Here is a 72,089-nt window from a genome sequence, read left to right as displayed (position 1 = left end):
TCAAACAAAAAGTTACCTTTTCTTGCCAAGGCTACGTCTATCATTTTGCTCGGAATCTGAATTTCATTACTTTATGTACTTGTAACAGTGGCAGTGACATGCCTTGCCTTTTAAAAGAGTCTCACTGTACATAAGTTGAATATTGTGTCAGTAAAACTGTAGTTAAGTAGAGAACACAGTTGTCACAGCTCCATCTTCAAGGTCACTGGACTCTTGCTGTTTTACTCAACAGATTATCACTGCTGTAAACTGGATTCTGACACCTCTTATGTCAGTTTTCTTATTTAATTATTCTGTATGAATATTATTCATATTCATGTGTTATATTATTGCAAGATTTGACTGAGTTTACATTTGTTTTATTTAGCCTCTTTTGCTTTTTTTCTAATGTATTTTATAAATTATCATTTTCTTAGATGAAAAAAGCTCCATCAGTAAATAAGAAAACAGAATTTGATGGGGGAAGCTGTGCCCTGCAAGTAAGGAGAGAATAAATAATCTTCCTAATCCAAGACTTTGTTAAAAGAATTTTGGTTTGAAAAACAGCTGGTGTTGTGGGGAGTTTTGAAGATGCAAACATAAAAATGCAAAAGGAAACAACTGAAAAAATAGTAAGGAGGAGCTATCAAAATAGTTAATAAAACTATGCAGAAAAATGAAGAGAAGGTGGGTTTTGGAAGTTTTTTTGGAGGGACAAAAAAAAAAAAGCAGCCAGATAGTGGAAGAAACAATAATAAAAAAATAGGTGAAGGTAAGAGGCATCTTAGAACACATAGGCAGAACAGATAGACAGAATTATTTAGAGATGAATTGTAGGAAACAAATTTTTTTTTTTTTTTTTTTAGAAAGAATATTTCGTGAGTAACCTCTCTGATGTATGAAAATATTCTTTGCTTGAATAGTATTTTGCCTGAGTTAATTATTGTGTAGATTCCCAACTCATAAGGTAACTTAAACCTCCTGTATTTTATTTTTAACATGTTCTCTAAGTTGAAATTCTCTGTGCAGAAAAATCTGAATAAACAATTCTTCTCTTATCAGGAGTAGCCTTTAGGAGTGTGTAGGGAACACTAAACATCAATGATTATTGAGTGTTGTAGAGTGTGAGTCTGCATGTGTAGAACATCACCCTCGGTGAAGTTTATTTCTTAGAATAACTAAAATTAAATCTAGATTTGATTATGAGAGGGAAGACAGCTGATTACTGGTAATTAAGTTTGTCTAAGATAATTATTTTCATGCATATTGAGTATAGTAATGTAGTTGAAGAGTTCTATCTGGTTGTGACACTACAGTGTTAAATTTTGTAGCAAATATTTGACTTGAAAAAAAGCTATGGTAAGTAGGGAAAAGTTCCTTTTCTTAATTAAGAGTCAGGAGTTATTTTTGCTCTCTTATCTTTCACAACTCCCTGTCCAATTAAAGTAGAATAGGGGGATTGGGCTTTTTTTTTTCCTTTTTTTTTATTTATTTCTCTTTGCATGTGGATCATTTCAGTTAGATTAACACTTCCAAGGTGTATGTGCATTCCAGTCTAAGCAGGCCCAGGTGTATGCTTTAGCAGAGATGACTTCTCCCAGCTTGTGTGCTGATGAACCTGTGGATTATTCTCCTCTTTTGCTAGTGGCAAAAGCCAACAGGAAGAAGAGGAAAAGGAAGTATCACTTGGAAAAAAAAAAAAAAAAAAAAAAAAAAAGCAGCTCCGTAGGAGCTGAAGGCTGCTGTGCAGCAGAAGCAGGAGACCACACGACTGAACTGCTGTAGAACTAGAACTGGCTGGAAGTGGAGCTCTGACAACCTTGACTTGCCACGCAGCTTGCTATGAGCACCTGTCAGGCGATTAGATACGGCGGGATAGGCTCATAGCAACGTCCTTTAGTGAAGGAGAGATTACTAGATATGCATACATGTACTGATAGGTAATCTTAAGGATTCTGGAGAAACCAGAACCGTGAAAATGGTTCCTGGAGGCCACAGTGGATATCTCCTACTTGTTTGTTCCTTTTTTACTGTTGTCATTATTTGTTTTGTTTGACACAAGGCACAGGAATAGCATCAAGGAAATTCTCAGCCTACCTACCTACCTTCCTTCTGCTGAATGTTTTCCTTTTCTATTGCTTTAGAGCTCCGCAAGAGAGGAGAAGCAATGTATTGTTGACAGTTCTCAAGAGCTTTATCCAGTTCCTAAATTTGTAGCAAAAATGATTCAAATATATGATTTTATATTACCACTGTCACCTTTTTTCTAGGACAGTACTATACCTGCTGGCAAATAAGCTGCTCAGGATGAATCAGATATGAATGTATTATGTCACTGGTTATATGGACTAGAGTATCTCTCTGGAGTCCCCATAGTAATAGTAGTGAGTCTGAGTCAGTGCAGGAGTGGCTAAGATTTACTCAGAGTTTCGGGGAGCCAAGAGATGATTCATCCTTACAAATAAAGAGAAGCTGCTAATAAACATTAATGGACATTTTTGTTTTATTTGTAGCGTACCAGCACTTGCTATAGATATTGGGGAAGCAACAAGAGGAGCTGAGAAAGTGTTAGGCCAACAGCGGGTTTGTAAGCAGTGAGTTCAGTTGATGCTGAGTTGTTCCTACTGTGGATGTCAGCACTCTTCAGTTCAGTAACAAATGTTACTGTTTTTTCTCCTGCAACAACTGTTTTATTTTCCACTCTTTAGTTATGTTGTTTTAAGTTTTTTTTTCTTTACATGTGATATTTGCTGGGAATTTCCTTTAGTTACTCTATATTAAATGAATTTTCTTAATAACAGAGAAGTTTTTGTTGTAGTATTCAAAGTGGCGGATGACTCAGACACCAGGAAAGCCATTCTAAGGTAGATTCACTGGAATGCAGATCAAATTTTCCTGCCATGTATTTGCTGCTCCAGCTTGCAGCAGTTTTTGTGTAGCTGCCAGGTGATTTGACTGGGACCTCATGCTCTTTTGCCTGCTGTGACAGTCACTATGCACTCTATCTTCATGATTTAATGCTGAGCTGTACATAGTTATTGCCCCAAGTGCTTCATGCTCATGGAAAATTCACTTGCTTCTGATGAACAGCAGTGTGGCACTTGTCTTGCTGAGCTGTTTGCCAGTGCCTTGGACTTCCATGTTGGCTTGCCCTTTGGGAAAGATCTTTTGTGCTTTCTACTTGCTGCAGCAGACTGATGCATACAGTTTTTAGCTGATCAAATGAAAGGAGGAGGTCAGAGCCAGGCTCAAGAGTATCACAATAAAGGAAAGAGCTTGAGTTAAACTGCAAGAATGAAACAGTATTAAAAGCTGTGGGAGAGCTCCTAGGAGAGCTCAGAAGGTTGTCCATAGGAGGTGTACTGTGTATTGTAAGAGAACCAGCACTGTGTTCTGAGGACACCATGATACCCTCCCACTAGTATTCAGTGTGATAAAGAGCTTTTGTGCCTTCAGGGATTTTCATCCTCCCTACATGTTGCTCAAAGTGGAAGTTAGCCTGATGATGTGTCACAAGCTTTGCTTCTTTTCCTGGTATATTCATGCACACGCAGCTATTGCTTTTTGTTCTCTGTGCAGCACCTCCAACCATGATGTCCACTGCTCTCCTTTGGTCTAACCAAAATAGCTTCATCATGTAAGTTAGTAAGTTATGTTTATTTTAGAAGCAGACACATGAAAGAGAGTGAGCAAAGACCTACTTCACAAACATTTCCAGCAGAAAAGCTGTATTAGGCATTGTAACTCTTGCTTTTCTTACTGTTGTACTGTTATCTTACCTGGGTCATTGCAAAACTTATTTTTTCAATAAGTGCTCTTAATCTGTGTGTGTGTGTTAGCAGTTAAAAAAAAAAACAAAAAAAAAAACAAAAAAACAAAAAACCCAAAAAACTCTCTTGCTGTAATTTGCATAGCAATCCTTTCCAGACATTATTGGTTTCTTACTGACCCTATGCCTGCTTTGAGGCCATTTTGGCAAACAGCAGGCCGTCATATTTTTCTCTGTTTTCCAGTTTGTCATTTTGAATAGAATTCTCCTGTACTGCGAGGAAAACATCTTTGTATCTGCTTTGTGTGTGTGTGTATATATATATGTGTATACACATATATATATACACACATATGTATGTTCTGCATTCCCAGTAAACACTCTTTTAAAGTAAGACTGTAAAACACACATCGACCTTTAGCATTTGACTGTATTTTACTTTCTTTAAGGGGAAAATACTGTGTAGATATTGACTTCTGATGAGCTAACTCCACACCTTCTTTTAAAATTTTTCCCCCTATTTTCCTGTCTTTTAAAATATTTTAAATCCTTCTCGTTTTATTTCAATTTGTGAAAGAAAATTGAAGACGAACAGTGAAGAAAACCTGACTTATAAGTTGGGCTGAGCTGATGTTGACAGAATATTTGACCCATTTCTTGTTAAAATATTTTATTTTGATTACTTCCCTTTAGTGTGAGTTTTCTTGCTCCACGCTGCTGTTACATTTACAAGTGTTAAGACAGCAGATATTTGCTATGTGAGGACCTACATAGATGCTGCATGATATTCACAGTGTTAATTGTGAGAAAAATGAATTCAAAGTAAAAGTGTTTGCTGAAAATGTAAATTTCTTAAGAGTTCTATGTCTTCTGTGTAATTATGCTTTAGTGAAAAAACTGTGCTGCAGAGTAGTGACTAAGATACGAAAGCTAAGTAGTGGCATAGGTTTCTACTACTAGTCAACCGCAAACTTATTCAAATTGGTGCTCTGTGTTAAGGTATTCTTCTCTGGTGTTCCAGTAGTAGATCTTACCCAGCCTTTCCTAATGAACCTGAGAGTACTGTGTTGCATGCAAAGGCTTTATTGAGCTGTCCTTTTTACCCATTCAAGAGTGGATGATCCGTGGCTTCAAATGAGTAATCTGCTCATATGGAAAACATTCGGATGACTCCTAATGGGTAGCTATCTTAGCAAAGACTTAAGATAGCATGGAGGAAATGCCTAAAACACACAGAATTAGCAGCATAAAAACATTATTTTGTTCAAAGTAAACTTAAAGTATTATTCTTGTGATCAATTAAAGGATGACAGGACATGTTATTATCTTTTTAATATCTGTGTGTTGCAGAATTTGTCTCATCAATAAGGTACCTGACTAGTTATGCCCTATCTAATGGCTCTGCTGAAAAGAGACTGACAGTTAGTAGTGACAGCAGAGAGATCAAACCAATGATGTCTGTAATCTTGGTGAATTTTTATCTGCCATAGGCACCGAGAGTCTTTCTATCTTGTAAGCTAAAGTACATTGTACAAATGCTTTGTTTTTCCTTCTCATAATATGCATTTATTACGTGCTGCTTCCACAGTGTTGAAGGACATTAACTTGCCTTTCCTTTGGGATTTGAGTGTAGTAATCTCCCACTTAATATTTGTTCCTTTCCCAGGTGGAAGAAGTAAACATTGTACAAATCAGCTACTTCATAAAACCTAATATTACTCAAGAAAATTATACAAGTTTTCCCAAGCTGAAACATCTTTCTCCAGAACCTCTTACAAAAGTTGTGTCAACTCTGTTTAATTAGTATTGACGTGATACCAACTGAGTATTGTACAGGCTGTTCAGAGAAACTTTGTGTTGCAATGCAGTGTTCCTTCTCACTGCGGGATGACTGGATCACTCTGCAGCACGGGACTGCGTCGTACTACGTTACAGTTTAACCCATCCTTGTTCTGGAATAATTGGTGTTGCCAGACGCTTATTCTGTGCACTGGTAGAAGCCTTCCTTTCTCGGAACCTTGAATAATTTAATGGAATAAATTGTGACCATTTCATATTTCCTGGGTAAACATGTTTTAGGCAATAGTTAGCAACTTGTATACCTGTCACAAACTTCATATAGTTGCATGTGGAGTGTGAAGAGAAGGGAAAGGAGAACAGAAGAGATGTGAGAATCCAGTTGCCTTTATGCTGAAAGCTTTTCAGGTTCTTAGAAAGGGGGAGAAATAATCTGAAAATTACAAGATAATTTACTATTGAGCCAAGTATCCTAAAATGTACTGGGCTCTCAAACAGATGGATGTTATTGTGTTTTTCTCCTTTCTAAACAGTTGATGAATTCCTTCCAATTAAATGTACGTTTCAGAGTGGGAACATTCCTGTGGCCTAGCGAAAGCCAGCCAAACTGGGGGTGATTCATAGTAAGACTCTCCTTTGTGGGGATCCTCAATTAATCAAAATATTTATGGAGAAAATAATGGAGGTATTAAGCATCTCAATAGATGGAGCAGTTTTCTCCAAATTCTTTTTATATGATCTACTATTTTCATCGATCTAACTCTGCCTGTAGAATGTACATAAAATGATACTGTTACTGATAAAAAGATACTGCTACATGAAAAGAATGTAAACATAATTTTCTTTGCCTCTTTCTGTTGTGTAATAAGCCTTCACATTGTTTTTAGTTTGGAAAATTGAAGCAGATTAGTCAGTTACTACTTATTTATTAAACAGAATAGTTGGCAACCTAAATTATTTTGGAAGGTTGCATCTCTGTGCTGGCTCCCAGTTATATCTCATACTAACTGCAAGCTATTTCCCTTCGCTTCGAGAACTCTTTGTGGCCTCTTCGCTGTCCCTCTGCTTTCTTACCCAGCCTGCATCTCTGTTGCATGACAGAGATTGATTAGTTCAGAAAGGTGGTGGGGGGAAAAAAATGAAAAAGCAAAAAATAAATTGTCATAGTTGTTAACTGTGTATGTGTGTACAGATACAAAGAATGAAAGGAATCATTTCCTCAGTGAGCCACTGAGGATGAAGGCAATGCAACAGGATGAAATCTGTAAAATAAAATTAAGATTTAAATATGTGAAAAAGTTTCTTAAAAGGCTTTCATTTGTAAAAATGAAATTTATCAAGAGGTGGACAGATGTAATGGTAATTCCACTATGGTGGATTTTTATAAAACACACCAGACCAACCCTATCCATAAGGACCAGCCTCTGTTGAGATATGCTGGATGACCTCATCCAGCAAGCTTGTCTTGACTTTTTAAATGATGCAGTGTGACCGAATGCCACAGATAAAATTTTAACTTTGAAAGCCTATACTAATATTCTAATGCTAATTATCTCAGATGGTGATACTCTGCAACAAGAAGAATATGATCTGGTATTAAGGTAAATAAAACAAAGAAACCAGTTTAAAAAAAACAGTCCAAAGTTTGTTCTAAATTTTTGTACTAGTTTGCTTACCTTCTCACTTACTACTAGACTACATTTTAATTATAATCTTTTTATCTTCTATGACCTTTTGCACAAGAAATTAGATTTTTGGTGACCTCAAATATCAAGGAATAGCATTTCTGGAAGTTTCTGATGGAAAAAGTTAAATAAATTTACAAAGGGTGGTATTATTAAAAACCTTATAGTATAGCATAAAGTTTAAACTTTATGCTTTTGCATTTTTCTCAGTGGGAATATTCAACACACCCATTGAAAGAACACCTTTTTCAATTTTCTCTTCCAGATAGACCTTGCAGAGAGCTGTAGAATAGAAACAAACTGTACAAAGTTTGTAGTATTTTCCTATTTCATTTTGCTGCTATCAGCAATCATGAGCTGGAGGTGCGTGTGTGCTTAGCCAGGGAAGAGAACAGTCTTCTGTCATTGGGCGATAGAATTGGACAAGAGAAGGAACCTTGTCTTGTGATGGAAAAATAAGTAGTATATTTGGTAATACCCCCAGAGGTCAAGAATTTTTATCCAACACCAAAGCAAAATGACTGAAGAACAGCCCTCCTCTTTTTAGGGATAGCGAGGTTATTCGTATCTCTTACAGAAGATAGAAATCTTCTAGGCATGAACGATTTTCAGATGGGAAGCCTTCCATGGTGACAGGGTGTCTTGTTACCCTCTCCTGAGTTCCTCTGATAAATGTGCTAGCGACCAGTATCAGAGACAGGATATGGCAGCATGACAGTTCCTGTGTACTCTGTTATGTTCGCTGTGTTTACGTAAAGCAGAGGGAAATGCTTCCACTCTGCATTGCTTTTAGTCTAATGGAGAAAACGGATCCAAAAAGGCTAAGTGAAAAGTCTCGGTGTGCCAAAAGAATACTTCATAAAACGTCAGTGTGCGTTTCAGATACAGCGCTCTCCTTTTTTTAACTCTCCCTTGGTAGGCAGCCAGAGTAGAAGATGGTTCTGTCCCACAACTTGAGCTCACCTAACACTTGGGTTCCCTGTTTATCCACTTAAAAAAACCAAAACCAACCAGCCAAACAAAACAGCAAACCCCCCACACACATCAAACACACTCCTGAACATCTCCACTGTTGTAATCTGCCTGACCATAGCCAGTTCTGGGCTTTAGCCTCTGCTAAATTTGACATTTGCAGTGTCTGATATCAATAGCTTTCTTAGTTTATTGAATTTGATTCTAGCAGTGTAAATTAAATCTCCTGTGTCTCAACCCATTTTGTCTGTGGAAGTGTTTTAGGAAAAACAAGGTAATTTATTATTATTTAATTTTTTTAATTTATTTGTTGTTGTTGTTATACAGGAGTAATTATTGTACCAAGTGTCCCCAAAAAGCTTAGCAAACGAAAGGAAGCCAAGATCAAGACAGATAAGGAATGTCATTATGAACGTAGTTCAGGGCTATTGTGATTTGTGGCCACAAATGCAGGAAGTAATTTTCCTCTTGGGCTCTTTCTTAATAAAAGAACAAAATAAGCCTGCTGGTTGCAGGTATGGTGTGTGCTACATATAGGAGATAATGAAAGAACATAGCAGTGTCTGGGCAATGAGGTGGAGGTGTCCCCACATTTAGGCCTAGGAAGAGCTGTTGAGAGGATGAATGATTTTTATTTATGTGTATATGAATTCATGACTACTAATTGGTAATGATTTTTTCATTATTATTAAGGACATTACCACTAATACACCAGCATCTGCAGCAGAATTATGTAACTTCTGAACAAAACTTCCGCTCTTAACTGTCGGCTCCTGTGGTTGAGTGTGTCCATTCTTGCTTTTAACAGTATGTTTATTCACAGAATTGCTCCAAAATGTTCTTTGCTTCTGTATCCATTTATATCAATAAAGTCTTCTAGATGGTAGCTGGAGGTGAGGGGGCATTTGCGGTAAGTGTGATATCTTGCAGGTTATTTCATTTCTTACTGTTTTGCAAAGAAAAGTGATCGTTATGTGCTTTTTTCCACTGATTAAAGGTTTACTAGATGCAAAGCACAGCACTGGAGAAGTCAAATGATTAAATTGCTCCCTAGAGGTCTGTTTCTATACCCCCAAGCCACCAAGCAACCATATGAATTTTGCCGTACAAAATACTACCTCCATGGAAGTAAATGGCAAAGCTCTACCAGCTTCTTTGAAGCTAGGATTTAATCTTTAATATCTCCCTGGTCCAGGTCCCCACCAGTGGCTTATAGTCATGCTTTATGTACAGTCAAGCATGCAAAATATGCTTCATTACCATGAGACTGCGAAGTGTATAAGGTAGCAGACTGGGATTTCTAGAGTTTTTTACTTAAACTTCTGTCTGGATCCCCAGCAGGGTTGCAGATTCTGTAAATAAAAGTAATGAAGTAATCAGCATTCTGGAAATGATATCATGGACTCGGGGGGAAAACGTACAAGCAAACTGGGTAGGTAATGCACATTTCATTTCATCAGGGGTTAGAAGTTATGTTAATCAGATCATAAATAAAAGCTGTCTCAAGAGAAACAAAACATTTAAGTTGAAGCTTTTCACTTATAAAAGTGAAGTTAGAAGATATGTTGAGAGGAAGTTTTAAGACTTACATATGTAACGTTTTCACTGTTCATAAACGTTATTCCAAACAAAAAGCTGACAAAAATGCAAGCACGTTTTCCAAATGTTGTAGTGACAACGTACTGGCATTTTATGCCCATCCGGTTCTGTGTGAAAAGCATCATCCAGGTCTCAGTATTTAAAGGAAGTAAGGCCTTATGTCAAGACTGGATAAGTCTACTACTAAAGTAAACTTGAAGTTAAAATATTCGTGGTCTTTTGGAATCTGTGGTGAGTTCTCTAAAAACTAGTGCAAAATGCTAGCTTTGGGGGAATTTGCCACAGGACTGTAAACTCATCACTACAAGTTTCATCACGGTTCCCAGGAAAGGCTGCTTTTTCTAAGAAAACCACTTCAACCCATATTCAGCAAAAAGTGTATCTCTGAGAGAGAGGTTCCTGGTGAGTGTTTTGAAAGACTTTTATTTCTTCCTTGATATTAATCATGTAAATGTTCAGGAGCTGTGTCAACACAAGAGCTGAGCAGAGGTCAAAACTAGAAAAAAGAGGGTAGTTAGAACTTCTACTGTATCTTTCTGGTATTTGTGATTTCAGGTTTTCCTTTATTATTCACTCTATTCTCTAGTTTAATTTATAAATTTATAAGTCCCTCTGAAAATCCTAGCTAGAAGCTACGGGGTGCTGTTTACTTCCATGAGTTTCTCTTCTTCCATATGGCCAGTTTGAGAAAGAGGCGTGAGATTAAGGTCAGCGATTTGGTAGAATGAAGGATGGGTTAAGAGGCTCCATCAAACTGCTGGATAATAGGGGAACTTAGGTGTGATCTAGCAAAGGGCAGGAGGAGGAGGAATGAGGTTAGGGTTACCTGGATGAGAAAGTTCCCGTAAACACTGAGTGTCATGTTTTTCTATCTTTTTCTCGGAAGCTTGTAGAGTTTGTTGGGAAGAAAAACAAAAAAATGGCAATCTGCCTCTGCATATCAGCTGCTGTTTCACTTTGCATTTTGTCAGAGTTTTTTCCTGGTCCCCAACCACTTTGCAACATAGTGCCTGCAAACCTTCTTGCAGCAAAAAGTCACTTATAATAAATGATGTAATTTTTCTGTGCAGTTTTGTTTTGTTTTGTCTTTTTTTTAACTTAGAGTTACTGCTTTGACATTGTGCAATTTCTACTGAGAATAATTTTCACATAGAAACGTCACAGAAAGTAGGAATTTCGCAAGACATCTTTCTTAGAGGATTTTTCTCCATCTTTTTGAGGCATTTATTTGTTTAATAAACTTTTCATAGTCTCTTAAAGCTTGGTTGTTGCAAGTGTTGCAAGTTTCTCTAGTGAGAAAGAGGACATTTGCATTATTCAGAAGTGTTTTCATAAAATATCAGAACTCACAAATTGTGTGTAAATCAAAGATACATTGAATCCCATGATTCTAATCATATAAGCACAGAGAGGTGAAATAAATTCCTAAAACAATGGGTAGCTGAAAGACAGAGAAAAGCCTGAAGCCAAAAGAGAGCCAAAAGTAAAAATGTATAGTTTGCTTCCTGAAACATTACAGCAGCTCTACGTTGGCAAGTACCCTCTGTGGTTTGGAAATTAAATATCATTAAGAGTTAATCTAGTAAGCTTTTCTCCTCAGGCCAAGTATAAGAAAGAAAAGCAGAACAGGCAAGCCTGAGCCCGTACTTGTAAACATCTCCCTGCATGGTCCCTGCATCCCTGCATGGGATGTGGGCATGCAAGTCATGCTCTTGCCTCCACAAACCCATACCAGTGCTGATAGCGATGCTTCCCAGTATGAACTGGCTCAACCTTCTTAAACTTGAGTCACATCACAGTCTATGAGAGGTACAAAAAAACTCTGGAGAATGTCTTGAATTATTTGCACCACTTTATCTGCAGCTGGCTTATTTACGGGAGCCGCTCATTGAGGAACCTGGTTATGTGACCAGCTGGGATGAACGGCTGGCGGAGAAGGAGAGCAGAGCTGGACAGTCGCCATTTGTATCGCCACAAATTGTAATATAAAATCACTTGCACCTTTGGCTCCTGAAAGAGAGAAATTGTCTGTCAAGGCAGCATGTACCATGTTCTAAAAACTGCGTTTTCACGCTGGGGTGTCCAGCAAGTGCTACTGCTGAATATCACGAAGCTGCACATCTGCCCTTTCTGTGCTGCCTTCTCCCCATCCAAAGCCCCTGGAACAGGGGCAATGCAGGTAACAGTCAGATTCTTGATGTCACTTTCTTTTCCCTTTTAACCTGTCCTAAGGTTCATCTAAATTGTATACTTAATTATGACCTCCAAAATCATAACTTTTCAATAAACTTACTTTTGTTACTCTCTTTTATCCAAGAAATGAAAAGCATCATACCTTTGTTCCAGTTCCAGCTCGTGCCTGCCTGTGCAGTAAAAGAAATTATAGGTAAGTTTAAAAAATAACGTGTGGAGTTATCTGAAGTATGTCTCTTTCTGCAAAATGATGATGATGCCTTGCACCTTGTGTGACTCAGTTCACATACTTGTCGCTATGTGTTGCCAAATGTAGTGGCAAAAACGTTATCAATCAGCCTTTTTTTTCAGAGCTTCAAGTGTAGTAATGCAAAGTAACTGTCAATAATCTGCTTGGCTGCTTTAAGAGTTTTTACGGGAGTAGGAAAGATATGGTGCACTCTGTTATGTAGATACCTTTAAATAGTAGCATAAAGAAATGATCTTTTTTCTCTCCTAATCAGTGTCTTTGTTTCTAAATGTATTACTCATTGAAGCCCAGTTTATTTGTAATGTAGTATCATAAATGCATGATGCTTATTGTACATGAAAAAATGAGAAATCATGTTTAAACATCAGCTACTACTTAAAAATCAAATAGCTCCCCCTATGCATTAGATGAGTCACAGCATTTAGTTGTGCAGGGTTATGGTGAGTTTCTCCCAAATAGGTTGTGAGATTTCTGATAATAGATCCTATAAGCTTAGACCAGTAATGCTAGAAATACTTTTCATGAGGGAACAGAATATATGATCTTTGAGATAAAATCATTTTGCCCTGAGCTTCCTACCTGCCAAGAAAAATAACAAAAATGCTTCTAACATTTCTAGTCTCAAATAAACTGTCAGCAAAATTCAGGATTGTGTTTATCATTGACAAGTTCAGTTAAAACTTTCATATGAAGCTTCTAATCTATCTTTTCCAATAAAACAAAACTTCCAATTTTTCCTTAATGACTAAAAAAAAAAATTAAACGTCTTTTGAAAATGACACTAGGACAGCCAGCAATGTCTTATGAGAAATGAGAGATTACAGTGAAATTAGAGGAATGAGAAGATTTTACTAATTAGGAATTAGATCCTTTCATGCAAGGAAGCCTTACTAAAGTAATCCCATTTAATTTGCCTTCCCTCTTGAAATTTATCTGCTTTTGCAAAGCCAAAAAGTATTATATCTCGGTAAAGGCTACAGCAGAAAACTGCGTGAATAAACTGTCTCGTTAGTGGAGATCTGGTTTCAGGTTTGTGCACTCTTCCTGTTATTCTGCAATTGCCACTGTTGTTATCAATCACTTAGTTTGAGAAACTCTGGCAGTCTGTTTTTCTATGTGTAATTTCTAAGCCTCTGGATCTGGCAAGGGAAGTGGAACTTCACAGCGATATTCACCAATTGCCCGAGAAACTCAGAACTCTGGGTCCAGAAAGGAGTTCTGCCCATCTCTCTCTTCTGACCCAAAGCCTAGAACTAATATTTTTTTTTCATAAGCAAATTCCTATCTGCCATGCCCTGCTATCCACCATCTGCCAGGAGCAGCTTGTCAACAGGGATTTTAGGCTGGTTGTGGGATACTATAGTGATCTGCAAATTAATAGCACCAGAAGCACCATAGTAAGGTGCAAGTACAGGGTGTTAAAAGAATAAGTAATGGGCAAGAACACCATAGGCTTGTCTATCCCAGGGGAGATCCTTCTAGCAAGGATTTTCTTCAGCTTGGGTGGATTCTCTGTCTCCTTCTCCTTTGTACTCTTCATTGGAATGGATTCGTGTTCTTCTCCCACGAGAGCTTTGAATTTTGACATTTTATCTTTCAGACCCTAACCAGCCTCAAGCTCGTGGGTGACAAATTCCTCTTCAAATACTGCTCTATATAGTCATTTGATAGATTTCAGTCTGGCACTGTAAGAACACAAAACTGAAAATATTTTACTAGAAAAGGAGGAACTGTTTGCACTGAGGGAGGCCCTACTCCTCAGCTATTCAGTTTAATTATCTGACTCTAACCCACATCATTTAGAAGAGGAAACCCAGAAAAATCTGTTTCCTCCAGATCATGTTGATCTAATGGTATACAAGGTAATTAATATTCTGGATTTCAACCTGACTGGAATCCTCAAAGGAAAAAAATGAGACAAGAAAAAGAGAAACAAAACATTTCCTTTTCTTTCCAGAGAAAGATAAATAGGAATGTCTAAGCAAGCTCCAACAGACTTTGAAATGTGATATGAAATTGAATTGTATTATACCACCTAAAGATGATACCACAGTCATCAAACTGATAGGAGTTAGCTGTTTCACTAAACAAACCTCTGTTTTAGGAGAAAAAAATAACAAGTGTCAGCTAGAAACTATTAATCCAGAACTGAAGCACTGCCTACAAAAGTAAAAGCAGAAGATCTGAAAAACCTAAACATTTGCTAGACAGTAGAGGAAGCAAAGCAAACTCTGAAGGTCTTCCCAAACCTTTATCAAAACATTTATCAGTTTTCATTGTCCTCAAGCCATTTAGTTAGGAAGCAACTCCCAGAGATATGAAATCTGCAGGAAAAGTGCAAGAGATCTCTGAATGTGAAGACACCAACTATTTCAGTATTGCATCTGACTTGAGCTTACAAAGCAAAACAACGTGTACTCCCCTCTTCCCTGTTCTCTCCTTAATTTGATAAAGTAGATGGTTAAGGAATTACAGGCTGTCTCATAGTGTGAATCAGGAAAAAATTTAAAGCAACAGATGAACTGTCAGAGAAGGCGACTGAATTTGAAACAGCCCTAACCTGTCCTCATTTGTGTGTTTTGCCGAGAGAGAGGGGGCATGTATCTTCTCTTCTCCAGATAAATTACTGGTGTGCTGCAGGCTACAGCCCGTGGTACTTGTGATGAACTGATTGATTGAACTGACTTTTCTGATATCTATTAGCTTCTGCTATCAAAAAAGGTACAGTATTCTGGTGGATTTTAAAGATGCTCTTTTGATGAAAAGGGTGATGTGTGTAAGAGCTTTGCTTTTTATCAGCTTCAGATTCTTCTTTCTTCAGCCACCAGGTATGGAGTGGTGCAGGATGTAAAACAGTTACCAAATTCCATCTGTTTTAATGTGTGTAATTTTAAAACTAATTTTAAACAAATTTATCACTTCACTTTCTGATACGTGAGTAAAATTATGTATCCAACAACAGATGTACAAACCCCTCAAATGCTGCCAATAAATACAAGTTATACAAGCAGACGTGTCACAGGCTGACTGCGTGACTCAAGTCTTGGCAGCTGCCTTCTAAACAAAGCTACTGAATCAGTTGGAATCTGGCAAATCACAGAACTTTGTATGCAGCTCATTTTCAAATATATGTTTTAAAGAATTACTAAAGAGTAATTACATTTTCTCCAAAATTGTGCAGCTCAGAAGCTGTGACCAATAAATTTGGAGAAGAACTTTAGTTGTCTGGGTTAGTCCAAAAATGACTTTATAAATAGATGTTTCTCTGAAAATCCTGAAATTAAAGGAAGAGGGAGTTGAGGAGTTCAAGATGGCTAACAAAGGCCACTTTTTCCAAAACACATAGGACAATGTAGTACAAGAGAGTGAGGCACAAAATTCCAACTCATTTCTCTGGTGGGCTCTCGTGTAGCTCTTGCCTTCCCTCACTACCAGAGCTGTCCAAAATTGCAAACTGTCCAAAATGCTGAGTCCTCACAGGACGATTTGGCAAAGAGGAGAAGTTCTGTGTCTCCAGGACCTGTGTGCCACCAAGTGGATGGACTTGATGCCTCAGTGCTGTATGTGCTATCTCATGACTTTTGTCTATAGCATAAATCTAGACTTTGGTTCATTTGACTAGTTCACAGGTTTCAGTCCTACTGAAGTTGAGATCTAAGCATATGCCCAAAGTTAAACATGCATTTTAGTGTTGCTTAATACAAGCATATACAGATGAAGAATAACTAACCTTTTCATACCCAAGTTCCAATTAATTAGAAAATAAAAAGATTTTGTAAATGACAGCATCAATATCAGCTTGAGATTTACAAAAATTAAATACTCATAGTTTATTTAAACAAACAACTATGGTTGCTGTTCCAGCTATGACTAATTAAAAAATCTGTCAATGAAGTCTACTATTTTTTAAATCACTATGTCTGTTAAACAGACCTCACAGGTCTTTGGCACCTTGTTGTATTTTAATTTACACTATGAACATATTTTCATGATCAAATGCTTTCAGAAACTCTGCTTGGAAATGAAGTTTGAATTTTATCCCAGAGAGTAGAGTAATTACTGAATCATTTTTTCTAAGCTGTATAAATATTTTTCTCCAATAGTATATGATGTGATGACAAGTTGAGGGAAAATTAGTGGCCAAAAACAGCCTTATTATTCATACCAATAAGTGTACAAACAGTACTATTCATTGCTTTTACAGATGAATCTTGCTCTTTCAGCCACAGAGTTTGCACCATATGCATGTTGTAGACAATTGTCTGTATTGATAGAAATAGCTACTTCTTATCTTCAATTCAGTTTAATAATACAAATTTCATAATTAATGGAAATGTTTTTGTTTTCCATCTGTTAAAAAAAAGGTGGATGTATTAGACATAATGAGGAATGAACTATTCAGATGCTTTATTTGTTGATTTTTCAAAGAATAGAGTCCCAGAGATCAGCCTGCTGATCCCCAGATGACGTGCACTTTGGTTTTGGTCATATTGTACCACTATTTTTTTTTTTTAAGCAGAACTCCTTGTTACTTTAAGTGGACAGTCCTGTTCAATAAATAGGATGTCAGTGTATAATCTCTTATGCTTTTTTGTTTGTCATCATTCCCTGAAGGTAGCTTCTAAAGGGACGTTGTTTTATTTTCTTTTCCCTCTTTGCAAATAAAGAGTAATACTAGCAGGTAAGACAACAGAAGGAGGAGGAAAACTCATATGAAAAAAGTAAATTCCTTCTGCAACACAGACTGTGCCATGAAATATTTGAGAAGTATCCAGATTTAATTAGTCTTTATCTGTTGGAGTATAGCCAGCTGCTTGCACAAGACAGAGCTACAAGATCAGGCCTATGCTGTATAGTTAAGTGTGTAGAATACCAAACATTTTAGTAGCTGAAGTTGGTCCACCTGTGATAATATATAAAACAATATATGTAACAGATAAGGCAACAGATCTGCCTCAGCAGGTGGAATTTTAAGGATACATAAGATGTCAAAGGCTGCATATCAGTTAATGGAAAAGTGTTTGAATTAAAGAGCAAATCTAACTTTAGTTTAATTCAAAAATTGAGAAGAAAATTTAAATTGCTAACTATCCTTATACTAGATAAAATCTGCTTGATAAAATATAGCTTAAGCAGACTTTAAATATATTCAATGTACTTGATCCACTTCTACTGTATGTGTTTGTATACTCTGTGTGCATGTATATATACAGAAGCTGTTCAAATGAAAAAGTAGCAGTCCCTGTATGATGTTGGTATGTACTGTTCTTCCCCTAGCAGAAAGTGAGTATGAGACGAAATCCTGGCATAGCATTCATTTCAAACACTAGTTACCTGTGAATAAATAGCTGTATTTTCTCTAGTCTTTCATTAAGGTGCACCAAGTAGAGTAAGTCTCTTATATTGAAACAGAAATATATTTTATAGCTGTTAGTTAATTTGTAAGCATTTCTGATGGCAGTGTATTTAAACAGTCTTACGAACGCAGAAAAGGAAAAAGTCTATAAATACTACATAGCCATTTGAAGTGAAATTGCCAGAAGGATTCTGTACAAGGAAGCTGACTCACTTTTGTAGGAGCTGACCAAGAATAAGTGGCAGTTTTCAGTATTCACTGCCCATCTGTGGGCCTTTCTTGAGAACTGCAGCATTCATATATACAAACATACATACATACATATATATATATATGTATATATGTATAAACACAGATACATACATACATGATTATGAGTTAACCCTAAATATATATATACACACACACACATATATAGGGTTAACTCATAATCTGCTCATAGTGTTAATTGCTGTAATATATCTTCAAGGTCAAACATTGTGCAAGATTCTGAAGTGTTAGTCCTTTATGTAAATAGGAATGGTTGGATGAACTAAGGGTTATAAATTCCTATGTTCCAAAAATATCTTTATTTCCTCTTCTCTTTTGTGGGTTTTGCTTTCAGCTGCGGGAAAGTGCACTCAAAGTGAGTTTTTCACTTTTTTCTTTTTTTTTTTTTTTTTTTTTTTTTTTTCTGAAAGCAGACAGAAGTGTGCTCGTTCTCATCTCCTATAGTAAGGATTCAAAGACCTGTTACTGAGTGTCCTATTTCCTATTCTTCTCTCTTTAGTTCCTTAAGACTGCAGCTGCTGAGGAAAGCAGTCATCACAAAGAGAAAAATGCTACTGAAGCATCTTGGGCCATTTCCATGAAGCATCATCTGAGCTAATAAACTGGCCTCACAGTTTGTCTGAAATCAGTGAAATGAGTGATGTCTAAAGAGATTATGTTCTTGGTGGCTGATGCTGAGGAGAGGCAGTTGTAGCTGAAGCTTAGCTTAATGCTGAAATGCTTCTTCGCTTAAGGTAGCCCCATGGGAAGGTAGGGAAAGAAGGAAATGTAAAGCCCGTGGTGGTAGGCTAGAGCAATGATATTTGGTATTCTGGCTGGGTGCGACTAGTGTAAAGCTCTGTTTCATGAGGCCCATTCTAGAGCATTAAACTATCCAGAAATCCTGGACAGTGCATAGGTAGCAATTCTGACGGGTCAGGCTTCCTGTGCATGCGTAGTGGAAACGTCTGTATTACAGAACAAAATGGGGCTGACAAGTGAGCTTGAGCTCAACGGCACTAGTCTACTATCCACAGCATTTAATTCGCGGCAGTCTCCATGGCAATGTTCTGGTTGGAGCCAACTAGTGCTAAGACCGTGGCTGAGTGTGAGGAAAAGCATATACCATTGAGAGGGTTAGTGGGCAAAGCACTCAATTTCACTCCTTCAGCAATGCACCAACACTCTCCCAACAAGCTTGCCCCTCAAAACCACCTCTCTGCCCGCGTACCATTCTGCGTAGCATGGAACACATATGCTCATTTCTATTAAAATACCACTCTGATGGCAGCTCAGATATATAAACAAAAAATATAATTATATTTTAAAGCCATAAGGGCATCTACTGAGGCCTGGAGAATATTAAGATCCAAGAGAAAGCTCCTTAGCCCTTACTCGGCAGTATTGGTGAAGCCAATGAGATGGTGTTCACTGGAGATTTAGTGTTGAGTTGCTTTGGCCAAACAGGAGTGAAAGACAGGATACGGAGTTGCAAATATAAACTTTACTTTAGTATTACAAAGGTAAAAGCGTGCAAGGCATTGGGCAGCAATGGCCCAAAACTGTACAGCAAACTCCAGCATGTGCAAGCATATTTTAATAGCAGTAGTCCTTATGCAACTTGATATGAAGAACAAACATCACATGGATTGTGTTTTTATTTATTATGAATTTCAGTTTTTCTCAGTTATTCTCTCATTTCAGTTATTCTTAAGTGTCCCACTTTTTACTGTATCATAGATGGTCCATGCTAGGTTTCAGCATCTCTAGCTTGGTCAGGATACCTATGTATATTCTTCAGTGTTGTTATTTCCAGCTTTTGAGTGAAAGCAGGAGGGCTAGAAACCCTCTGATGAAAAATAAAAGCCAAGAGAGTGTAGTTCTGTACTGAGGAAATTCTGCTCCTAAAATCGTAATAATCTCTGTAAGATTTGCCCAGCAGATGCCAGCAGTGAATTAGCACAGAGCTTGTCAAAAGTTAAAGAAGCTGAATACTTAACTCTTGTGCGGAGACATACTACTTAAAGTATGATTACTTAAAATAGATTGACTTTTTTGTTAAGATTTTTACTCCAAAGCCCTTAGTTTTGTCTTCTGAATGCTTAACAATAGTATGTTAGACTAGCTCTGTAAACAAGTCAGAAAACATTCAGATTTAGATTTTGTCTAAGACCTGAAAAAAGGATCTTCCAAATAATGGGATTATTTATTTTAAATACATGTTTTAGATTGAGATTACTCTAAATCTAACATCTCTTTACCTGATCATTCTGTTCCATGTCTATTTTTTGTCCCCTTCAATGTGAGAGTGTAACTCTTCTTGTGTAATGTCCCTCTCTGTTTGAGTTACAGATTTGACCTGACATTTAGCTGTTTCTTTTTGTACTGGAGGGAAAAAAATTCCAAGTCATATGATATTATCCTTCACTTTCATTGAACCATCTGGACTTCTGGAGCCAGAGCTGAAAACTGTCAACATCTCTTGATGTAAAGCAAATAGACTTAGCTAAAAGGGGAAGTCAGAGCTGGAGAGTTACCCTGTAGAAAGTTTAGAGCAGTTCAGCACCGGAGGAAGGAAATCATTAATTGTCAAAAGAGTCCCATCCTGTCCAAAAGCAAAAGCATTAGTCAAGATTTCAGTGGAAACCAGAGTTTGGTTTTACTAACGTTCGTTTTTGCTGTTTGCAAAACTTGCATCCTAAACAGTAGAGAGAGATCTGGTCTCCCTTAAGACTCCCTTAATTTAAAGAAGTTCCAGGAATGACTAGTTAGTGCGCTGACCTCTCCCGCAATAATAAAACAATAGTTTATGATACACATGATACAAGTCAATTCCGGATCCTCCTGAATAGTACAGAACCATAATAACTGTGATGATTGTATTTATGTACTTTAAAGATCTACTTAAACCAAGGCACTAACTATATACCAAGAAAGGAATACTGTCATGTCACAAAGAGGTTAAAATACCTTATGATTTTTGGCTTTCATGTGGGACCACAGTGATAAATATTGAAAAAACAGTGTGCACCAATAATGTTTATTTTTTTTCCCCATGAAAAAGACTCCTGTTTGAGACTGCAGGAACCCAGTGAGAAGAAAACTTTGTATTAGGTATATTAAGGAACCATAAAATTGAAAATTTGTTACAATGATAATAAACATGTTAGTCTAGATTATTACTCGTCATTTTATGTTCTTGGTAGTTAGCATCTCTTATTTAAAATATTTTTTTCCTTTTGGCTGAGTTTCCCTACAAAACTGAAACAGTACGAAAATTATGATCTCCTAGGCAAAATAAAGACTTGTAACTGAAGACAGTTTCAAAACAGTTTTGGAAGGAAATGAAACTCACTGTTTCTCCCTCTAACTTGTCTTTCTACCTACTGTTTCCCTGGGTGTTTCTGTCTGTAAATCAAATACACGTTCTTTTTCTTGCTTTCTGGAAGACTTCCAAAAGTTGTGGGGAAGTCTTACAGGAAATTTTTCCAAAAGTATTTAGGACTTGCTCTTCCTGTAGAGATAAGACCCTCAGATGTGTTTTAATACATACAAATGAAGCTAGAAAAAATGTAATATTTGGTTTGGGGCCTTTTTTTTTAAATTAAAACATAGAAGTTTGATTTTTTTTCTTCCTATTTAACTCTGCATCAAGAGCTCATTACAACTTCCTTGTTCCTTTCAGTGAGTTCCAGATGTCCCAATAATTTGAGATTTATCATGGTATAAATATTTATTTGATCAAATGAGCATGCACTGCATTCTGAAACTTCCTTATCAGATCATCACATGAAAGTTAATGCAGTCTCTGCCTCTCATGAGTGTGTTTTATATGACTTCTACGTAAAAACCTCTATCTTTTGGGGTTACAAAAATAATCCAGGCGAAAAGGCCTGTACATATAAGAAAGGTAAGTCTTTAACTTTTTGGGTTCAGATTTCCCAGGTGTCGTGGTGTCTAACTGCATATATTTTTAATCTAGTTTTGTGTTGTGTGACTATTGATATGCCACACAAATTGAATCCATTCCTGGAATCCCACCAACTCACAAAATTAGAACTTTGTACTTGTGAAATACCACAGGTTAATTATGTGTCTAAAACTATTGGCTCTGACTAACTTATATTTGTTTCTTTTCAAATTTTCTTTTTTCCGAGGAGCAGTTGCTGACCTTTTATTATTTACGTTCTTCAATTATATAGTCTTTTACAGACCCCTTGGAAAACTCAACCCTCCCTGTTCAAAGCTCTTATATCTTACTCTGACGTTGATGAGATGAGAATAGAAATGAATACGATCAAGTTAGATACTAGTTGTTCAGTGTAGGGGATATGCAGCTTTTTAAGGAGATGCTGATTTTAGCATCATGTGTGAATTCAAAATAGACTTAAAATTATCAGTGTTAACAGAGCCAAAATGGGGGAGTGAGTGGGGAGGGAAGGAGAGGAAGAAGAATGGTGAGTTATTCAAGATAACTCTGTCTGCTTCTTTTCCTCTTCCTACATTCTTACTCGCTCCCCTGACTTCTGCACAAGATAAGTATTATTAGTGTGGTTTATGTTATTTTCAGTTAAACTGCTGAAAAAACAATGCTTAAATCAATGGAATAAAAAGCAGTGCTCCTGAGGAGAATGTCCATTAACTTTTCCCTATTCTTAAATCTTCTTATGCTGTGAGCCTAAATTAATTACTGTGTAAAAAGCCCACAGAGCACCAAGGTTTGTTTCATAGATGAAGCCAGGGCCCGAACTGGATTCACAAGATCCAGTGGAGCTGAGAGAGTATAAGTTGTTTTTTTTTTTTCCTTTTTTTTTTTTTAGTTCCTTGCTGTTATAGGATACGAGATGTTCTGGCTAAAGATAAGTATTGTGATAACAAAATGGAGGTGTACCAAATAAACAAAGCATTTTGGATTTAACTGAGATTTTTAATCAATCAAGACAAGAAATCAGATTTATAGTTTGAGAAAATGAGATTTAAAGATGACTAAATAGATGTTTGAAGCAATGCCAGAGTATTTATCCTTGTATATACAAAGACAGAAAATTCATATATATATATATATATATATATATAATATATGTATAAAAGAAAAAATATTTTAAAAATATTTTATAAATAACTGAAATTCAAGAGGAAAAAATCTGTACTTTCTTGCATGACGTACAACATCAGTTGCATTTATAAATGAGGAAAGAGAATTTTGGCTCTTGTTATATTTTACATACTCATATAAGGACAAAAAATATTCTTGACTCCTTGTAGGTATACTTGTGTTCTGGAGTCCTAAACTGAATTCCTGACATAAAGAATTCAGGATGCAAATACGTACACCTTTATTACAGTAAGAGGAATTACACTAAGTAAATCAGGTCCACCAAAATATGCTTGGGGTATGCAGATCAGATAATTGCACAGAACTACCAAAAGGAAAAGTCTGACCCCTATTTGCGCATAATTAAAAAATTGCAGAGCAGTGTGCTTATTCTACTAAAAAAAGTAAAAACCTATTATTAGTGTTTATAGAATCAAAATAAGATGATAACATCATCCCACGTCAGATTTGCTCTTCCATCTTTGTTATTTATTGGTTGCAACTGTTTTAATACTATCACTGCTCTACATTAACATTTTTCCAAAAATACTTCTTTTCCAAAAGTTATATTTAAAAAAGCAAAAAAAGCATAAAACAAATAGTTTTATCTCTTTGATGATGAAAAAGGCAATTGGTTGTATTGTTGAAAATGAATCCCTTGTGATGCTGTAATCTTCATGACTTCTCCATTTAGAGTATCGTCTTCAATTATTGTTATCAGTCCCTCGGCAATTAATGATGGGCTAAAAAGAAAAAAAAATGTTTTTCAGAATGGTGGCATACTAGGACATGTGAAAAGGACAAGTAAAGATGCTCAGTGGAAATGTATATGCCCTGCAAATAAAACAATCTACTATTTGAAGAAATTTATTTCAAACAAAAGCAGAAGAATGATGAGTGTTTCAGGAAGGAAATTCAGTCTCCTCAGTCAGGACACACGTACAGCTGCAACTTCACAAATCATCATTTGTTTGCCCTAGTCATTGCTAAATCCCTGTGGACATCCAGCTGCCTCTGGGCTTTCTATCAAAGTTTTCTCTGTCAGGGCACTGGACAGAAGTAATCTTTACACAGTCCTCTGCAGCTCTTTGAATTATCCTGTTGCAGTAACAGGACTGACATACAAATTAGTGTGAGGAGAATTTTGTCACATGCAATTTGTTGTGGTCAGTAGGTGCAGTATAGCTGACATCTGAAAAAGGGTGGGCAATACAACGTAGTTGCGTGATTTCCTTTGTGCCGAAGTGTCTGAGTGGCTAATTGTCAGGGGCTCAGAAAACATTCCAGAAAGAATCTAGTGTATTTGTATCTTGTGGTTATACACTTTCCTAGGTGCCTACTTTTGGCCTTTATTGGAAAGAGGAGACAGGCTAGGTAACTCTTTGGTCTGATCTGCCATGGTCACTACTATGTTCTTATCAACTATTTCAGTCAGTTGTTTGACTTCTTCTCTCTTTCACTTCAAACTGCATGGGAACCCAATTCAAACGGCCCTCTGCATCTCCTAACAAGTTTGATTAAACAGATTTATGGAAGAACTGTCCACCGAGGGCTATTAAAAACAATCTTTAGCCCAGGAACTTGATTTGTGCTTTACTGGGAACAGGGAATCAGCTGCAAGTGCTACTGTGCATGGTTGTTCTTCATTTACAAAGGGTAAAGAATGCTGTATCTAACTTTACTTACTCCATCACACCATAGAATTGCATCATATTTTTGATCTCATCCTTGTATGAATAGTATTGTCCCATATTCTCTTCTTTATCTATTGACTGAAGAATTGGTGTGTTGACAAACCCTGGGCAAATAGTGTTGAGTCTCACACCATAGTTTTCCATACTAGCAGCTAGCTAGAAAAGAGATACAAGTTAGGCATTCACCATCATCATTTTAAACAGTACTGTGAAAGTAATTTTCCAAAGAATGCTTATCATCAAGTGTGTTTACATCCTTGTCTGCTAGGCAATTTTGTTGAAACAAAACAACCAGTAGCAACAACTAAGTTTGAAGTATGTTTTCTCTAGTAATCATTCTTTCTATACAGCTGTTTTTCTAAAACTTTTGTTATCAGTGCTCTTAGTATTAACAGTATTCTAGGAAAATGATACAACTCTCCTATGCAAAAACAAGGACAAAATATTCCCCAACTCTATGCTTCCAGTGTGTAAGAACTTTCTTATTTACAAAAAAAAAAAAAATCAAAATCAAATTAAGACCTAACTCTAAGGTTGCATTTATCTCCTTTTCTTCAACAGGGATTGGATTCAGTCTCTACTACTGTAATAGTAAAACTAAACCTTTCCAGCTGGCCTTTCATCCAGTTAAGGGAGGGATCTATCACACAGGATTGCTGGACTATAACACATCCACATAAGAAAGTTTCTGTGAACTCCGGGAAAACTCTTTCCTCCAGGCAGGAATTTTTGAGGGGATTTCTGCTGCTAGAGGAATCTGTATCCCTTCCTCCATACTATTTCTCCTTTTTTTGGGGAAGAACAGCTCAGGAACCTAATGAAAGCAAGCAGTATGAGTTGTCTGGGGAATGGTAGGACTGATGCATGTCGGTAGCACAGGAGAAGCCTGAATGCTCGGTGAACTTTCTTAGACATGGCTATGTCTAACTTATGAACCACAGCTGGGATATCTGTGCCCCAGAACAACTATAATTGTTCGACAATAAATTCCATATATCTTAACAATTTAAAAGGATTCTTCTCTGGTATTATGTAAATCATATGTCTTTTTCATGATATGATAACCTGCCCTTTAAGTCTGGAGCAGAAAAGAAACTGAAATCCTAGCTGTTTTGTGTTATACCTGCCCAGTGTTAGGCAGTCCGTCTTCACTGGTAAGTATAATAATCTTTTACGTTTGGTAAACTCTTCCTCTCCCCAACATTTTCACATTCCATAGAGACAGCATTTCTTCTCATTTTCCTGCAACCTTTTGTTGTTGAACTTATAATGTAACAATTAATATTATGAAAAAATAAAACTGGAAAACAAGGTTTCAGGTTCATGCTGTGGCTAATAGGTGACTACTACTCATACTGATCTGCTTAACTACATCTTTTTTTTTAAAAAAAGAAAAAGTGATAGGGAGAGTAAAATATGAATCTTTATTCCAGAAATTAAACTGGAAATCTTACGTAAGCAGACTGTCTTTAAGCTGAAGATGTAACTAGCCTGTTATTAATACTCTTACTAATACTACTAATACTTACTTACTGATGCATTTAAATTTATTTTCTCATACGTCTTGTGAATTTAACTAAAAAATGTTGGAGTCACAGTCTAAGACTTACTTTATGTTTGTATAAATCCAACATGTATCATCCTGAATGTGACATTTTGCATTTTTTTTAGCATACTAACTAAAAGTAAGAATAAGTAATAGGCCACATTTTTGTGCTGAACTCACTTTCTGCACACTTCAGCACCTATTCATCATAAAAAAAACATCATCAGTATGACTGTTAAATGACTGGCATAGAGCTGTGAAAAAATAATGTTAAAGCTTGAATAAGAGTTTAGGGCTTTGGGGCTCCTCCCACTGTCCTTAAATTACTTCTCAGAATCTTCCTGCCATGACCCCTAAACCTCAGATCAATCATAAACCCACACATGCCTTACTCATTCCATCTTTGGGTTCGCCTAGCAAAAAGGAGGGAACCTCTGCTACTTCACGCACTTTCGTTTTAAGGAAATTGGTTTCAGTTGTGTGACAATAGAGAGGGAACACGAGAAACTTAGCATGTTCCCAAGGAGCTGCTGATACTGTTTTTGAAAACACATACTTACTGCTATCGATCGTGTGAATCCGATTACGCCATGCTTTGTAGCACAGTACACTGGCTGGAAGGCAGCAGGCATGAGTCCTTTAAAATAAAAAGGCAGCTGAAAAAAGATGTTGGGTACTCCTATTTATAGTTATCTCAAACACGTACGTATAGGACAGCAACGGAATAAATGATGGGTTTCTAGAGATATAAAAAGATAGGCAGTTTATTAAAAAATTGCAAAATATATTTTGTAAGGTAGGCTGCAAAAAGGAGATGAAATAACGGAGAAAAACATAGTGGGGGCAAAAGAGGGGTGGGTAATGAAAAGAGAATGACTTTTAAAATAAAAAGTGGTATATATGAAGTATGACTCAAAGATAGAAGACAGGATCTGGAAGATTTCTAGACTTATTCTATGAATCTGGATATATGTGCAGTATTTTAGATAAATTTTGATTACTGACACCTTAACTACTGATATGCATCCTAGACACTTGTAATTATTTATTGTGATTCTAGAGAGGAAGTGTGGAGCAAGGCAAAGGAAATAGCAAAATCCAATTCAGCTACTGTAGCTGAATTTGTGTTATCTTTGTAACACATCAATAAATAAAAAGGTAGTAAAGAAATAAAATATCTTAAAATTTCTTCCTTAAAATACTTCTGTGGGTTAGTAACAAAACTGAGATAAAATCTTCTCTCCTAGCCCTGGAATGTATGCTGCACAGCTGACTGAAATGCAGTCAGCTAATAACATGTCTGAGTGCAATATTATTATTACTTATTTATCTGGCAATATGCTTAGGACTAAAACAAAGAGTGGGTTACATACTCTTTTGTATAGTGGTGTTTCCTCCAAGAAGTTTATGCATATAAACAAAATAATTCAGATTTGATGCACCATGGGAGACATTGCAAAATTTTAGTCGTGACACTGCTCTGATATGTCATAGGTGATAGGTTCCCTATTAAATGAAGTAAGGAGGTCATTTTACAATAAGTAAATGGAAATAGCACTAAGAAGGGAATGCAGGACCTCACTGAAGAGGGTTTAGAGATGAATGAGAAAACACTATAAATGGAGTGATAACGTAAAGCCTGCAGGTAGTGAACAGAAAGAAATGAAAGCAAGCATGCAGATAGTAAAGCTTTTGAAGCCTGTTCAAGATCAGATTTGATGGGATGAGAAGGATTTCACTGTAAGGTACCTCCTAAAGTGGTCCTGGTTCTGAAACAATAAACCAGTGGGAGGATCTTTGGAAAGAGAGAGGAAAAAGAGCTATCAATACTGGACAAGAGCATTATTACCTTCTGCGAAGGGAAACGGGAAGCAAAACAAAAAAGTGACTGCTGAGATTCTGAAACTTTATAGTAGGAGTGGACGAGCATAAAAACTTTGTTTGCAGTAGAGAAAGAACAGATGCTTCACAGGAAAAGCAAGAGCTTCATTCTTGTAACACTGACTTCAAACTGATCAAGCAGAGATGGCAGGCCATGATATATATGTTTCTGAACATTATGCCCACAACTTCCACTACACCATGACACTCTGGACTGCAGTGGCGAGCATTGGTGCTCTAATTCCATGTAAAAGCTAGGTCCTTGTAAACAGCAAACCCCAGGCTGTCCTAGAGTTAGAGGGAGAAGTTTGTCTGTGACTGTGGTATCATAAAGTCTGCATGCTGATGTTGACGCCTTAATGCTTAATTCTAATGGAATTCATCCCAATTCATATCTAAGATATCTGGGTTTTATTTCATATTTGTAAGTGACAAAGATGCCAGAAAGATTATGTATGTCAGAGACTCGTGTGGGGTCTTTGCTCTGGATTCCATTTTGTCCAAAGGAAATAACTTTCTAAGAAGATACAGAGCTCTAATTGCAACCCTGACAGCTTCAGGGTTTAATTTTGGTTTAAGTGCTACATTGGTGATCCAGTGAAAACAACATTGTTATTAGCACTGTTCAGTGTTGGGAAATGAATGACTTATCCTAGCGGCTGTTTGTTCTCTGAAATCTGTATTTAACTCTTTGGCTTAATGTGTTATGCTTCTGAATGAGAACTTGCTTTATGAAAAATATCTTGCATGGTAATTCCTCTAGATTGGGATTGCAAGTAAAGCTTAATAGTCTTCTTTTAGGTGATTTATAACTGGACTGTCATCAAGCATCATCATTCTTCATGGTAATTGGAAACACTGGCATGCTATCAGTTTGCTAATTCATGTTAGTAATACTATGGTACTACTCTTTCTCTCTCTCTCTCTCTTTTTTTTTTTTTTTTTTTGGTAACACTTGAGTTGTACATCTTGTAAAGATAAAGATAAAAGTGAGGGTGCCGTTAAGAGACATGCAAGACAAAATTTACTGGGAAGCACAGAGGAGGAATTTAGAAGTTTGTTTTGTTTTGTTTTTTAACAACGAGACAAATTACTTTTTACTTGAGAGGGAAGAAAAATTCAAGAAATAAACAAAGGAAGAGCACAACTCACTAATGAAATGGGATAGGGTTCAAAGACTTACTTAAATGTCAAAAGGCAGAAGGAATAGCTAGGCAGGAAGGGAGGAATAAATAATTTTTTTAAAAAATAAAAGGATTAAGAACAATTCCTTACTAACAAATTATTTTTTTTTTTTGCTAACATGGAAAGTAAGAAATCAGTTGAGTAACTTTCAACCACAGCAATAAAAATGAGGAGGTAGTCCTAGCGTCCTTCTCCCAAAGCAATGATAATCCCATCTTGTTTTTATTCCTGAGTTTAGCACCTGAAGCTCTTCCCTGCCCCATGGTGAACTGAACCTGGATCTGTTACCAGTGTGTCCCGAAAACTATGCTATAAAGTATTTTGGGGGTAGACTGCTGTGTGACATTGACTCTGCTCTGTTTAAACATTTATTGAACCAATGAATGAAGATGACTTCATAGCATATTAGTTAGGGCATTCACTGGAGAGTTAAAAGATCTAGATTGTATTCACTGTTCCCACAATATTTTTTATGCAGAGTGGAATGGCATCAGTGAAACAAACTGGAAAACATTAGATATGAAATACAGGGGGTTCAAATGGATGGTGATGGGGCGGTGTACTCCTAAGAAGCAGTAGATGCCTCTCTGAGCAGGGGAGGGGAGTACACATAGATTTTCCTCTGTCTGGATAAGTTGCCACTTCCCTGAACCGTTAGATGGAAGGGGAGAGGAAACTTCCTTCTTCTTTGCTCTTGATAAAATTCAATAAATCTAAATATTTCCCCAAAAGATCTTCATCAAGGACTATTTGATGAAATGCAAATGATTCCATGACGGCTGAAGGCGCTCTTTTGTTTACCAAAAACAATTCAAGTATCTGGCAGTAATCCTGTGTGTCAGCAGAAGCATCTGCTCGTTTTTATTTCTCTCAGCTCTTGGCAGGCTGACAAGGAGACAGCTCTTGCCTTTGGTTGTACTCTGGTCCCCTTGTTGTTAAGGCGTCAAGACCACTCATTACCATTTCAGACATGATGTTAGAGTTCTTACTACAATTGCTTATTCGTTTATCACAGTCAATAGTTTTAATCAAGTTTCATGGTCCACATCTTAGGAAATCAGTATTTGAGGTGGAGGATTGTATCAATAAGCTTGAATTTGGTGTTTTCTTTCGGTCCACTGAAGAACTTTAATGAATACAGAATACCCACAGGTATGTTGTCCCACAGGACACGAGCTGCCATCAGAGATCTGAACGAGTCTCTTTGAATAAGATTTATTAGCATTTAGATAGCCTTTCCTCCCACTCCTTTTTCTCCATGGATGCACTGTTAGCCAGCTTGAGACAAATGTAATTCTCTTTGACAGTATCTTTTAAGTTTCAACAATTTAAAAACTGTACTTCGTACACATTGGGTTGAGTGTGGCATAGAGAATAAAGAATCAAAGCCTGTTTTCTACCTGGCTGTTGATTTCATGTGGACTTTGACCTCACTAGAATGCAGCCCCTCTACACTATGATTATGCAGAGATCAAACTCTCTTTCCAGTGATATTTTAGAGAAATATATTTATTATCAGAACATCTAAATACTGTATTAAAATATTTCATTTTTTTCCTCACTAATAATGACTATGTCTTCTGCTATCCTAAACTTACACTGGTTGTGAAGGAGATATTTGGAAATGGTGAAAGGTAAGTTTTAGGAGACTGATGGAACCTATTTAGAAGCAAACCAAAAATATTTTGGAAAGTATGTTGGAAAGTAATTTGCCAAAGTATTTTGTTTTCCTTTCTGCATTAGGTTTGTTTAACAAAACATACTTATCAATGCCTATTCCAAAACATAGAATAGTTACAAATAAACATCATCACAAGGGTTAACCATATTTATTTAAATTAAATATCTTTACAAACCACACTACAGAAATCTCCTTTATCAGCCTTAGGCAAAAGTCTGGATAAACAGTATGGGATATGCTTGCAAACCTCTTTTGAACAAGCAGATACGTATCTAGAGAAATGGACTAGGGGCATGATGATCTCACAGAGCGATGACAGAGTTGATTAAAGGGATTTATATCCTACCCTTTCCTTAAGAATAAGAAGGGTTAGAAGATCACATTCCTTATGTCAGTTTTACTCTTGGGATTTTAGTCAGACCTGAGGAAACATGGAAATCATAGCAGAAATTTTTAGCTGCATCACTTCTAGGAATTTTTCTAAGAATGAACTGCAGTGCCTGGGGATTAGTTTCTAAATCTCATTCCTGTGGATTTCTGCCCACCATCGTCTTTATCACGTAGCTGAGAGAAGAGAAGCTCTCTCCTAATGCTGAGCTGAAGGCCCCAGTCTCGCAGCCATTACATCTTTGCTCTCCTTTAACATCACCATTGTCTTTACTCAAATGATGTTAACCACATGCCTATCTTTGGTCCTGTAATATGCGCAGGACCAGACCCTACAAGTCTATTTGCTTTGAGGAGTATCTTAAGCATTTCCTTTGGCTGAAGCTGTCTAGAAGAGGAGGACAAACCGACTGCTTGTGGAACCTGACCGAGCCCTTGAAGTTGACTACAATCAAACCACTGATACAGCTGTGCAGCTGCAAGGTTTCCAGATACACTACCCATTGAACAGCCTCTCATAAAAAATTGGTATGATCTTACGCTAAATATTTTGCTAGTTTTTAAGCCCTCTATAAATGTTTTGATTTTTCTTATCTGCCAGAATCCAGACATACAAATTCAGTTTTACAGAATATCTTCTAGAAAGTATGAAAACTATCAAAACAAACACACACACACACGAATCCAGCAGCAAAACTTTCCTCTCCCCCTTTATTTACTGAAAGTATATAGGTAGTATATAGGTAACAAAGACAAGAGACTGTTAAATAGACTCTCTGAAATAACATCATAGTTTAAATTAGGTACTGTATGCTTTTTCTGTTGTTTGATATATAACTACTCATCTGTTAAACAAAATTAAAATTGAGTAGCTTCCTACAGAAATAATTTTAGCATGTTTTACTCTTTAAATTGTAAGAGGAGTTTATTAAGAGGAGTTTATTGTAAAGCATTAAAAAACTTGCCAGAATTGGTATTTTCTTTTATGTGGGCAATTTGGCAGTAAAACACAAATTTCCCATTATCTCAGAGATTTAGTGGTGTTGCTTCCTCTTGATATGAATGCACAAATCCCATAGAAATAAGAAGGTTTTATAGCTTTGAGAGGGTTAGGAGTTGGGTATTTGCTGCATGGACTTAAACATTTCATTCCATTTCTAATTTAGTCCTGTCTTGTAGATGCATTATTAGAAAAGGAAGAATCAATACTAAAAAAATGGTGAAAACACTGGCTTTCATCCAGCTAAATGCTTTAAGCATGCACGTCATAGGAAGCACTTAGGTAGCTCTACGGATATTCTCTGAGATACCAAACGGTGAGGCTCGAGTCTGTCTCTAGTTCAGATCACTGGCAAAATTCCCATGGTGAAAAGATGGAAACTAATTAATATGTAAAGCAAATATTATTGGATGTTACGTAAGCACTGAATATTATTCTTCTTACCACTCAACAAGACACATAAATACTTGCTATCTGCAGAACACATCCGATAAAATCTTGCAGAGAACTGGAGTGAGGGAGATCAAAACCACTCAAAAGTTTAATGATCAACAGAAGCTACCTCTGAGAAAAGAAAATACTTGAAGGGAATGTTAAACAAGTCAACAGCAGTTTGAGTTTTATCTGCACAGTGAACAGCTGGACTTAGATCTTTAGGCAGTAGAGGAAAACTGGAGTCACAAAGCACAAACAGTAGTAAATAAATAAACTATACAAATTAGTCTATGTCACCTTTTATTATGTGGTTTTCCTTATGACCTTGGAAGCAATTGCTAAATAAAAGCCATGTAAGAGCAAACAAAGCAAAGATCACTTTGTTTTTGACAGACATAGCCACAACTATTAGAGCACAGTATTCACATTAGAAAGTAAGTAAATAAATGCAAACTGCAATTGAATAATTAAGACGACACTTATAAGCTCTTATCAAACCAAAGAAAGCCAAACTGTTAGATCTTAAAAGCAAAATAATATGTATTCATTTCAGGGTGATTAGAAAAGGAATGAAATTGCTACCTTTGCTCTTTTTTAAGCATTTCATGGGCACTTTTGTGAAAATGTTTAATCTTTTACTTGTGTTGGTGAAGAGTTGTAGTGCAATAGCAATTTCCTTCTGGTTAATTTGGATTGAATGCAATGTCAGTTTGAGCCAATGTAGATAAACTTGCTGACTTCAGTAGGCAATGTGCTAGGCAGTATTGAAAAGACTGATTTAAAGCTACACGGAAACTTTTAATAAACACCCACCTGTATGAGGTAAGTGTATGTATTAAGCCAGATACTCTTAAACTAAGATATTCACCTGATTTATGTCAACAGGGTGCACTGGTTTTCTCATCACAAATTCCCCAGGATACAGGAGATTTAACAGTATTCAGAACATTGACACCTATCCTGCACTGATCCCCATACACAGTCAGAAACTATGGCTGCTGCTGTCTTACTGGCTTTACGCTGTTAAAACACATAGTGCTGCCCTTGAATAAATTGACTACCAGATAGTATTCTGCACGGATACTGAAGAAAGCATTGCCGATACAAGCATAAGCCAGTATAGATATTATTTTTCTCAGACTCTATGGCAGTATCAAGAGAGAATAAATAGGAGAGAATGCAAGTATTTCCCCACAAAGTTTTTGAGGAATGGTATCAGGAAACATCATTCTTATCGCCCATTTCCCCTTCAGTCCTATGTTTTCACTCTGAATATTTTCATTGCAATTCAGACCATACCCACAGGAAAGGATGCAGAATTCTCCCTTGCAACTGAGCAGCAATTACCCTGACTAACTCAGAAACTATATAACTGGTTTTGTACAGATTACTTCTCTGTGTTATAACTGTATTTCAATTTATGAGCAGAAATGTGTTAATTTAAGCTTAATGAAATAAGAATGTTATTCTTTAGTAGAGGTGGCTTGCACCAGACAGGGCTTGAAGCACTGGCTGAGTGCATGTGATGACCTTCATTAACAAAGTAGATACAGTCTAATCTTAAATATTCCTACAGCTGGGCTCCTACAGAGTTGAGCAGGGAAGACCTGGTGCTGCTTCCTCTCTTTTGGTGAAAAGATTATCTGATTTTTCTGCATTTGGCGTCTGATAAATATAATATCAAAAATAACCAAATTTAAAGAAACTCTGAATTCAAATTAGGTCTATACATTGGATTATATTGCTTACACACAGTATATTATACACATTTTTTTTTTATTTAGCAATGCTACTGAATAGTGTTCAATAAATATAATGACTTGAGGCTGGTTAGTTTTTTTCAGGTTTCTGTATGGCATATATTGAGCAAAACCTATCTGATAAAGCTTTTACATCTTGCTCAAAACTATTTAATAAAAGACTGATCAGTTAGGAAAATTACTGAATTCTTTGAACTGTGGAGATAAAAGCAAATGAAAGCTATGGTCCTTTGATATTACTTCTGTTGCTTTAGTGAAAACTAGCTCATAATAGGAAAAAAAGAAGATTCATAAGAAAGAAGAAAAATATGAGTGATCAACATGACTCATTTATTTTAGAAACAAACAAGTGAGTGGCAAATATTTAGACAGAAAATATTCTCACCTGCCAAGGATGAGATATTAATGATTACTCCACCATCACCGCCATTTCCTTTTCTCATATATTCTAGGCCAAGGTAGGTTCCTCTAATCACAGATGTCTGGTATAGGGGAAAAAAGGCATATTCAAAATATGTCTCCAGTAGCTCCTAAAAACTGAATCTTGCTTTAATTGTGGTACATAGAGCTTGTATTCCTTTAGCAGTGATCTTATACTTTGAAGATTACATAGAAATAAGATATTCCGCAGTAACACCATTCATAATAACTACAGAAGCAGAAATGCAGTGGATAGAAATCATAGCAGGTTAGTTTTTTTTTTTAATTCAGGTATGAATAATCGAACTAAAATATTACAACCAGAAACTCTGTGAAGCAAATGAAATATAAAATAAGTAAATATTTTTTAGACCAAACCTTTTGTTTGAGGATATAAGTGGCACATGAACTGATGCAAACCTCAATATTTTTGTTGACTTAGCATAGTCAAACTTCTCTACATTGTAGAAAATACAACTGAAAATGTACTGAATCTGAAGATATCAGTAACATTTATAACTCCACTTAGCTGAGGGCACAGGAAACCTCCATACTTTAGGATTATGTGATATATTTCTGCTCCCAGGGTATTTAAAATTTGTATTCTTTTCTGACTAGAGTTACTGGAGTTTTACTATTCCTCTCAAAAGAAGGTTAATCTAAACTGACAAATGTAGATGAGGTTAAAAAAAAAAGCATTCTAAGAGGTGTGAAAGATGGTGTTAGTATATTAGCTGCAGCTTGTGTAAGAATTTTTGTTGTTGTTGTTTCAGAAAGAATTCTAAGGAAGACTTTTTTTCTGGTTGATTTCTTAAGATCTCTTTTTGAACCCAACTGCAGTCAGAACTTTTGCTGGGATTAATCCTACCAAACTTCAGACAATTAAGCTGAGATTCCTAAATGTAGGCAAAGCCTGTAGTTATTGGTCTCCTAAACAAATCAAGAGGAAGAGTCTCTCCCAGAGAGTGAGTCCTTTTACTAGTTAACTTAATGAGTGCTAATAGAAAGGTAACAGGAGATGGCCCTAGTGCAAGAGCTACTAACTTGCGTGATATTGCAGTATTACTGCATTACTGATAGGTTTCACAACTATTCGCTGCTTTTGTTAGATTTCCCCACAATCAGTTCACATTGGTTTACAATTTCTACTTAAAATGAGCATATAAATTGAATCACTTCTATATTTCCACAAATATTACCTCACTTTTTAAACTAAAACTCTCTCTATATATTTTATTAGCATCTGGTGATACTGGACCCAACTAAAGTTGACACTCAAAAGACGAAGAGGCCCTACAAATCTTTGCACATCTGCATGCCATTCCCTGGGAGTTCTGGGGGAAGATTTACAGAATTGTGAATCACAGAGATGAAAATATTCCAAAGTAACACAAACACGCAGTAAAAAAATCTGTATGTGGCTAACATCCTAATGGCTAGTGGCTGGCTGTACTGGAAAGGAAGAGCTCTTAAAAATCAGAACATTAAGTATTCTTCTACTGTTATCTAAATTCCAAAACCAAAGTTGAAATAACTTTAAGATAGGTATTATTTCATTTTCATTAGCTGATATTTTTGGATATATATGCTGTAAAATGTAATGTGAAAATCGTAATTCAAGCTTTGTTGCCCTTCTTCAAGAAATGTTCTTGATTTTAATGGGAATCAGATTTGGAAGACTGCATATCTTGCTTTCTTGACATTGCTTTATTTAGTGCCCAAGTAACATGAAGATAAACTGTCCATTGTCAGAGATAAAACAGCTTCAGACTTCATTCCCAAATTTGCTTAGGATTTTTGACACTGAGTTCAGTGAGTTTTTCTGCTTTTCTATAGTCTCACTATTTTCTGTGATATTTTCCATATTCCTGCTGTATTATGGTATAATGTAAACATAACAAAATATTACTATTTCAAAATTCTGAAATGACATTTTCAACTTTTCTTAAACAAAAAGTTCCCATTACATTTTTTTCTGTTTTATATTTTTCTTCTGGGGAGATCTGACCTGTCATTCTGTCGTTAAGTTACATACTTTTAAAAATGTTTTGATTAATATCAAAACAATGTTACTGATTAAACGATTTAAAGGAAACATTCCGAAAACCGTCTCCAGTGGCTTACAAAATCCTGAGTTATCTGATTCCTCTCTCACATCCTCTAAAGTAGCAGAGTCATTATAAATGTAATGTCTAGAACTGTTTAATGTTGCTTGTCGCATATAAATTTCAAAACTTTTATTGGAAAAACAGGATCATTAATGCCCACTGCTGTTGCTATAAGGTACATTTATTCTGAAGATAAACCCAGTGGCAACTCAGCTGAAGTTAGACTTGGAATTAAGGGTGGTTGGGTTGTGAGATTTTTAGTTAGCTTTTGTTTTTCACATGTGACAGGTTGTGACAAGACATTTTAGAAAGAAAGTGGTTAATGAAGAGCTATGAAGAGCACCTGTGGGTCCTATCATGCCCTGCAGCAGTGGCTCAGCCTGCAAGGTAGAAAAAGAGAATTCCACTTAGGGCTAGAGGAAATAAATCAGTGGCAGAAGGAAGTAGCCTGGGGCTCCCAGAGGATTTTTCTCTTCCTCCAGCTGTGTAAATGAAAGAGATAACAGATCTAGATGAGTCTTTGGCCAAACCACTTTATAAGTCAAGAAAAAGCAGGCACCTTGAATTTTCTATCAAAACTATAGTACTGTTCCTTTTTCTCTGTAGACTAAATTAATTCCATTAGCAAACTTTGGGAAGCATTCTCCTTTACGCAGGTGTTGCGAGAAGTTGTCTTCCAACTTAAGGCAGGTTTTCATTCCATTACTGCTCTTATGCTTGCTGCCATCCATAGACAAAACTTGGCAAAAAATGTGGCTCGTCTAGCGTAACCTGGGTACTTTTTTGGGCAGGTAACATGAAGAATTTTCTGGAGGTAAGCTCTAAACAGGATATACAGCGTGGCAGGAACCTGGCTGTCTGCAGACCCGTGAGGTGGGACTCAGAATGAAGAGTGTTTTGTGACAGGTCTCTTCCTCTGTCTTGCCAAAATTTCCCACCTCTAGAAGAGAAAGTTCTCTCAATAGTCCTCTAAACAAAAACAGTATCTGAACTTACTGTAGTACAACCCATACCGCTATGTACTTAATACTAGTTTCCAATATAGCCTGTGGATCCATCAGAGTTAATAAACTGAAGTAGGCTCTCATATCTGGGTGCCAAAAAGCAATGGGAAAGAGGTTTTTCAAGGAAATGCATATACTTTCAAGAACAATAGCAATTAAAAAAAAAATTGTTACGAAATCCATCTTTGCAAGAGCATAAATTACAGCCTGAGGCCTCCTCTCGTGAGAAATATGAGTCTGAACTCCCATCTGCTGTCAGACGGAATATTCCAGTTGAATTCTATAAGAAATCTTTTCAGCTATTATTTCACTATACTATAGAAATGCACAATAGAAAGGAATACAGCCGAAGAACGATGAGTTTTTTGCAGCCCAGAAAAATACCTGCAACATGGCTTTCAATAAACTTCTGAAGGAGTGACAAAAATGGCCATGTGTTAGGATAAAACTGAAAGTGTCTTCAGATTGGATAATTCTTTGCGTATACTTTTGAGAATACTAACTTAATCCTCTTAATGCTAATTCATAGTTTATCTTTTGCAATTAGCAATTTTGGAGAAGTTAACATTTAAAATTGCCTAATTTTAAAAAAGGTTGGGTGTTCTTTTACGGTAAAAATATGCTGCAAGAATAGCTTTGTACAAGAAAGCACTTTCAGGAGAGACTTTTTACAGTTACTTTATTTGCAGCTGCATTCAGCTGCATGAACGTTCACGCATAAAAATGTCAAGAACAAAGAGTAGGAAAGTAGTCAAATATGCAATTAAATGCAGTTGAAATGAAAAATTAGGAAAGCTGACTCTAACCTAACTTTTTGCTTATAGCTACTGAAAACTGCTATCATTAGAATCTGAAATTAGTCTAAATGGTTGTCATCCTGGCTGCTGAAAAGCCTGTGATCTTAGTGCTACTGATGTTTGTCTTCTTAATAAACATATTATTTCTATAATGTTTTACTCTTGCAAGTAATAAAGACATCTTGTTAAGGTGCATTAAAAATCTCAGTATGCTCCCAGGAATGCCAGTCTCACTATAACTGCCAGTAAAAGGTTTAGACTTCCTTCCAGTGAAGTTGTAATGGTGAACTTTTGGCAGCATTTCCTAGTATTAGCTTCCCCAAGTTATAGATTTGGATCAGAGGAGATAAGACATTCTAGAGCACCAGTAATAGAAACAAAACCTTATATCTCACTGCATGATACGACTTTGCAAAGTAGTTGTGCAAATATTCAAAACATTTTTGGTTGCTCGTGGAAACATCCTATCAACAACCACTGATTCTATTTAACATGTTGATTGGCAATTTAGGTATCAGAGTCAAAATCAAACCCCGAAGTTATAAAATCTGGGTTATAAATTCTTGTTATTTCTATGCTTCCCAGAGCTGCATTGTTTTAATGGTATTGCTCTCAACAAAAACATATATTGAAATGGACTCTAATAAGACTCTAAGTCTTCAATAAAGACTTAATGCAGTTTGTTCTGGCTTTAGCAACCTATCTAGTACATGCTGTACAATGTTCTTGCATTCCAACGTGCCACTTGTAGTTCAGTTTTACATACCCTGTCTGTATCATTGTAACATTCTTAGTTTGATTTATAAATGAAAAATGCATATTCTTTAGCAGTGATGACTTCCAAAACATCGTTAGTCATCGTCCTTTGCAAATTACAATTGCTTTGGAATAATTTAGTATGCAGTGCTTCTTTTCTTGTGTTTCAAGACAAGTGTTTTAATTGCCATGATTTCTTATACACATTTAATAAAATTTCCCTTACCACCCCCAGAGGGTTGAAACCTCTGCTTTCTCTTTAGGAATGCTACTATTCTACGCTGAGGAATTCTCTGCATTCAGTGCTGGAGAGGATCATTCTGTTGCTGTCAAAGTGATAAGGCAATATGCATTCCCTTGAGAGGACAAAATAGTAATCACTAATCTGTCCTGACATTTTACATAGGTTTCTAAGCTAATCAGTTCTAGGCTTATATGCTAGGGATACTGAACCAAAAAAAAAAAAAAAAAAAAAAGGCAATTTATTTGTTTTTTCATAAAACAGGCTAGCACAGGGCTGGAATTTGACCCAAGATCATTTGACTTTCATATTACGATGTTGCAGACAGATGACTATCTAGAAGGAAATATTTTGAAGTACCTTATGAGCTATTCATAAACTACCTAGGACACACTTTAAAAGTCTGAAGCCAAGTGCTGATAGTGAGAGCTCTGGAAAATTTTAGCATTTTACTGTTGGTCAGGGAGGTGGGTCTGATTCAGATTTCCTAGGAAGCAGACAGATTGCAGCAAGCATGCAAGTCCATTGGTATTCCTACGTGTAGACTGGTTTACTTACCATACTAAATCAATTTTCAGTATGTATTTTCCAGCCCAAACTATGGAAACCAAGAAGCTTAGCAAGGGGGAGGCAGAAAGAAGAAAAGAATGTATAGTAGGATTTGATCATTTTGTACACTGTAGGAGTGAAACACTATGCTTTAGTATCTATTGTGCAGTTTTCCTTACTTTTTTCCCCATGTGTTCCTCAAAGACCTAGGATTAGTATTACAATTTGAGTAGCTGGCTTAATTATTTCTCTTAGGTAGGAGAAATTTGTCTTTCATTGTGCTGCTTCATCAGTTACTGTAAACATGCATTAGAAGCTGTAAGCTAAGATCATCATTGGCTTACCATGCAATTAAGATAAATCTGTATGCTTCGTAACGCAATGTGAACAGCAGAAATTACGATATTTAGGCCTTACAGGCTTCTTTATCCACTTATGGGGTTGATTCTCGTGCCATTGATTCCAAGATAAGTGGTGCTTCTCACTTTTCAGTGGCCATGTCTCTGCTTAGGCACTTGGTCCCCTTTCTGACATTGAATTATTCTGAAGGAATAAGCAACTAAGCCATTGAACAACAGAACACCTGAGAATGCAGGCTTGCTAAACTAGTTCCCTATGCCGTTTAATCTTCTACAGAGAGCACTGTTCTTTGTTTTGCTTATTTTTTTTAAAAAAGGCTTCACTTTTAGCAGTTGTGTTGCTAGCATTAGGAAACAGTGCTTGGCATTACTGCCTCGGCCTGCGCTGTGGGGCTGGATGGTAATTCCTGTCTGCTAGATCCAGGTATGTGTCCTAGCCACATTATTTTGGCATGAAAGACATCTCTCCTGGCACACAGGAGAAAGGAAAGCCAGGTATATGGACTGGAAAAAGGCTGTAGCGTACTCCAAAGAAATTTCTGTTCTGCCTTTTCACAGTGGAACATCGTTACCTTTTGTAGCATTAAGAATTTGTCCTTAAATAAATGGAAATGGATCATTTCTGAAGTTTGCTTAGTTAGCCTGTTAAGACAGTACTGATTAGTATTTCCTTATTATTGACCAAACCAATTGGCTTTCCAAGGTTTGCTCGTTGTTTGGAAGTTTCATTCAGCTACGAGCTATACTGAACTACTCGAAGCATTCAGGTTTCTTCCAATGCACTTTCTCGTTTGCATGTGAGATTTTTAATATACGCTTCTTTACCAGCTCCATATGACCCAGGAAATGAGTAATATAGACTAAGCAAAAGGAGTAAGACAGCTATCATTTCTTACACTATTTACCACAACAAATGCTAGCTGAATACTTAGTTCTTTGAGGATGTAAATTCTCAAAATCGGCTAATAGTCCATCATTTCCCTAAATCTCTCCTTGTGAATATCCGCAAAGACTTTCTAGATGTTAAAAAATCTTTTCTCAGGAAACGTTTACCCTCTACCTATGCTTTCACAATATATCTGAAAAAAAATGGTTTGTCTTGAATGCTTTAGTCTCAAATTCACAGCCTAAGCTTAATTTTTTGTGTCTAATGTGTTACATACAAGTCCCTTCCCCCACCTCACCCAATAACTGGAAGTAGTGTGAATTCTCTCAGTTGTTGAACTTACTTCGGTTCTGCTTTTATTTTTTGGACAGATGAATTGGGCTTCACTCTTCTTCATTTTATACTTGTTAAAAAAAACAGGCAAGGAAAATACAGCAGTTCCATCACTCAGAAATCTGCACAATAATGCTTTCAAGCTATTTTCCCATCTTTTGATTCACTGATTGCTTTTCTGACATCTGTAATGTTTCCTACAACAGTGTCAATCCCTGGTAGTATGTCATCTTTGCATATTCTTATTGATCTTCTTGAGGCTCAGAACAGTTTGAAGAGTTCCATTTCCTTGCATCTTCAAAAAGGCCACTACTGCGCTTACCTTTCCTTTTTTTCCACCCTAACCCCACAAATGGGATTTGTTTTAGACAGAACACCCCAAGGTTGGAGGCTTACTTTTTTTCTTCCTTGACTGTAACCACTTGACTGTTAATTGATAAATTTTACCTTAAATTATGTATGTATTGGTGTAACAAATGCACTAAATAGTATGCTGTCAACTAGTGTTTCTAAGCTGCAGTATTTTCAATATGGTACTTTCACCTGAAGGTCACAAGACAGCTGAGGAAAGTGCTTAATTTTTCTGTAGCTCACATATCAAAAACTGAATAGATACAGTTGCATTCTTCTCTCTGCAGCACAAATCTAAGGATTTTATCGGGCCAAATTTGGACTTAGGCAGACTTCACTTTAGAATTCGACTGTTCTGAATTCACAGAAATTTACTACGGCCGTTGTTTGCATGAATAAATTATTCAAACAAATGAACAAAATAAAAACACTTAATTGCTGGGTTTTGCCACATTTTGTCTAGGAATGATGACACAGTCACAGCCCTGAACAAATTTTATGCATATACTTGAAGTTTTCCTCTCTCCGACTGACTTCAGGCATTTGGTGTTTTTGCTGACATACCTTTGCCCTTTCTTTTGGGAGGGGGGAAAGAAGCTATCATTAAAATGCAGACAACACTGAAGACGAATAGGAACTCCACTAGATATTTTATTTTAGAAACCAGGCCTTCTGAATCCTGAATGACTTAGGAGGTCAACTTTCTTACTTTTGCTATTTCTGTCTGAACACCCTTTTTCCCTATTTTTATCAAGATTGAAGCATGTCTGAAAAAAATAGACATATATCAAATGGTGTAAAAATGACATAATTTTCTGATGTGATTTTCAGAAGAACTTTTTATTACAATACAATAACATTATATGTCTTTTTGGTCATATAAGACTAAGTCAAATAGTAATAGAAAATAATGAACCAATTCTTTTCCTCAAAAAATAGATAAACAAGTTAGTACTAGATATGCATAACAAATAAAGATGCATCCCCCTACATGCTAATGAATGGTTATTTTTTTTTCTAGCAGAATGTTTTCAAGATTTTTGGAGCCTTATGAATTTGATCTTTCTGGACTAAATATAGTCCATATATATACATACATACATACATATATATATATATATACACATATACACACTGTGTATATGTCAGTATACATACATAATGTTTTGAGGTTGAGAGCTACATATTTATTCAAAGGTATTGTCAACCAGCCTTGAGATAAATCATGGAGAGACACAGCATATGTCCTACATAGGACAATAAGATAGTCAAAATGTTATGTGAAGTACTTCTGCACTTTTAATTCCAGTAATATTTAATAGGTAAGCAGATGTAACAGAAGTACTGTTACATTTTAACTATGTAACATGTAACTCTGTCTGCAGAAATCTCTAATACAAAGGTGAAAAAGGGATGTCCAAATAAATTTTTGGATTCACTTAGTATAAAATGTTCTACATGTATTCATATAGAGAAAAGATACTGCAGTTATAGTGGCCTCTCGCTATTCCAGGAAGCCTACATCATCAATGTAAGATAAAATTAAGGAAGCAAATTTTTATTTAGCTAACATGTATTTTCAAAGACAGTGAAATCCAGGTTCCTTTTTTTTTTAGGGGATTTCATGAAAGAAAGCTAGATTACAAAAGTTTCTGGACTTCATAAGCATAAGTGCTTGTGAAGTCGAACGCTAGAGACACTGTTCTTATTCTGGAGGGGCTGTTTCACAACTCCTGATGAAAACCTGCGTCATGTGCTCACGCTTTTCTGTGTATGTGTGTGTGTTTGTCCGTGTGGGCATGTGGATTGTTGAAACTGCACCAGTAATATCCACTTAAAAAAAAAAAAATAGAATTCCTAAACAGTTGCCAAGGTCTTTATATATCATAACAACAAGTGTGTGCATTTGTATGGGAATCAGCAATTGATCAAATCCTTGATCAAGCTGGTATTTACCAGGCAACTATCAACTATCAACTTCAGAGGTTTGTGGTGAGGACAGGATGGCATTGCTGGAATATTTAACTAAAAAGCTAATATAAATATTAACAAAGTAATGAAAAGGTAGATATTGTGCTGCATGGAATACAGCTAAATTGTGGAATGCCATGGGAATCTCTTTTCAGTGTTTACTACCCTTTCCTTTCCTTTCCTTTCCTTTCCCCTCTCCTCTCCTCTCCTCTCCTCTCCTCTCCTCTCCTCTCCTCTCCTCTCCTCTCCTTTCCTTTCCTTTTTTTTTTTAACTTTTCCTCTATCTTTATCAATCTATCTCTTCTCCTCCTCAGGAATTTTTAACAGATACAAGTAGGAACTGTGTTTTACTCCTGCTTTTTTCCTTCTAAACTATGTCCCATTCTTCAGACTTGCTTCTTCACTTCTGTTACCTGCACTTTCTCAAGAAGTGCTATCAGGGAACTTCCTTGCACTCCTTTAAAAATAGCTCCTGAAGACCAACCGGTTCTGTGGACTGTTGTGGCCATAAAGAACACACCCCACGTGTGTTTGTTCTGATTTATCTTGCTCTGTACTGCTCTACTTTTGTACTTTGTACTTTAAACTGGGGCAGGGAATATTTGTCGTATCAGTATATAAATAATATCACTAAGACAAAGAATGGCATGTAGAGGTTTTTTCTTTTTTAACTAGAAAATGCTTGCATAGCATGTGTCAAAATGTGTGGCTACAGAACTTCCTATTCTTAGAGATAATGTAAAGGATATTTGAATATCCTGCTCTGGGGATACAGAGACTTTTAAAATTGCACAGTTCAAACATATTTTGCTCTTTTCTTTACAAGAAGCAAAACATATTTTATGGGACTGATCAATACAACATATTATATGTTCCAGATGTTATTGTTCCATTTTTATAATTAGCAAGAAGCATAAAATGTGTATATACTGGTTCATGGAAATTACTATAACTAGATAGAAATACCCTGTGGAAAGAAGTTAGGTAACCAGCTCATCTAGTTATACACAGTAAAAGAATATTCAAAGTAAAAGATAGGTGAAGGTATTTAGAACCTGGAGTGTCCTTGATTTAACCCATATGGCTATTCTTGTTCATCTTATATATGCTCATTCCACAGCTACCTGCATAAATTGATGAATTTATTCAACTTTCAGCTTTGAATTAAGTCATTAGTACATTTAATGTGGTTTCACCTACACAATATTGTACAGATTTTATTTATGGTAATATCTTCCCCTTTTTATTTTCAGAGGCAATACCACAATAGTTACGCATATAGATTTGGAAGATTGGGATATCGGTTTTTCTGTTACCTGAGATAGTTCAAACTCACACCTGTGTCCTGGTGCCCAATCACCGGCAATAAGACAAAAGGAATAGAAGGAGGAGGTTTTCAATGCCTCCTGTTTTAAAGCTCTTGCATTTAAAAATTGCTTGGGTATGACTCTGTAAGTTAGGACATTTACCTGGGGATGCAATATCTTCAAGCTTTGCTGCTCAGCAACATCTTCATTATTTTTATTATGTTTCTCACATGGATCTCAGTTTTTCAGTCATGCCTATCTATCTGTGCTTGCAAATTTGACAGATGGATACCTAACTACAATAACTTGCATTTTAAATTAATTTCAGGCACAGAAATAAAGAGGAAAAAATTACTAGGAACCCAAAGTCTTCTTTTAAATTCAAGTTATCTGTGCCAACACCTATTCAAATTGCATGATGTCACACTTCTGTCAGTTCACAAAGTGAAACATCCTGATGTTTAAATTGCCAGAATATTTAAGAAATGAAAGAAGGAGGAGCAAATATGTATAGTTAAACCTTAAAGAAGATGTAAGGGAAAGGCAAAGGAAAATGAACAAATCTATTTCCTCTCATTATGAAATTCTTAATCTGTGGTCTCAATCCAGTGCCCTCCAAAAGCAAACTAGATTTTAGATAGACCTGGAAGGTCAAAAAAAATGTTATTAAATCTGTAACTATGTTTTCTTTAAACATATAGTTTTCCAATTAACTTTCTATAACCTGTCTCACATACAGCCTGTGTTACTTGTCCTGCTTTTCTTGTTTTTTGTTTTCATGGACACACTGCAATTCAAAGACTTTTATTGCAAAGGGCTTTGTTTCTACAGGCTTGGACTTCAATGAAGATGACAGTACCTTTCAAATTTGTATGAAAAATATTTGAAATGCAAGTTACAGAACTACTTCAGTTAGGACACAATTTATTTTCTGTTTTAAGTATAGAAAATGTTCTTCAGAAATCTTGTTTCAGGATCCATACAGCTCTTGTTGATACCCAAGCTAGCCTACAGATGCATTTGTATTGCTGATATTCTGTGAGCTGGATAAGGTAGTCCCTGATTAAGAATTATCAGTACACCATGTAGTGAAGAAAATGTGTACCACCACATCCATGGAGAAAGCTAAGAGTTGAGCAGCGATTCCCTTTTCATTCTGAAGTACCAAATAAAATTTACTTCTTCTCCCAGGAGAAAATTCTAATCCTGCTTTTATATTGGGCTTCCAAACAACCTCTCCCACTAAGCCGCCCTACTCAGGCACTTTTGTCCATAAAACTTTTGACACAAATATAAAATTTTAATTTTCTTATTCTGAGCTCTGTTATTAGGCTGACAAATTCCAAATGACTGATTGGACACAAACTCCACATTGCACTTTTCCAAGCTTTCTTTTGCTACTTTTCTTTGCAGGTCTAGATTATAACGTTTTGTAAGTACGGTCTTTGGAGAGACTTGCCGAACCCTAACCCTCAAGATGGGTATTTTAGTCAGTGATGTTATTGAAATGGCCTATATTAAAAACTCTTATCTTATGCTCACTTCATTAGTGAAGAAAATATGGAGCTCTTGGTTGAGTCTTTCTCGTAATACCAGTGGTGGGCAACATATTTCTCTAGTACAGGCCAGCTGAATCTCACAAGCAGCTAAAATATTCTGAAACTTTTCTATAAACACACTGGCCTCACGTAGATGTAGCTTTATTGCTTTGGGGACCGAATTATTAGATCTACACAGATTTTGCTGTGCTTTGTGGCAAGGGAGTGCTGTCTGCTGTTACCAGTCTGGTGGTACTGAGTACCTTTACATAGTGCTCTATGACTTGGACAGACAATTTAAAAGACTCAACACACACATTTTTATTGGTTAGTACATATGCAGTTATGTTTTAAATTAGCTGTACTTTCCAATCTAGTAATTAACATTTTGTCATATGCCCAATCTGTACAATCCGTGGCCTCCTGACTTAAGTGTATTCTGGCATTAATTACTGAAGCGTGAACATTTGAAAATGGATAATGCTTACCAAGTTAATTTGTATTGTGCTTTCCCAGTCCTTTTCATTATTCACTCCAGCATTATTAACCACAATATCCAGCCTTCCGAAATGTTCAATTACTTTTTCGAAAGCACCTATAGTAAAATCCAAGGATGACATTCCTTAGCACTTATTGAAAATAAATGTAATGCATATTTGTCACTCTACAAAAATGTCGTAACTATTTTTTAATCGTTAGTGAGCAAGACATAATTACATTCTTTATCTAGCCATTCACCAATATTAAACATATTCAGGAAAACTGAAGGGATTAAGATACCATAGTAATCATTCAGTTTTGTAGTGCCTGATAACAATCCTGTTATGAATTTTATTAATATCCATACCTACTGTGGTATTAGAGAGGATGTTTGACATCCTCATTATATAAATTAAGCATTTACAACTTGCTCTTGTACTGGTTTGATATATTTAATAAATTCCAGATTTGGTCTCATCTATTTTAAATCTAAAATAAAATAAAAACTTTATATATTCAGAATGATTTTCTCGATTGAATTGAGTGCAACTTATTTTAAGAATGTAATTCTTATTCAGTAATGTAACTAATACAAGCAGTATGAATCTTTTAACTACAAATAATTTGTCATACTTCTTGATTAATTTTATCCATTTATGAATAAGTTACTATGTATTCTACTTATCAGGTAACTTAACAGTGTGTTTCTCAAATTCAAGTATCTTTTGATGGAAAGAAATTACCAGTCTTCCAAAGCATTTCATAAAATGATATTGTGTTCTCCCAGGTATCAGAGTTTGCATTAAGACAAAAGATAACGGAAAAACACAATGATGTCAAGGTGATGAGCAAACTCATCTAAGCTGGTCCTGCTTAGAAGAGCAGCTGGGTGACATGACCTCCAGATGTCCAGTCGAGACTAAGTTTTCCCATGATTGCTACCATTATCTGAAACATATGTTTATATGTATGTGTGTGTGTGAATATACATATATATAGTTTATATCTATTTTTACATATACAGCTTGTATGATCTTCCTTCCAAATATAGTTCATCACTAAAAAATTATTATTATGCAAACCAAGAACCAAATGCGTGCATGCACACACACGCACACACACACACACACACACACACACACACACACACTCAAATATTGTTTAAAAAAACCTCATTAGGTGACAGACTAAAAATCTGGAGTATTTCAGGTAAACTGGAAGTATGGTTGACATGACAGGCCTTAATGAAATCACTTTATTAAAAGGTGGTCCCAGGAGCCTGAATCCTCTGCTCTTTGGTCTTTGGTAATGTCAGTCAGGAGTATAGCAGCAGCTTTGAGAAATCTACCTTTTTTGCAGCAGTTGCGTGGGCTTAAAAAGTTTGTTCTAGCAGCAGATGGTCAGAACTGTTACAGCCTTTTCTGTGCCTGAATGCTCTAAAAGTCCATCAGAATCATCATCTGCGCACCAGAACAACAGCTAGGCAGCTGATGGAAAAGGTTTTCTTTGTCCAATGGCCTGTTTTACACTTTTAATATTTTTAAAACCTCTTATACTAGCTTTCAGCGTTTCTTATGTTACATTTGTTGCTAGTTCATCCTCTGGTTCCTGAATCAAACTCTTGAATTACTGTTCCTTTCCTCATCCTTGTGATCCTGTACCAGCAATGGCAAGTGAAGACCTTTGACTTTACCAGGAGCAGGCTAAAAAAATGCTATTTGGATTCTCCATTAGATTCCTAATTTTGGGAAGTGGCTCTCTGATTCTCTTTCAAGCTTCTCAATATATCATCTTTCATCAGCCTCATTCTTAATATCTATCATTCAAAATCTTTTGCCTTCAAAACCCCATCAATAATAATACTTTACCAGATGATCTGTCTTAATCATTTGTTTATTAAGTTTACAGGTAGTCTTGATTAATTGTAGTTTTCCAGCTTATACACTGAGAATATAACCAAATGCTTTTCAACTGTTTGCATATTTACGCTAAAATAAAAGATGATTTGGAATATTTCTGGTAAAAGTTTATTTGGCTACAGTGGTCCCATCTGTGTGGCCCACACACAGAAAAATCTCCTATTTTCTTAATCAGCATTGTCAGCAGCACGTCAGTGTAAACTGACTTGTTCTTCATCATTTGAAAGCAGAATAATTCTTTGTTTACACTGCACACTAGTTACTTGCTGCTCACAGAAGTGTAAAAAATAAAAGGAATCGTATGGAATGGTGACCATTAAAATGAAGAATTCATTTTAAAGGAGAGGTAACAAAAAACAGCGGAAGGTAGGCATAAATACCAGTCATAAGTGAGCTTCCTAAATGTTCATGGAAAGAAAAAATAAAGGCATGATGATTTTTCAAAAGTAGGTCAAGATAGAAGATTTTTGGGTGGGGAGGGGAGGTAATATGTGAGAGAGCCACCAGAGAAAAAAGCACAGGCATGAATGTAGATGGAAGAGTTGGTCTTCTTGCCATGAGCATTATGTACCTACTATATACTGGTTCCAGTACTGCAACTTGTTTCATTCGGGAAGAGCTACAGTAAAATCAGGGGAGCTTGATGTGAGCACAAGCGCTTGGGCCCAACAAACAAGTACAGGACTTGATGTGTCCACTAAGAACTTAAAAGACCAGGAGTTAATATAAAAATTTTAGATTAAGCATATTCACACAACCCAGGGCAGTGAACAACATTGCTGAATTCTGGACAGGCTGTATGTTTTGTGACAGAGGAATAAATATGGTTAATTGCTGCTGTTAAGAAAGTAGCAGATAAAGTGTAGTGAATAAAAGCAAAACTAAATATTCACATCTAGCCTGACACAAAAAATTCTGGCAAAAGGGCATTGATAAAAGTGATGTCAAAATATGAATCTGACTCATTACCTATGACTGTATTCCTTAATAATGAAACTTTCATGAAAGGATGTGGCTCTTATGAAATATTATGAAGTCTCCCCCACAGTTATAAGATATTATAGGAACTTGGTAGGGAATGCGATTTATTCTGTCAATGAGAACATGTACCAATTATCCATGACAGAAGCCCTTGGTTACCTCACTCTGCAAAATGCACGTTAAGTGTTCCCAACCTGTATTCAATAGGGTGCATGCTGTATGGGGAGAGCGCTGCAACCCGGAGCAGAATTTATCACCTCTGTGATGAGCGAATGCAGCTTGGAGTCTGCACTAGAGCCTCATAAAAAGCAAGTCTGTACTTTAAAGCATATTACTCATAAAATAAAAATTATCTTCTGAAGAGGCTTTCACGCAAAACGATCACACAGCACTCAGGAGAAATTAGTTCTTTTTCTTTTTCCTTCCCCCCCCCCCTTTTTTTTAACGACACGCCAAGTAACACAGTGGAATACATACATGCTGGCAATAACATTTCACATCTGCAGGTCCCGAAACAAATCCTTTTTGAGTCACCGGCAGAAGCGATTGGGAGTAGGCTGTCCTCCAGAAACCTTAATTGCACAGTTATTGGTTCAGCAGCCCGGGCTGCTTCAGGTCGCTGCACGTCAAGCGAGCGCGCAGCGCGGACAGTTTCCTCCTTACCTTTCAGCTGCTCCTGCTCCGTAACGTCGCACTGGATGAAGACGGTCCGCTGCGCCTCGAACTGCCCGTCCAGGGCCGCCTTGCTCTCCCGGCCGGCCTCGGGGTTGCGGTCCAGCAGGGCCACCTGCGCGGCGCAGGGCGGCGGCGCTGAGCGGCGGCGGCGGCGGCCCCGACGGCGCCTCCGCCGCCGCCGCCGCCGCCGCCCGGGGGCCGCGGCGCCCGCGGCGGGGAAGGGGGAGGCTTTACCTTGGCGCCCTTGTCCAGCAGCGCCTGCACGAAGGCCCGGCCGATGCCCTGCGCCGCCCCGGTGACCAGCGCTACCTTGCCATTGACGTGCATGGCCGGGCGCCGCCGCCGCCTGCCTCTGCCCCGGCCCCGGCCCCGGCCCCGCCGCGCAGCAACCTCCCGCCGGGTCACCTGCACTCGGGTTTCCTCCCTCCCTGCTCCCCTCCCTCTCTCCCTCCCTCTTTCCCTCCTCCTCCTCCTCCTCCTCCTCCTCCTCCTCCTGCTGGAGCTGCTGCCGAGGCTCATCCCCCCCCCACCCCCCCTCCGCTCCTCTCCCGTGTGAGCGGGCGCCGACGGTCGCCAAGAGCTCCCCGAGGTGGGGGGAGCAGCGAGGAGGAGGAGGAGGAGGAAGAGGTCGTGCCCGGCGCGCAGGAGCCTCCCGGCCCCTTCCTCCGGGGCCGGCCCGGCGGAGCAGCCCCCGGCAGCGCTCGGGCTGCGGGAGCCGCAGAGCCGGGGCTCCGCACCAAGCTCAGCTCCGCAAAAGCAAGCAGGGAGCCGGCTCGCCCGCACCGCGAAACATCCCCCCAGCCTTCCCCCCCTCTGCCTTCCCTGTCCGCAGGTCAGAGGAATCTGAGCAAACAGTCACTAAGCGCTGGGAACATCCCGCTGCCGCTGCTTTCTAGAAAATTTCGGGTCAGTCGGTAACAGAGCTTGTGCCTTAGAAAATGTTAACCACTTCTGCAGTTTGTAAGGTGCATTTTGTTGCATAATGCTAATTAGAGACAACTCAGAGTGAGTTTATCAGTACTGAGCACCCTATAGCATTGTACAGTGCAACCTTAATGATCTGAAAACTGCAATCAATTCTGTTGTTCGCTTATCTGTCTCTGTAGAGACTCACAAATGCTAGCACATAGAAAATACAGTGCTACGGAGCATTGGACTGGAGAGGAAAAATCCATCATTCCGGTCCTGATCTCTGTAATACAGCTGTAAATGCATGTAGGTGCATGTGTGTATTAAAACACACTCTTTCCTGTTGGATTCTGTCTACTTTTGCTCAGAGTATCAGGTTTAAACTTTTTGCTTATGCCTTAAATGCCCTAAAATACTGTAACTCAGGCTTCACCTCTGTCATTATTGTCTTAGTTTTACTTTGTTCCCTAGTGACTGCAGTCCTATGCCTTTTTTGTTTCTTCTCTTCTCCCAGCTGTGTGTTTTCTCTTACCGTGCCTTCATACTTGGAATTCCCTTCTTTTGCATTACCTAGAAGGAGCAAATTATATTATTCTAATACCAACAAACTGCTACAGAACCATTAAGGTAACTACGTTACCTAATTGAGAAAATTGAGTAACACAAGATCTTGTTATTATAACCTTTGTCCTTAAAAATGTGAATTAATGTAATCCAGCTGCTAAACTGGAAAGCAGCCATTCATTTTTCCTAAAGATCATGATTCATGGTACTTCATAAAAGCAGCCAGAGCTGGCCTCTGGGATTAGTGATTTGTTTGAATATGGTACCTGTATTTCTGGGAAGGCTCCAGACTGGTTTGCAGCTGTGAAATTTATGCCACCTAAACTGCCATGCCTGATGAGTTCTTTCCCAACCGGCTGAGCCAGCTTCCCTAATTTACTGAGAGACAAATACAGCCTGGTCAAAGGCACATCATGAGAACAGGCAGGGTTACCACACAGGACTCTAATAATAGCATTATAGTGAAGTGTTTCACCCTGATACCAACCCTGGTAACAACTGCCCCCTCAGCCTTTGACCGAGTCACAGCTCTTAGCCAGTAAGGTCTTAATAGTCGTAATGTATTAATGTATATTTTTTCAAAGTGTTATGCAAAGGAGATGATCTGTCAACAGCCTGCGTGTTTGCAAATGGCTGTAGCCTGAATGACTTTTGGCAGTTGTTTTCTGAGTTATTGATAACTCTGCACGAATATTAAGTACGATCTGGACTCTTCAGAGATTCTGTAATGCTTTAGGATTTGAATGCACAAATTCTTCACATGAAATAAATCTTTTAAGTTCGAGTCCCAAAGAACAACTTGGTTGAGTATAGTCCTGGATGTCGTAGGATTAAACTGTTAGTTTAATGAATTCACCTAAGGTTTCTAACTCTGGCTTTGTTCACTGTCAGAAAGTTTTTGATATTATTTATGCTTTTGCGAGAAGGCAAAAAAGGGTTCCACATCAATACCCCATAATCTTGGCAAAATATGTTTGAAATTAGAGATACCTACCTAGGAGAACTGCATATGCTAATCCTCCAGACAGAGCAAGAAGTCTGTGATTTACCACTGCAGCCACCGGAGATCAGTTGGCTGTAAAAGATGCACATGCTCTGCTCCTTCAGACTGCACTGGCTTTGCTACTAGCTCACCACAGTTACTCTTAAGAACTTTGTCGCAGAATAGTCCTTTGCTACCACCTTTGCAGTATGACCAACTGCATGAAAGATAAATGTTGCCCATAGGAAAAATCTATTTGTAAATAGTTGCATTGTTAAAGATCCATGGTTAGCTTCTCTTCTTAGTCTTCTCACTGAACCTTGGGTTGGTAATTCTGAAAGTTTTCTCTTTGTGACTCATAAATTGGAAATTTTTTGAACCTTGTCTTCATTTTTCATGTAAGAACATAGAAAGATGACGATTTCCACCTTTAATAGTTTCAGTGGCCCATCTTTTCAGATAATCTATCCTTAAGAGAAGTTGGAAGAGCTGTTGTAATGGGCAATAATACACTGTAATGGATCTATCCTTCTATGTGGCTGGCTTACAGAAGCAGAAGTGTTGGCACTGGATGTCTTTTTTGTGTGCAAGGGAAGCTGAAACATTACTTAAGAAAATATGAGTTAGTTTAAAATCATGTTGCATTTATTTAATGGTAAAGTCAACCCAAAATCATATCACCTTCATGATTTTTTTAACCAAAAGGTACATTAATACAATCTATGGGCTTGCTGTATATCTTATCTCGACTCCTTGTTATCACAGAGACTATTATCTGAAATCAAAGGTATGAAAGGATATTAAATGACTCCCTGACTGTTTGTTTTGGGTGCTTTGAGAGACAAATAATGGAAATGTTAATTTGTTAATAAAAGTTAATCTGCACTTTCCATTCAAATTTAAAAATATCAGTAATACTAAATCTTGTCTTAGAGGCTGATGCTGTTCAGATTAAACCTTTCATCCCTTCTGCTACCGTGCAATGCAGAATGCATATAATATTTGTATATTATTTGTGTGCAGAAAACTTTACTATTTTCTGATACACATTTTATTTAGTGATAAAATGTCTTTTTGCTTTCCTTTCACTGCTGTGGTGCTTCCTCTTCACTTTCCTTGTTTTACTTATATTTATTCTTTGACATGGCTCAAGGCTTGTGCTCCAGTGTTCCAGGCTAAGCACATTGTCATCAAAACATGAAGAGACTCCCATGTGGTTTTAATCCATTTTTAAAAAGGAGGCAGGAATATGATCTCTCTCAGATACTTGTCACATTATTTATTCAAAGGCAATTTTGCAAAAAGCAGTCCATGCCTCATTTCTGTTATTGTTGCTTTATAATATACAATCTGCTGTTCAAGTTGCTATTAAAACTAGATAATCCAGTGGATGGATTATCAAGCAATGACTTTAGGAGGGAGTTCAGATACAGCTGCCACACCATGTTTATTGTGGTGGGTAGTCCAGTTCATTTTCTTGACTTCTATCAAGAATAAAAGGTGGAAAACAAAGCTAGACTTGACATGGGACAGTTAAAAGACAAGTTTCAGGGCACATACCTGATATGGTGTTTCCGAGCCTTCCTAAACAAGCAACCTAAACGTTCAGCAAGTATAAGCCAATTCCCCATGTCCCAGAGTTTTTTTCATAATGTGAATTCTGTATGATCTTGCTGTTATATAGCAACTTAGGCAGCAATTACCACATAAGAAGATTAGGTTCTGCAGCTATGTTTTATTTCAGCTATTGTACCTAATTATGTATACAAAATAATTCAAAAGAGATATACTGGCTGCCAAAGTTGTCAAACTAACTTAGAGGGCAAGAAATTGAATAAACACCAGATTGAGAGATTTGCCCATAAGCATTTTTACTGCACAACGTCGTATCAGCCCGTGCCAGATCAGTGGCAGAAATATCTTGCATATCCAGGACAACCATATTATGTGTACAAAAAAAAAAAAAAAAATGTTTGTGGATAATGAAAGAACACAGTAGGATGTATCAAAGAAGATTACAAGAAGGTTGAGATGTAAAGACTTTCAAGGAGGGATTTGGAGGAAAGCAATAAAACAGCTTTGCAGACCTTCATATAAAGATCTTTCCAAGCACAGCAGGCAAGACAGAAGAAAAAATAAAGTACTTTTTAGCAAATATGACAAATGGGTAGTTAAGTTAGTAATATTGACAGAATAGAAAGTCTTAGTAGCTTAAGGAGGACCATAAAGTCCAACTAGACAACTAGATCACTTTGCTTTATAAAGTAGGAAGTCACTGGAAACAGTCAAAGAGAATGGGAAACTGGTACTGTGCAATATCCTGATTTTTAAGAAACTTAGAAAGTATACAGTTTCTGTGAATGTATTTGGCAGAGCATGTGAGAAAGATGTTGCAGTAAATGAGAGATAAGAAGCGATGACTAGTTTCTAGATTGCCCTGCGCTGGTATGATAGAAGAAGAAGTGGTAAGAGTTAGAGCTAAACTACGCTGCTGAAGTGACAGGAAGATGGTGGAAATGTCTACTGTGTTTGAAAGAAAGATTTTCAGTGAGAGACCAATATCAGGTGAAGACAGTGGCAGGAAGTAGCTGCCTAGGAAGCTAAATACAAGAGGATTTAGGAGTCCCGGTTTGGATGGATGCCTATTCAGAGAGGCCTTCTAGCTCCTCAGCACGCTTCTTTCTTGCTCAAAACCCTGCCCTTATGGCCACCACTGCTGCAGGCTCTATCGTCTGCGGGGCAATGGTAATTTTGCAAATCCGTTGTCCGGCAGACAGGCCAAATACCTGTGGAAGAGTAAGCTGTTAGTATTTCACTTTTGACACTTGCACTTTTCAAGGAAACAAAACAAAGCTAACAAACCCAAAGCAAGTAAGTTAACACGGTGCCCAAGGAGGATGTATTATTATAATTTATATTACTTTTTAAAAGTTGCTATACAGCCTCGGGAGTACAGGGATAATTCCGTGCCTGAGAACCAATAATACATTTTTAAAATTATAGGCTTCTGGAAGAAGGAGAACGTGAGCACAACTGTGTGCTGCCAGGGCAGTACAAGCCTCGCCAGAAGGCAGTTCTGCGAGGTTTTAAACTTCTCTTAAAGCCAGGCTCTAAATGAATAAGGAAAGATTCAGTGTTAAAGTATGCCCTGCCCTCTCTCTACCTGATATAATTATAGGAGAACTTTTAAAACCCAGTATTTGGCACTGTCTTTAAACGCTACAGCCGTACGGCAGCTGGCAATGAAAACAAAACAAAAATATGTGAACCCCTCCCATGCCTCTTGCAAATCTGGCAACACGCTACATGAAGGACTGTCTGTGCTATTCTCTTGACTCTCAACTCGAGCAATGCACTTATCTGTACTTTTGGAAAGAAATTGTTACTTGCTCACTCTGAAATTGTAAAAGCCTTCTTCAAAAGGCTAGTGCGATCAGTTAAAATCAGAGCAGCCAGCCAGCAAAGCATCTCGTGTTTCCTAGGACTACACAAATCTTGTGTAACATTAGCGTTGCCCACCAGTCTCTAAAGGGTTATAACCACATAGCTAAAACTCATGCTTTATGATATTTGTTGAAGTGCCAAATACTTATATATCTTTATTTGATAAATATTACCTTTCTTTGTTTTCTTTGACTAACCTCAGTTGAACAGAAATGGAATATGTTTTTGACTGCTTTAACTTTTTACAAAGTAAGACTCTAAAAAAAAAAAGAAGAAAAGAAAAAGAAATCCCAGAAAAGCTTAGTTTTAACTTGGGAAAACAATGAATTAGCAATGAACTATTCAAGGAGTCCTCATTTCCCTCTCAGTTTCCTAGAGAGTCTGACAGGGATCATTCTCTTCCAAGCTGCATTTTCAGCTCCTTCCTTTTCTTGTCTACTCACAATCTCTGTCTTGGTTCATCAGTTTCAACACACTATTACTAAAGTCAATTAAGAGGATTTTTCAGTAAAAGAAATTAATTTCAAAATTATTAAGTAAAAATTATAGAGCTTTTTTTCTGACATGGTGGGGACAAAGTATTTTATTCTGTAACATGATTGTTTTATATAAGTTTTAGGGGAGTCCAAGAACTTCCACAATTGTCCAGTGCACAAAAACCTGCAAGACCTACGTTTGTAATGTACTATAGTTTACCATCTACTCAGAAGACTGATGTGGTGATGGTCACAAATAATATGGAAAAGTGAGCCAAAACTCAATAAAAATATAGAAAAAGGCGAAGCAAAGGAACTAATCAGTGACGTACTTACTGGAAACGACGCTTGTCATGGTCCTTCTCTCATCACCAGAACAAGTAAGGCAGAGTTCTGGCCTATGTCCTTATGCTCCTGGCATGCAGGTGACCCAAGAGCAGTAGTCTGGCGGCATGCAAAATGAAGGCGGAGTATACGTTCCCACATAGGTGATTCTTTTTTTTCAGATAGGGGCAGGATGTTCTGTCACTTGATTTCTGGAAGAAGAGCAAGACAGAAAACTATCTACACAGGTCATAAATCATAAATGTGTAGAGGTGACAACTCCGTTTTTAATTCTGAGTTGACGCCGTATGGAATGATGACAATAAAAATGAACCGTGCCACTTGCTGCAAGTCAAAAGGAGGCGGCCACATATCCTGGCTATCCAAACTGTGAAACATTCTAAAGTAGAAATGAAAACTCTATTTGTATGATTAGAAGTGATTATTTGTAGCCTTTTCAAGTGCTGCTTGTAGCATCTGAGGACAGAACAAACGTCTCTGAAAAGCTTTAGTGAAAACTCTGCAGAAAAAAATCACAAATGTTGTGGATGGTGAAAAGTCAGTGTTTCCATTGTGAAAAATCTCTGCAAAGCTAAGTGATTGAACAAATAATTTATTTTAATGAGAGATGTAATAATGAATATTTTGCTTAATAGTGAATAAAATAATATTGGATAGCAGAATGCTTATAACAAAGTGTTCTTTAGCAAATTTTTAAGAATATATACATCTTTACAAAAATATTCTAAAACCTAAGACATTTGGTACATACTTAATGATTAAAAACTTTGAACAAATGGTGCTTAACATATTGCTGCTTCCCAAAGGATTAAGATGAAATTAATAAATTCAAAATTAATAAATTCAAATCTAAAATGTCAGCATCACAACACTTCTGCTTATAAGCAATTCATGCTTTCAAAATAATTTTTCAGGTATAGTACGAAGTAGATAGAGTTGAATCAGAAACTGAGTAACAAAGAAGTTATATAAAACTACCTGAATTAAAGTATAAATATCTTAAAGAAATAAAACTACTAATATTAGTGAGGGATAAAACAAAGACAAGCCAGAAATCTGTACTTCAGACCTGTTAAATATAGCCTTAAATGTAGATATGAAAGAGAACAGCAGTTATATATGTTAAAAAAAAGATATCTATAATTACATGTACTAAAGAAATCCTATATGAAAGAGAAGACTACAGCTAATACTTAAATGCAAGTATTGTTATCCAGAGTGCTAGTGATGAAGCTGCTGTGTGCTTCTGTGGAACGTGAGTCAGCCGGCGTCTGACAGGAAAAATAACTGATCCGGTGTTCTTAACATTTGCACGTTCTCCCATTAGTAGTTATATTCTAGGATCCAAACTAAAGACAGAAAAAATCAGAGGAATCTTTTTGGATTTATTCCATCTTGAGATAAACCAGACAGCAGCTGGCAGCAAAAAGAATTTCACCTTATTTCATCTCATATATGTATATTCATAGAAGGAATGGTATGAGAAGGTTAAGGTGGTTATTTTTCTACTAGCTGGGGACAATAAAAGTGATTTCCAGAAAATACTTGATTTTGTTCAAGCACTGAGGTTGCTGCAGTGCACAAAAAGATTTCCTCAAGTTTACAGTGATTTTTGTTCTTTTTTTTTAATTTTAAAATTATAGATCTTCATGAAAGCAAACATAAGTCATAATGAGAAATTATGTGGGTAACAATAAACCGAGTTGTAGCACAATCTAAGAAATTATCTCACTTTTCTCATTAAAGTTAATCTATTTAAATTTTTCTTAATTCTATCATTCTGTGTCATTACTTGCTTAGGCAACTGTCTGAAAAGGCTCTACAGTGACTATAACAAGTTACAAAGGATATTTTTTCTATGATAACAACATGCTTTTTATGGCAATTAACTCTACACATTTCAATATTTTTTAAATCTGATAAAACTGATTTTTTTCCTAATTTTTCTAATTTACTATTGATAGTTATTTTGTACTCTCCATTTCTGCTCTGTTTGGTTATTATTGTAGCATTGAGAAATCCAGGTTGGGCTGAACAAGCTAATCAGACAACACTCTTTGAGGGATAAATTACATAATGTATTAGTATTGCATTTCATAAATCTTTCCATGAATTTAAGATTTTTAAGATGTTATTTAGTGCTAAAACTGCATATGTAGAGTACTTTACAAGGTTGATGACTAAAATTATAGTAGAAAATTAAGACACAGACAAGGAGAGGGTGGAACTAAAGTACATAAAGACCGTGAAATAAAATTCCCTTTAATGCAGGAATATTCCATTTAAATCTAACACCATTTGCTTCAATGGTGGGATTAAGTAAGGAACAGAACAACACCTTGTTATGTAGCAGTGGTTGCCTCAGGGAGGATGAACTCATAGGAACAGATAAGCACATTGTTAGTGATGTTTATGTGGATTAAATATATTATTTGGTATATTAAAACTGTCACTTTGATATTCAGCTTTCAAAATGCACCATTAGGAGGAGATGATTAAAAAGAATTCCTGATTCTTGTGCCCCTTTCACAGATTAAAACACAGGTATGTGTGGTCTTCCTCCTCCAGCTGCATGCCTCCTGTGCGCTTTGGCCACCTAACTCAGAGCTGCCTCTGCAAAGGGACTTCAGCAGTTTCGAACACTCACTCAGCTGCTGCAGCCTTCGAGTGTTTATGGTTTTACCGGGAAAATTCTCTCACTGCCTTAAGGTGTTAATCTTTGTAAAGTTGGAGTTTGATGTCTTGTATGCACATAAATGCATTTGAGTAAAATCTTTGCCTCTCCCGGCTGGTCCTACGCGCTGCGACCTGAGCTCCCAGTGTGCACTGAACTGGCTCTCACGCCGCCGCCGCAGCCTCTCTTACTAGACTGCGCTGCGGTAATTCCATGCTTGGGATAGTCTCTGGTCGGTCCTTTCCTCTTGCTACCTGGGACAGGGGAAGGGTCAAATCCACATCTCTTTCCCTTGAGAGGAGTCATTCTCCTATCTAAATTTATGCAACTTTAGGGCTAAATGATTCCAGCTTTCCCCTTTTGCAGGGTGACGTGAAAATATATTAAGTCAAACACAAAATGAAAAAAAAAAGTGGAGACACAAGGAATACCTTCTTTGGACTGTTTCCTATTTATTGCCTTTGAATATATTCAGAAATGGGTACAGTGAATGAGCGGAACAGTCTTATCATAGACTAGGCAGGCTGCCTATTCAGGTACCTAATTCTCCTAAAATATACATTTTATAATGTGTTGCTGTTAATGGAGTTAAACCCAGGGCTATATAAATTAAACATATATAAATATATATATATAAATATATAAGCACTGAGATACAGGCATCGTTTCATAGATCTAGACCTTGTATGAATGAATTTTGTTTCTGGAAATGGTGATTGACAATAGCTTACAATTATACTATTAAATGAAGTTTGCTGATTTAGTGAAATGCCTTATCAGTTAAGAGAGAACTATTGCTGCTATTTGTATTATTTCATTCTGTGTAACATTACTGAATTACAACATTATTTTTGAGATGGTAATGATCAATTGTTAGTCTTTTCAAATGGCAAGTGAAAAAATCTTGTAAACGAAGAAGTTAAAAATCTTAAATAAGGATATGAAAATTAATGTAGGAAAATACTCTGTCAAAGATCTATGAAGTATTCAAGAATAGAACAGGAGGGTGACACACAGGGTATTCCTGCAAATTTGAAGGGAATCAGGCTCGATTGTTCAATTTTTCTAGCTCTATGTACCACATGACGTCTCAGATCACTATCCTCTATAAGTAGGGATGGTCAAGGTTTCAGTGTTATAAAAGGCCAAATCTCTTAAAAAATCATAGCTGTTTTGACAAGCTAAAAAAAAAGTTAGAACAGGGACTGTTAAATATTTCACTAATTATGATAAGATTTCTTTTAGTAAAAGTGTTTCATTTTGAATTTTTTAAATTATTTGAATTTTTGCATTCTATTAGTCATATTGTACATGTAATGTACAAGACAGGTAATGTAGTACAATTTGTGCATGTATAGCATTTCATGATAGATTTCAATTTCCCCATATTTTTTTCCCCAAATACTTGTGAAATTTCAAGACTCGCAATTTCCTTTTAGAAACAACAATAATAAAAAAAGTTAGAATTTCCCATAGAATTGAATTTCAAATTCTCAGTTGTTCTATTCAGGAGTTTTTTTTTATTGCTTATTAGCCAATGCATTTAGATGGATTGTTAGCCTGGAGAACAAAATAAAGGGAAGCTCCTTAGCTTTATCATACAACTTGAGTACATTCCCACTGAGTGAAACATCTCTTTCAATCCCCCATAATTTCTAATGTCTTCCAATTAATACCTTTTGAACATAATGGCTCTTCAATCACCCTCAAAAAAGTGATGCAATGTGTAGAAATGAGGCACCTCCTCCCAGCTGGTGGATCCAGATAACTTAAGCGAGGCATTCAGGCTTTCTGTGCAGTTGATGGAGAGAATTAGATGAGGGCCCCAAAGAGGAAGCTTGGCCACTGGGTTGCTTAGAGCCCGTGAGTCAGAGTGCTGAGCAAAGCGCATATCTGAACCCTGCACATTGGGTGTCTCCGCTCATTTGGCATCCGGCATCCTTTTTGAGCACCAGTGCCTAACTGGGAAGGACTATTTGGGTATTTGAAACACTGATGCTAGTGGTGGTGGAAGCATTACAGTATGCATAATGCAGTTAGACTGTAGAACTCATTGCCATCGGCTGTGGCAGAAAGTTCAAAAAAAAGATTAAGCAAAGTTAGGGAAGAAAAAAAAACCCATGATGAGGTATTAGACACTGTATTACCATCACTGAAAGTGGAAGAGTACAATGTGAAAGTACTACCACATATATGTTCTGTACTACTGTTCCCTAGTCATTGCTTACTGTCAAAGACAGGATTTTGTGAATCTTTGTTTGTTCAGAATGAGTATCGCTGTTATGTTTTTAGTAATGGCTGTGCTATAATCTCCAAGTTAAGTCTCTTCCACACTCAGAACTTTTTTCAAGAGAAAACAGATTATTTTGGAAGAATGTTTGAATTTTAGACTTAATGTAGTTATACTCCATTCTGTCTTTCCCAATATATCAATGTGCATTCAATAATCAAAGTATGTTTATACATGTGCATCCATTTGTACATAGCACATATGCCTTTATAAACCTAGGAAATAGCCTGGTTCTCCTTGTTAATAATTTCTATTTGAAAAATAAATTAGCCTGTTACAAACTCCCCAAACTGGTACAACCTGGCAAAAAGGCAACAATATTTACACAGTGAGTTTAAGTTTTTCTTCCTGGCTTAAGTGACATTAGGTGGGGCTGATATGTTCAGTGCCAAGAAAAGCAAACGTACATATCTCAAATGTCTTTTTAATGCACTTATCTGATTCTTTACCTCCAAAAAATCATTTCTGTTTAAAAGAGGAAGAAATTATAATATGTGATATTTTTATTACTTTTGCAGTAGGGATATTTGTTTCCCTCTTCTCCTGGAATTAGTGAGATTAAGGTTAAACTAGGATGTCTAGTTTCTGTGTGATTCTAGATTAATTTCAGATGAGCTTGAGAAAGTTAGTGCCTCGTGTGCTTCTGGGCACCAAGAATCAGGTCTGATCATGATCCTACACACTAAAGATAATACAACCACAGAGTTTATAATGTGATTTAAAAATATAGGCAACCAATATTTGGGATGAAATGAAGGAAGAGAATAGCATTTTTGAAACAGTTTCATAAATGTGTTATTTTCACGAATTATAAAGTTACAAGACATTAAAAAATTCTATAACATTCTCTGCCTCTGTAAGGCCTATTGACCTACTTGGATCTTGGATCAGATAAAAGAATGTTTTTTTTTTTTTTTTTTTTTTTTTTTTTCCCCCACAGAGGAGGACAATAGCATGACTCATTATTATTATGGTATAGTCTATTGGTAATAAATTTATTCATTTTATTTTGGACTTTTTGCCTTTCCTGGTTACTCTTCCATATTTAATTCATGTCTGGCTTCTGTAGAGTAGAAATATGTTCTCTTGAAGTAAATTATGTGGGGGCTTCTCAGGTCTAGTGCACAAAACTGAAATCTGTGTGTTGAATCAGAGGTGGCTAGTAAGTACAAATTGTACTACTAAGCTGGATCCCTTGGGTTTCCTTTTGGCACTTATTCTGAGGTCATTTTTTTGCAGCTTTGTGCCTGTGGATGGAGTATTTGTTTGCATAAAGTCTTCAGAGTCCCTTCTACAGATGAAAAGTGAGGGTGGATCTTGGCACTGCTGTAGGTTCCTTTTCCAGATCTGTTTTGGCCTTTTTTTAGTTTCTGGGCTCTAGCTCAAATGTACTAACCACATCTGGCATCTGGAGCAAAGAAAGTTCAAGTCAGGATGTCTCAACAGCCAGCAAATAGTTCCAAGAATTTAGAGAGTAACCATGTGCAAATTCAAAATCATACACTAGGAATCTAGGAATCAAGACAAATCAAATATTGAATGATTAAATGTAATCCAGTGAAGTTAAGGCAGACATGAGTTCTTTCATGCTGATTCACTTAGCTGTATGACTAATCAAGCAGAGCTAACACAGTGGCAAACTCGAAACAGAGAGAGCTGTAGAAATCGAGCAAAGAAACTAGGAAAATACTTTGCTTGACGCTTTTAATTTGTCGCATAAATTCATTGCATAGCTTCCTTACATTGCTGTAACTGAGAACAAATGATCAGCGTGAACAATCCGAGATGTGTCTATACTAGCCTTTTGCCCTGCATCTTACAACCACTATTAAGGTGGGGAAGGAAGCATTCCTAATGGTGGCTGATACCGTATTACTGGCACTGGTAACTCTTGGCGTGCCTCAGTGCGGACAACATGGTGGTCATAAGCAGTAGTAACTTTCCTGTGGTAGATCTCTTCAGTTCCCTCCGGTACGATTAAAATTACTCTAGATTAAATCAAGGATCAGGCAGTTTCCGCCTCAGATCCGCAAAAGTATTAAAAAGCCAAAAGCGGAACTTTAGATGGGCTTAAGTACCTAAATCCAAGACTGAGGTTCTGAAAAGTCCTGGTAAACATTACTGGTGAGTACATTTTTGGCAGTGACTCTCTCCTCATGCATAAGATTCCACATTTCCCTTCAGTGGCTGCCCTCTTGCTAGGACTAAGAAAGTTTGTAGCTATTTGAAACTTAAATCTGGTTGGCATCCTGAAAATTAGCATTTCTCTGCCCAAGTCTTTATGTAACCCGCTCGATGTTAACTTCAGACAAAATACAGTTGTCTTGGTCACTTTCTTTAAACAAACAGGCTAGAAGCATGAGTTGAATTCTCTTCTGTGCAATACCTGAATAATTAGAGCATTTCCATTGAATATGGAGTCAAGGGGTACAGAATTTTCCACAATATGAATGATCTGAAAACCACATCTCCCTAGAAAGTATCTTAACCATGAAGCTGTTAAATAATATGGTAATGCACTCTTCTGGTATGGGGAATTGCTCTGATTTTGAAACTGTGCCATGGTGCAAACAGGAATCTAAGATTCATGAAGTCAGAGAGAAAGAAATGTGTTTTTGGATTCCAGATGCTTGTGTAGACACTTATTGGGGGGCACTTTAAGTAGTAGCCTGAAGTATGCCTGTGTATTTCAGACTGAAAGATCATTTTATATAGCTGCAAAAATTGCCAGGTTCACCCAAGAAGTTTGTGATAGAGCAAAGTATTAATATTCAGGTTTTGGCTCATCATCTAACTGCATGACCACCCTCCCCTTCCTACTTCCCTATTTAATGAATAGAGTTAATAATCTGAACTATCCTATTTACATTTGTTTTTAAGCTTTTAAGTTAAAATGTATATTAACATAACGCATTTACATTAAATCCTTCAAAATACTGTTTTCTCGCTGTGTGGGCAATACAAACAATCTGGAAAGCATTAACTGGTACTAGCAAACTTGGGGTTAATTATTTCATCTATATATTGCTAAAATAGTTTTCAGGAAGAACATGAAATGAAATTACAGGGATAAATGCAGAAGTAAAAGTAGGAGGAGGATCTGTGCAATTCTAGTAAAATTGTTATGTGAGCTTGTTCTTTTGACCTAGAAGTTCTATCAGCAGAAGACGTCAGTTATCATGACATTAAATAGTTGTGACTAATGTTTGAAAAAAATTTTTTTGGGGGGGGGAAAGAGGTAAATAAATCAAACTAAGTAGAAACCTACCTTGAAACAACTTCTGTTCCTTCTTTTTTGTTTATCTGGAATCAGATAGCATTTTTTTGTCACAGAATCAAACTGAATTTTCAATGCTGTAATTATGAAAGAGACATGAAGTCAGAATTAATGTAGCAAAAGAAAGGCAGATCTAGAGAGAGACAGACAGAAAATTAAAAAAAGAAATACACATGCAATATGCGGTAAGCATGGTTTGGTAAATTATAAATGTGAAATATGGATAGAGTAATCTGTGAGAGGGAGGTTGCAACTAAATGACTATTTCTTCCAAATTTCCAAAGAAAAATAGATTCGTATGCCTTATGCCCTGATGTTTAAGAAACTAGACTACCCAAATTAAGTCAAATTTGTATTTAAAATGTAATAACTTAGTTTGCATACTGACACTGGCAAATAAGCAATAGTCAATAAAATGCAGATTTACCCCTTATGACTATTTTTTACTTTAGTTCAAAGACAACGGAAAATACGTCACGGGTTTTGTCTACATACACTAATAAAGAAGCCACTATCTTGACTTTTGAATAATGTCTGTTTTGGTAAGATCTTCTGTTCGCTAAAAATAGTTCGTAGAAAGCACCAGAAGAGTTACTGCTTAGAAATTAAGCATCAATCTTTGACCCACACTAGACCCTTTCCTTCAGTTCAGAGATATTAAAGGGAAGGCTTCTGCTGCTTAAACATAGGCATCCAAAGCCACTTTGGATACTTTAAGGAATCTTAGACATCCATTGACAGATATGACATCAGACTGACAAGAAACCCCGGCTCTTCTGGAACAGCAGATTCTGTAGCCGTGATCTCCGGAGAGCCCGGTCTGCCCTAATGCAGTAAAGAGAGATTTCCTGTGAGTAGAGGAGTTCCTCTGAGGCATGAGAACGGTCATATCCTGTTGACAGCTTTACAATCCTGAGATCTGAGAATTCACTTGACCTGAAAGAGCATATATGTGCGTGTATGTGTGTGTCATACATATACATAGGCTGGGACAAGGAGTTAATGAACTCATGATAGCATAAAATGTTTGAAATCGCATTAATGATTAATTCTCATCCATTGTGAAATAATTTCAGATTGAGCCTAATGCTCTCTCCCCTTGAGCAACTCATGCTAATGGAATAATATAAGATGATAAATCAAAAATAATTTAAATATTTTGCCTGTCACACCAGGATGTTTACAACTACACAGTGTGAAATGAATTATTAGCTCAGGATGACTCCAGGAAGATATTATATTTGTATTTGTAAGATGGAAGATTAAAAAAAAATTGCCTCTGGTACATGTGAGTCTGTTATTCATTTCAGTTTACTTAATGGATTCGTTATTAGCAGTTCGCTTAGCAGTCATGACTGTATGCTGATAGTTGCAATATAGATTATTTATTGCAAGATGTGTAAAATCAAGTGACTACTTGCTCAGCTGTGTTTACCAAAATTTTAGCTCCTCAGTCTGCTCCTAATTGTTAACAGCATTGTACCAGAATAGAGGACAGATTTTTTCAGGCAGCCTTTACCTTTATCAGAGTATACTCTAAAGATCACTCCAGCAAGTCTCTGAGTTTCTACGCTTGAGCTAACTGGAAAATATGTTGCCTATTTTGGCTTTACTCTTTCATATTAGTTTGACATCAGAAAAATTCTGCTTCTATCACATGTTACTTCAAGTGTCTGTTGATTATGTGAGTCTACAATGATGATACGGTTGGTGCACTGTAGCAAACTGAAGTCACGCTTAAATTCTGCCTCTGGGCGTAGATGAAAGTCTTGTCCATTTGGATCTGTACCTGTTTACAGTCTTGTACATAAGAGAGTGCTCAGAGCAAAAGAAGTAGAAATAGCAGTCCCTAAAGAGGATTCCCCTGAAGAGCAGGCATAGATAAATATACTTTTTGAATGAGAGAAAAAGAGAGGCTGGGAATTATTAATTGACTTAGCATCAAAGAAAGAAAGAACTGTATCTGATAATGTGATATTGCTGCTTGATCTGGCAGCCACACAGTTCCCAAAGCCACAAGCTGTGTTTGTGGTTCTAGGAACAGCAGTACAGGCTGTTCACAGGCAGCGTTCTCCTAAGCCTTCCTTCAGAAGGAAAAACAGTTTGTTTTTGTCTGTTTTTGGGAGCTTGCTAAGTAGGACAGTTAATCTGGAATTTTGCAATATGAATCCCAGAAACTGGTAAATATGAATAAGTCTAAGATGAACTCTGACAAGGACCTTCACAGAATCACAGAATGGCTGAGGTTGGAAAGGACCTCTGGAGATCATTTAGTCTAGTGCTGAAGCAGGGTCACGTATAAGACATTGCACAGGATCGTGTCCAGGCAGGTCTTAAATACCTCCACGACTCCATAACCTCTCTGGGCAACCTGGTCCAGTGCTCTATCACCTTCATGGTAAAGAAGCTTTTCTTCATGTTCAGGTGGAACCTTCTGTGTTTCAGTTTGTGCCGTTGCCTCTTGTCCTGTCACTGGGCACCACTGAAAAGTTCTGCCCCATCATCTTGACACCATCCCTTCAGGTATTTGTAGACATTGATAAGATATATATTTTAATACTTTTTAAATATATTTTTAATACCGTTCAAAGTCATTAGATTCACCTCAGCTCATGGCATACGAAGAAAGAACTGGAGGAAAAATCTCTAATAGGACTTTCCTGGGTAGGCTTAGGCTGTTGCTCTGAGTTAGTGTCCTAAGTGTAGTGCTGTGTGGCTCTGCTCCAGTGAGGTAAAAGTGTGAGGGTCCAGAGCTCGCTGGGATGCGCTCAGTCCAGAGGTGGGATCAAACATACAAGCTAGCTCCAGTCTTTTGAACTGAAAGGGTTATCTATGGAAAAAAGGGGATATAAGGGAATCAGTCTAAGGTGAGGTACTCCACTTTGCCTTGTGCAGTCTAGTAGGATTTCTTCTCTAGCACATTTAGCTTCTCTAAGGAGGACTGACCCACTTTGGAAAAATGGAGTGTATCTGCCATCCAAGGAGTGAAGTAACTCAGTTTACTTCATTTCTGTGATAAAATTCAGTTTTTGAAAGCCAGTATAGTGAATTCACTGCTAAATGTGATCTCAGTTAGTTTTGTCTGTTTGAAAAAAACCTCTACCACTCTTTGAAAATATGTGACAGTAAAGAGTAATTTTAATGCTTAATTCCCAGGGCTTTCTCTATACGATACTTTAAGAAAATGAATGCATAAATCATGCTAATGTAGGCTGCAGTATATTTTAATAATTCAGAAAGTCTTCAGTTTTTGGAAAAATTTTGTGATTTGAAAGATCTAATATACTTCTGTAGTACATACAAAGGTTCATTATTAATTTCCGTAAATACCTTCTACAGTCAAGAACATTTGCATTGTATCTATATTCAAATGTAACCAGATTTGTGGTACTGCAAACAAGAGAAAAATAATTATTAGTGCTCCATGGCTCCAATGTTAATGATGCAAGTAGTACCTCGAAGCACAGCTCATCACTTTGAGGATGTTAATGTTGGGGTGGAAGAGGAAAATTTCCACTCAGTCTAGTACCACCTGAGATAACTTCTCCAAAGTCTCAACAGTTGCTGGCCATTTCGCAGAGACAACAAACTTAGTTTAAAACAGTGGTCTGTTTTCAATTTTGGCAAAAACAGTTCTTTTTCACAGCACCTAGCTGGAGAAGTTCCCTACCAGGAGACCAGGTGATATATTACTAAGTATAACTTAGTAGGGACCACGTCCACTTGTAACTGTTAAAATCCGTGAATTTTTTAATATAACACTATTGAATGGCACAACTGCTGTTTTACCAGCTGTGCAGATGTAGAGACAGTTTTGGCAGGGACACGTTAGAAGCAATCATAGAACAAATATATCCCTTCAGAAGAATAGGAGGCAGGCAATCGTCCGCTAGCAATCTGAACATAACACTCGTTGCTTTTCGTGGTTTCATCAGCTCATTCTGGCAGCGTGGCTCAGCAGACTCTAGCAAGTCTTTTCAGAGGCAGCAAGAATAAGATCTCAAATGCCCTGGGGCCATGAACTTGGGCATGAAGTGCATGTGGGTGCTGGCCACAATTATGCTTTCTTCTTGGGAATAGCAAGGACGTTAGATGCTTTGTGGCTGCTCCTGCCTCCAGTGACAGGTAGTGTCCTTTCTTAACAGGACAATTGCCAGGCTCTGTGGTCCCCCAGGAGAGTACAGAGAGGACATTGGCAGTGTACTTCTGATCACCGACCAGGCAGACAACCACCTATAGGGTGGCACTGCCTCTTGGATCAAACAAACACACATTGTAAGGAGAAAAGGTCCTACTACAACCGTTTACTAGGTTGTACATTTATAACAAATGCAGAGTGACATGCTCCTGTTAATGTCGATGGCTAAGAACCGTGTTATGGGTGAGTGAATGTTGGAAGTTTCTGCTAGGGTTTCCAAACTTGACAATAAACCTGCAGAAGCAGTGCAAAACAATTGCCTTTAACATGGACAAAGACAGATTTCCTGAAATGTATGTAGACCTATTTTCCAGGTGGATGATGTCTCTGTAAAATCCAAGAATGAGTCATATTATTTGCTTTTCTAGAAAGCTGGTATTTCTGAGCAGTTAAGAGAGGAAATACTGATGGGTAGCAGCATCTGTTACTACTTCCTTTCTTTCTTCAGGAACTAGCAAAGCAAGGGAGAAAAAAAAAAAAGCCAAAGCCCCAACAGATATGACAGAAATCAGTGTGCTTCAAGACAGTATCAACACTTTGGCAAAATCATAACAGAAGTGAGATAAGGACATGAGGAAAAGAAGTACTACCATGAGTTTTGCTGCTACAAAAATCATCCTTCCTTTGTCACAGAATAGAGGACAGTTTGCCAGTTACCTCTTCTCATCTGTGGAAGGATGAGCCTACGGCAGCTGTAAGCAGAGGAAGAGCAAGAGGAAGAAGGAGAGGGAATATTTACAGTTTATTTAGGTCCTCTTGGTAACTGGCAGTTGAAGGAATATCAGGTGACTGTCACCTATTCCTCTGTTATATGACATGCATATAAGAGCAGTCCCATAGTCATAGACATTTACAGTCTACTGATGAGAATTTGGGGAGGCTTTAACTCAGTTGCTTCCTGCATGTGGCAGAGGATAATAATGACTTTTGGTAGACTGTAGCAGGGAGGGAGGAAGGAAGGGTTGTCTTCCTCCCTCACTTTTAGAATATCTGATCTTTGGCTACTTCTGACATAATTGGATCATATACACTGCCTCACATAATTGCATGCTGTCAAGTCAAAGTCAATTCATGTACACCCTCTAAATGTGAAAAGAAAAATAACAATCATAATTATAAAATATTTCAGGAAATAGAAATCTTAATTAATCCTTAAATAAAAAATAAGTACAAAGTGGCAGCTGATCCATGTAACTGAAAGGAGCTATTAATTTTTATGTAATTCTTATGCAAACTAAATAAATGATCTGGTCTGAAAAAAATTATCTTGTGGAATAGATTATTTTATAGAATTTAAGTTTTATGGTAACACAAATTTAGCCACAGCTGTGACAGGTTTGCATCACTCTGTTGAGAACTGAGATTTAATATGCAGTGGATAAGAATAAAAAAAAAATCATATTCACCAAGTTCTTGAAAAAAAAAGCTGAACTAATTTCAACTTCACACCTCCAGCCAAGTCTGCTTGCTTGCAGAAACATATTCTTTAAGCTAGGACAAAGGACAGATAACCTCTAAGACCTTGCGGAACTGTACAGAAAATAACAGGAACTGTCTAATATCCAAAACATGGTTCTTATTGCTTGAGAAAATGTACATAATGAACATTCCAAATGGGAAAACATTGACCCCTCTGAGGAAGCTAACAGTGTGTATATTTTGGGGGGATATCTGATGTTCGAAGATATGGACCTACACATTGTTGCTTGAAGGCATCCCAGATTACAGCTGAAGGGAGTGAA

The 72,089-nt window shown here is 37.0% G+C and overlaps 1 protein-coding gene across 3 annotated transcripts; it reads right to left on the bottom strand.

The window, feature by feature from the left end:
- Positions 1-22,989: 22,989 nt before the first annotated feature.
- On the bottom strand, positions 22,990-51,604 carry HPGD (15-hydroxyprostaglandin dehydrogenase). 3 transcript variants are annotated; one of them, XM_062574676.1, is made up of 7 exons: positions 51,423-51,604; positions 51,177-51,300; positions 47,622-47,728; positions 34,899-34,995; positions 26,745-26,821; positions 24,631-24,794; positions 22,990-23,687 (listed from the first exon to the last, which is right to left on the bottom strand). In XM_062574676.1, exons 1-7 carry the CDS (start codon positions 51,513-51,515, stop codon positions 23,549-23,551), a joined length of 801 nt encoding a protein of 266 aa, XP_062430660.1. In that variant the 5' UTR covers positions 51,516-51,604; the 3' UTR covers positions 22,990-23,548. The 3 variants fall into 3 exon arrangements, with proteins under 3 accessions (XP_062430660.1, XP_062430662.1, XP_062430661.1); XM_062574677.1 differs by lacking the exon at positions 22,990-23,687 and having other exon boundaries at positions 24,676-24,790; XM_062574678.1 differs by lacking the exons at positions 47,622-47,728; positions 51,423-51,604 and having other exon boundaries at positions 51,177-51,256.
- Between the last annotated feature and the right edge of the window lie 20,485 nt (positions 51,605-72,089).

Source organism: Rhea pennata, chromosome 4 (assembly GCF_028389875.1).
Source record: "Rhea pennata isolate bPtePen1 chromosome 4, bPtePen1.pri, whole genome shotgun sequence".
NCBI classification, from domain to species: domain Eukaryota; kingdom Metazoa; phylum Chordata; class Aves; order Rheiformes; family Rheidae; genus Rhea; species Rhea pennata.
The sequence above is the reverse complement of the archived record's forward strand: the minus strand, read 5'-3'. Positions and strand labels throughout refer to the sequence as shown.

Excerpts from the sequence above, each read along its gene's own strand:
- HPGD (XM_062574676.1), bottom strand. The coding sequence starts at position 51,515 with ATGCACGTCAATGGCAAGGTAGCGCTGGTCACCGGGGCGGCGCAGGGC. Across the intron at positions 51,301-51,422 it reads TGCTGGACAAGGGCGCCAAG|GTGGCCCTGCTGGACCGCAA; the intron begins GTAAAGCCTCCC and ends TGCGCCGCGCAG. Across the intron at positions 34,996-47,621 it reads GCACAATACAAATTAACTTG|ACATCTGTGATTAGAGGAAC; the intron begins GTAAGCATTATC and ends CCCCTATACCAG.